Raw genomic sequence first — 72,089 nt, 5'->3', positions numbered from 1 at the left:
AGATTCTCCCAAATCAATTTAGAATTTCCCTTTGCTTCACCAATTATGTTCATAAAAAGGTTTGCCTTGGCCTGTCTGGTTTCTTTCATCACCTTATTTCTCAACATGGTAAACCTACGTCTGACATGCTGCAATTTGGATCTTAGGGATATTTTTAGAGCATAATCTCGTTCTTTCATCAATTTCCAGATTTCTCCATTTAGCCAAGGAAGAGTGCTCTTCGGCCAGGTTTGGATTTGATTTTCTTTAGGAAACCATTTATTGTAGTCTGGATTGTGGATAGAAAAACTTGACTATCAGCTTCCACGTCTGTATAGGACAAGAGATAATTCCAGTTAATTCCCTTAATTGCGTTTTCAAAATAGTTTTGAACTAAACTGTTCTGAACTAAACTGTACTGTACTGTACTGTACTGTACTGTACTGTACTGTACTGTACTGTACTGTACTGTACTGTACTGTACTGTACTGTACTGTACTGTACTCTACTTTCTTTGCTGTACAATGTACTGTACTGTGCTGTCCAAACTTGTGAAATTCCATAGATTTTCAATGTCCGTACAAGATGTCTCTTCGATGTCCAAAAAATGCGTATTTTTGTAATCGGTTTAAGATGTTTGTTTAAAAAATAAATAAAAAGTATGTGTATCTAAATAGGTATGTGTATGTATATATGCATACATGTATGCATATAATTAAAATTAAGCTGATCCACCCTTACATTTTTTTTATTTTTGACATCAGTATAAATCAGAAAGTAGGTAAATTGCATACTATTCTCATGTTTAAGTTCAAGGTCAGAATACGCATAGAGAGAAAAATGCATAAAAAGTGAATTACGTTCTATTTACGAGCGTGCTTAACTCAATCAAATCTTACTGGAGGAGTTATTTTTCTCTCTCGTTCTCTCGTTCACATACACACACAGGGCAGCTTTGACTACAATGTAGAAGATAGTCAAAATAAAGAAAAACCCTGTGTGGTGTGTAGGTGTGTCCAAACTTTTGACTGGTACTGTATATACACATGTAATCAATCAAATCTTTCTGGAGGAGTTATTCCTCTCTCTTTCACACACACACACACACACACACACACACACACACACACACACACACACACACACACACACACACACACACACACACACACACACACACACACACACACACACAGAGGTTCCCAAACTTTTTATAGTCCCGTACCCCTTCAAACAACAACAGCTCTGCCTCCAGCGGCATACCCCCTCTAGCACCAGGGTCAGCGCACTCTCAAATGTTGTTTTTTGCCATCACTGTAAGCCTGCCACACACACTTTGCAATACATTTATTAAACATAAGAATGAGTGTGAGTTTTTGTCACATCCTGGGTAGTGACAAAGAGCTCTTATAGGACCAGGGCAGAAATAATAATATAATAATAATAATCAATAATTTTGCTCTTTATTTAACCATCTTACATTTTAAACATGATTTGCTCATCGAAAATTGTGAATAACTCACCACAGGTTAATGAGAAGGGCATGCTTGAAAGGATGCACATAACGCTGCAATGTTGGGTTATATTGGAGAGAGTCTCAGTCTTAAATAATTTGCCACACACAGTCTGTGCCTGTATTTAGTTTTCATGAGGGCTGAGAATCCACTCTCACATAGGTACGTGGTTGCAAAGGGCATCAGTGTCTTAACAGCGCGATTTGCCAAGGCAGGATACTCTGAGCGTAGCCCAATCCAGAAATCTGTCTGTGGCTTCTGATTAAAATACATTTTCATAGAATCGCTTGTTGCAATTTAGTTGAGGCTCTCTTGTTCAGATATCGGTAAGTGGACTGGAGGCAGGGCATGAAAGGGATAACGAATCCAGTTGTTTGTGTCATCCATTTTGGGAAAGTACCTGCGTAATTGTGCATCCAACTCACTCAGGTGCTTCACTATATCACATTTGACATTGTCCGTAAGCTTGAGTTCATTTGCACACAAAAAATGGAATTACCTGTGTGTTGTCCTTGTTAATGCAGACAGAGAATAGCTGCAACTTCTTAATTAAAGGGCTAGGTGTCCAACTTCTTAATCATAGCCTCAATGTTGTCAATCACATTGAGTATATTTGCGGAGAGCCCCTGTTATCCTAGATTCAGATCATTCAGGTGAGAAAAAACATCACCCAGATAGGCCAGTCGTGTGAGAAACTCGTCATCATGCAAGTGGTCAGACAAGTGAAAATTATGGTCAGTATAGAAAACTAAGCTTGTCTCTCAATTTAAAAAAACATGTCAATACTTTGCCCCTTGATAACCAGCGCACTTCTGTATGGTGTAAAAGCATTACATGGTCGCTGCCCATATCATTGCATATCGCAGAATATACACGAGAGTTCATGGGCCTTGCTTTAACAAAGCTAACCATTTTCACTGTAGTGTCTAAAACGTTTTTTAAGCTGTCAGGCATACCCTTGCCAGCAAGAGCCTCTTGGTGGATGCTGCAGTGTACCCCAAGTGGCGTCGAGAGCAACTGCTATTTCTCCCTGTCATGGCTTTTGCGCCATCAGTACAGATACCAACATGAGCAGCAGCTACGTTTGGCTAGATAGGGTCCATTAGTGGAATTCCTGCGAGAGAGTAATGGTTAATGTGATTGGATGTTAATTATTTGTCTAGGCTTGTCACGTCCTGACCTTAGTTCCTTTTTTATGTCTCTATTTTAGTTTGGTCAGGGCGTGAGTTGGGGTGGGCATTCTATGTGTTGTTCTATGTGTTTGTATTTCTGTGTTTGGCCTGGTATGGTTCCCAATCATAGGCAGCTGTTTATCGTTGTCTCTGATTGAGAACCATACTTAGGCAGCCTGTTTTCCCACTATGGGTTGTCGGTAGTTGTTTCCTGTTTTGTGTTTTGTCACCCAATAGGACTGTTTCGTTTTTGTCGTGTTTTCTCCTTTGTTATTTTTGTGTTCAGTTTAATAAATATAACATGAACACTTACCACGCTGCGCATTGGTCCGATCCTTCATACTCCTCGTCAGAAGAGGAGGAAAACCGTTACAAGGCTACCTGTATTTGACATTGTGTTGTTATTTCGCTGAACACTAAATTGTTTAATTTTATTTTTGGCAGTGAAACAAGGCTACTCAGGCGAGAAAAAAACCTCACCCAAATGTATAGCCCCATTGGAAAATATAAATGACTGTTTAAAAAAGAATGCCGTCGTACCCCCGACGGCATTGCGCATACCCCAGTTTGGGAATACCTGGTCTAGAGCGCTGTGAGTGTGTGGCCAGGTCGCAGGCCGTAACTCAGGTCCGTCAGTGTGTGGACAGACAGATGGAGGCTGGATGGATGGATGGGGAGGATCAAACAGGGAGCTGCTCCCAGGGAAAGGCCGTAAACCACCGCTACCTTGTCACAGCACAACTGATTGGATCAAATGCATAAAGAAGGAAAGGATTTCCACAAATTTACTTTTAGCAAGGCTGTTAATTGAAATGTTAATTGAAATGCATTCCAGGTGACTACCTCATGAAGCTGGTTGAGAGAATGCCAAGAGTGTGCAAAGCTGTCATCAAGGCAAAGGGTGTCTATTTTGAAGAATCTCAAATATAAAATATATTTTGATTAGTTTAACACTTTTTTGGTTAATACATGATTCCATGATGTGTTATTTCATAGTTTTGATGTCTTCACTATTATTCTACAATGTAGAAAATAGTAAAAATAAATAAAAACCCTTGAATAAGTAGGTGTGTCCAAACTTTTGACTGGTACTGTATTTCAATGTTGAGAGTGTTCAGACAAACAGACACACATTATCATTGAGAAAGGAGAGTGCACAATACATTTCTCCTGGTAAAAACATTTTTCTTCAAACTACAGCCCAACATTTCAGACAGAGACAACAGGCCAGAGAGGGATCTGTTAATAGCTAATGAGATGATTCCATTCTGTTGGGAGGGGCTCGGACGGGAGGTGGAGGGAACGGAGGAGGGGTTAGAGGGGGGTAGTACATCATGTTTCCAAGGGGGGGGATCATTAACGTGCAACAACATTGTTCACAGCTTATCAGAAAGTTCATGTCACACCCAGGGATGTCCACAGGCCCGCAAGCCTGACAGATCATCCTCTCTGACAAAGACAGAATCAAAATGTTAGCGGGTGCAGGACAGGTGGCCATCCAGAACACCGCACTAAATTTAGGGGACATGGGGGGGGGGGGGGGGGGGGGGGGGGGGGGGGGGAATAGGTGTTTTTTGACAGGAAAACATATGGCTACTCTCTCGCTTGCTCTCTCTTTCTCTCCCTCTGCTGTAACAGAGCTGTTATTTGTTGCGTGCAGGCTGAAAATGTTTTTTGGGGATGATGAATGTTAACAGCGTGTGTTGGTGAGTGTGTTTCCAACCAACAGATTAGAGGAGATAAGTAGAGGTTCAGCGCTGGGCAGCATCATTCTCTTCAGAAAGGGAAACTTAAGAGCCCAACTGTCAGCATGGCCAGTCAATTTATAGCTTCCCTCCCATTGGCCCTGTTAAGTGATTCACTGTGTAAATCTATCTGTTAAATCCAGACCCCCCTCTATCCTCCACCGCCCACTTTCAACAATATCCTCCATAACATACGCACACATGCACACAGGCACACACCTGCTCAGTACATCCCAGCTCTGTTGTTTTTATCCTGATACCCCCTCTCCTCAACAGGTTCCACCTCAGTAACCTTTAACGTTTTAAACCAACTCCACCTAAACTCAATCTTCCTGCCACTGCCTGGACGGTTTGTGACAGCCGGGAGGGGAGGCTGTCCCAAGCTGGGGCCAAGGGAGTGGAGAACGTAGGTTGCTGGGTTGGTCCTCCTCTGCTGGTTCTGTTTACAAAAAACAAGGCGCTCTCTGTAATACCAACATGTTTCAAGCAGACCACCTTAGTTCCTGTACCCAAGAACACCAAGGTAACCTGCCTAAATGACTGCTGACCCTCAGCACTCACATCTGTAGCCATGAAGTGCTTTGAAAGGTGGGGCAATGCTCACATCAACACCATTATCCCAGAAACCCTAGACCCACCCCAATTTGCATACCGCCCCAACAGAGCCACAGATGACGCAATCTCTTTTGCACTCCACACTTCCCTTCCCCATCTGGACAAAATAAACACCTATGTGAGAATGCTATTCCTTGACTACAGCTGAGTGTTCAATACCATGGTGCCCTCAAAGCTCATTACTAAGCTAAGGACCCTGGGACTAAACACCTCCCTCTGCAACTGGATCCTGGACTTCCTGAGGGGCCGCACCCAGGTGGTAAGTAGCATCCTGTCGGGCTGTATCACCGCCTGGTACGGCAACTGCTCCGCCCACAACCGTAAGGCTCTCCAGAGGGTAGTGAGGTCTGCACAACGCATCACCGTGGGCAAACTACCTGCCCTCCTGGACACCTACACCACCCGATGTCACAGGAAGGCCATAAAGATCATCAAGGACAACAAACACCCGAGCCACTGCCTGTTCACCCCGCTATCATCCAGAAGGCGAGGTCAGTACAGGTGCATCAAAGCTGGGACCGAGAGACTGAAAAACAGCTTCTATCTCAAGGCCATCAGACTGTTAAACAGCCACCACTAACATTGAGTGGCTGCTGCCAACACACTGACTCAACTCCAGCCACTTTAATAATGGGAATTGATGGGAAATGATGTAAAATATATCACTAGCCACTTTAAACAATGCTACCTAATATAATGTTTACATACCCTACATTATTCATCTCATATGTATACGTATATACTGTACTCTATATCATCTACTGCATCCTTATGTAATACATGTATCACTAGCCACTTTAACTATGCCACTTTGTTTACATACTCATCTCATATGTATATACCTCACTCAATACCATCTACTGTATCTTGCCTATGCCTCTCTGTACCATCACTCATTCATATATCTTTATGTACATATTCTTTATCCCCTTACACTTTTGTCTATAAGGTAGTAGTTTTGGAATTGTTAGCTGGATTACTTGTTGGTTATTACTGCATTGTCGGAACTAGAAGCACAAGCATTTCGCTACACTCGCACTAACATCGCACTAACATCTGCTAACCTCCCTGTTCACCAATGACTGCATGGCCAAGCACGACTCTAACACCATCATTAAGTTTGCCGACGACACAACAGTGGGAGGCCTGATCACCGACAACGTAGAGACAGCACATAGGGAGAAAGTAAAAAACCTGGCAGTGTGGTGCAAGGATAACAACCTCTCCCTCAACGTGATCAAGACAAAGGAGATGATCGTGGACTACAGGAAAAGGAGGACCGAGCACGCCCCATTCTCATCAATGAGGCTGTAGTGGAGCAGGTTGGGAGCTTCAATTTCCTTGGTGTCCACATCACTAACAAACTATCATGGTTCAAACACACCAAAACAGTCATAAAGAGGGCACAAAAAAGCCTATTCCCCCTCAGATCCTCAAAAAATTATACAGCTGCACCATCGAGATCATCCTGACTGGTTGCATCACCACCTGGTATGGCAACTGTTCGGCCTCCGACCGCAAGGCACTACAGAGGGTAGTGCGTATGGCCCAGTACATCACTGGGGCCAAGTTTCCTGCCATCCAGGACCTCTATACCCTGGTGGTGTCAGAGGAAGACCCTAAAGATTGCCAAAGACCCCAGCCACCCTAGTCATAGACTGTTTCCTCTGCTACCACATGTCAAGCGGGACCGGTCTAGGTCCAAAAGGCTTTTTAACAGCTTCTACCCCCAAGCCATAACTCCTGAATAGCTAATCTAATGGCTACCCAGACTATCTGCATTGACCCCCTCCTCCCCCAACCCCCATTTTTACGCTGCTGCTACTCTCTGTTTATTATCTATGCATAGTTACTTTACCTACATTACCTCGACTAACCTATTCCCCCAGCACATTGTACCGGTACACCCTGTATGTAGCCCTGTTACTGTTATTTTATAAGTTGCTCTTTAATGATTTGTTATTTTTATATTTTTCTTCTTTCTTTCTTTCTTTCTTTCTTTCTTTCTTTCTTTCTTTCTTTCTTTCTTTCTTTCTTTTTTCCTTCTTAAAAACTGCATTGTTGGTTAAGGGCTTGTAAGTAAGCATTTCACTGGAAGGTCTACAGATGTTGTATTCGCGCATGTGACAAATTCAATTTGATTAGATTTTAGATTTTATTTGATATTGTAACGATTCTCCTCGTCATCTGAGGAAGAGTAGTCAAGATCGGACCAGGACGTGACAGTACCCCCCTGCCACAAAACCTAAACCCATAGGGGAGGGTCTGGGTGGGCATCTGTCCGCGGTGGCGGCTCTGGCGCGGGACGTGGACCCCACTCCACCATAGTCTTGGCCCCCTTACGTGGCGCCTTAGGGGCGGCGACCCTCGCCGCCGACCTCGGACTGGGGACCCTTGCAGCGCCCCCCCCCCTCTCCCCGAATAGAAGGGTGACTCTTGCAGCGCCGGAGTGAAGGGCGGCTCTGGCAGCGCCTGGTATTGTCACGTCCTGACCTTAGTTCCTTTGTTATGTTTCTTGTTTAGGTTGGTCAGGGCGTGAGTTGGGGTGGGCATTCTGTGTGTTCTAGTTTTGGTTTTCTAGGTGTTTGGCCTGGTATGGTTCTCAATCAGAGGCAGCTGTCAATCGTTGTTTCTGATTGAGAACCATACTAAGGTAGCCTGTTTTTCCTTCCCACTTGATTTGTGGGTAGTTGTTTTCTGTTTTGTGTGTTTGCACCTTACAGAAGGACTGTTTCGTTCACTCTCTTTGTTGTTTTGTTTTTCAGTGTTCAGTTGATTTATTAAATATTAACATGGACACATACCACACTGCGCATTGGTCCGATCTTGACTACTCTTCCTCGGATAATGAGGAGAACCGTTACAGAACTACCCACCACAAAAGGACCAAGCAGCGTGGTAACCAAGAGCAGCAGAGCTATCTGGAGAAATGGACATGGGAGGAGATACTGGAAGGGAAGGGTCCCTGGGCACAGGCTGGGGAGTATCGCCGTCCACAGGAGGAACTGGAGGCAGCTAAGGCTGAGCGGAAACACTACGAGGAGTTGGCATGGCTGGCAAGGAAGCCCGAGAAGCAGCCCCAAAAAATTATTGAGGGGGAGCACACGGGGAGTGTGGCAGAGTCAGGAGTCAGACCTGAGCCAACTCCCCATGCTTACCGTAAGGAGCCAAGGATGGAACCAGAGCCAGTCAGGGCGGAATTAGAGGTGAGCGAAGGGAGCGAAGCAGAGACAGTGGAGGAGTTCATGGGGAGATTGGAGGAGAGAGTAATGAGGGAGTTACTGTGTTGATGCATGAGGCACGACATCCGCCCGACGGAGCGTGTCTGGGATTTTATGTCACCTGAGTCAGCTCTCCATACTCGTCCTGAGGTGTGTGCTAGCCGTCTGGTGAAGACTGTGCCAGCCCCACGCACCAGGCCTCCTGTGCACCTCCCTAGCCCTGCACGTCCTATGCCAGCTCGGCGTACAGCTCTCCAAGACGTGCTTACCATGGCTGGCATCGTACTGGTCAGGCGCCGTGTTATGCGGTGGAGCGCACGGTGTCTCCAGTACGCATTCTTAGCCCGGTGCGCTACATCCCAGCTCCCCGCATCTGCCGGGCTAGGGTTAGGATCAAGCCAGGACGGATGGTGCCAGCCCTGCTCTCCAGACCTCCAGTGCATCTCCTCGGGCCAGGATATCTTGCGCCAGCACTGCACACTGTGTCTCCAGTGCATCTGCACAGCCCAGTGCGTCCTGTGCCTGCGCCCAGCACGTGCCAGGCTAAAATCACCATCCAGCCAGGACGGGTTGTGCAGGCCCTTAGTTCGAGACCTCAAGTGCGCCTCCACGGCCCGGTCTATCCTGTGCCTCCTCCAAGGACCAGGCTGTCTCTCCATCTCCTTCCTCCAGAGTCTCCCTCCAGCCCGGAGCTGCCAGCGTCTCCCTCCAGCCTGGAGCTGCCAGCGTCTCCCTCCAGCCCGGAGCTGCCAGCGTCTCCCGCCTGTCCGGCGCTGCCAGAGCCTCCCGCCTGTTCGGCGCTGCCAGAGCCTCCCGCCTGTCCGGCGCCGCCAGAGCCTCCCGCCTGTCAGAGCCTCCAGAGGCGCTCCTCAGTCCAGAGGCGCCCCTCAGTCCAGAGGCGCCCTCTACGAGGGTCTTCAGTCCGGGGTCCACGTCCCGCACCACAGCTGCCGTCGTAAGAAGGCCCACCCGGACCCTCCACCTTTAGAGTCAGGTTTTGCGGCCGGAGTCCGCACCTTTGGGGGGGGGGTACTGTCACACCCTGGCCATAGAGAGGCTTTTTATTCTCTATTTTGGTTAGGCCAGGGTGTGACTAGGGTGGGCGTCCTATGTTCTTTTATCTATGTTTTTGTATTTCTTTGTTTTTGGCAAGGTATGGTTCTCAATCAGGGACAGCTGTCTGTCGTTGACTCTGATTGAGAACCATACTTAGGTAGCTCTTGCCCACATGGGTTTTGTGGGTAGTTATTTTCTGTTTAGTGTGTTTTGCACCTGACGGAGCTGTTTCGGTTGTTTCTTTTGTTCCTTGTTGTATTTAGTGTTCAGTTTAATAAAATAATGATGAACACTTACCACGCTGCATCTTGGTCCTCACCTTCTTCCACCAATGGTCGTTACAGATATATCCACATCTGATAGACTGTACACTGTGAGCCATTTTCTTTTTCCTATTATTGTCCCCTGTTGAGAAAAAGTAGAGATTTGAAAAATAAATATTTTTTTCTTTCTTAATTGAGACATTATTTTATCCCACATGTTTTTGGTCTGGGTTAAAAGGCTCTGCTCTAGGACCAGCATTCCAGAAAACATTCCTTTACCCAGAAGCACATAGCTTTCGTCAGCTTTACATGATTTATATTTTCATAGAGCAGAGAGACATTTGTTTTCTGTCAGCCTCCGTATATAAATACTCCATGACACGAGGACACGTCTCTGAGGTCAGAGGTGAAATCTGTTCAAACCCATTAAAGCTGAAAAAAACAAGTGCTTTATGCATGTTCATGTAATTACAAGTTATTTTGTTAAATTGGATTCATCCGCTTGTCTGTAGGACAACTAAGGAAACACATATAGTTATCTTAGTTAAACACCTTACATTTAGAAATGTATAACAATTGAAAGATAAAAATATGTTTTTGATATGCTCTAATAACTTTTCAAGTAAATTGTGTATACAGGATTAATTTCTATGTATTAATATGTAATTACAATCCACGAATGAAACAGGAGTTATAAGTAGTAAGCCATTAGTTTAGAAAAAAAATGAGTTGAATCTTAGAAGATGTTCTTTTGGTATCCTTAGTGATCCTGGATGAGTAGGAGGTCATGTATGAATAGTGTGTTGTAGTAATAATAATGACTGTGTGGGTGCTTATATTTGTCATTTTTCACACATGTACAAGTTTGTATTAACACATGTGTGAATTGGAAAATGTTTTGAGACACCCTCAGAGAGTGGGGTCATGGCCAGGGTTTGCCATTATTAACTACTATTATCAACTACATTAGGGCTAAGTGCCTTGCTCAAGGGCACATCGACAGATTTTTCACTATGTTGGCTCAGGGATTCAAACTAGCAACCTTTCAGTTACTGGCCCAACGCTCTAACCGATAGGCTACCTGTAGCTGTGTGGTGTGTTGTGATGTGTGTTGTGGTCTGAGCGTGAACACTGAACTGCTGTGGTCCAGATGTTCTGTTGAGGGATGGCTTCACAACCTGAGCTCTGGACAAATGCACCGCTCTGCCATCTGAGGAGTATCATGGGCCCTGACAGGAGCCTGGCTGTCACGCACACACACACGCACGCACGCACACACACACACACACACACACACACACACACACACACACACACACACACACACACACACACACACACACACACACACACACACACACACACACACACACACACACACACACACACACACACACACACACACTTATGAACATACAAACACACACACACACACATCGCACACACGCAGACATGTGACTAATGAAGTGATGGTGTGTATGTAAGGGAAAGTGTATGTGTGTGCATGGATAGTCAACTTCTTCACACCAAAAAGTCCTTCTTCAAATAATGAAAATAGCTGTCCATCCGACGGAGTGACAGGAGAGGTGAGGGTATCGGTCGGCTAACTCCCCTCTAACACACAGATCTTACTGACCCGTGAAGCAGGTAGCTAACACCCCACATGAACACTTTGTGAACCTAGCAACCCTGTCATCACAAATGGAACATTCCGGGGCATAACATTTCTAATGTAAAATCAGGATTCTAGACTAGAGGTGGAGTGGGGGAAAGAAGTAGACAGAAAGAGGAAGATTGATAAACAGGGCCTGGGTTGGAGAGCAAACTCTTTCTCTCTCCCTCTATCTCTCTCTTTCTCTCATTCTCTCTCTCTCTCTCTCTCTCTCTCTCTCTCTCTCCGTCTCTCTAAGTTACTGTGCTCTGAGCTCGTTCACTAAGGGGCCAGGGGGATATTTACAGCATGTAGACACGTGAAGGTCAGACTCGTAAAGTGGCCCTGATGACTTTTACAAATGTCAGCTCCTGCAACCCCAGGCCTCGATGTGAGCGTGTCATTTACGGTGGCCAGCAAGCATCCCAAATCTCTGCGGTTTGAATTCTGTAGTAAATCGGGGGCTGAGAACTGGCTTTGTTGACATCTCTGAGCGATAATGAAACTGTGGAGGCAATCGTGTATGTGTATGTGTGTTTGGGGAAGGGGGAGTGAAAACAATTCCCTGACGTTGGAAAAATGGGATGGAAACCCATTCTAGAGCTGGGAGTCTGAGCTGTAAAGGGATGTCTGGGGCACCACAGTCATGTCCAACGAATAATTCACGTTGAAAAGTTTTTTCCTCCTTAATTTCTGGTCTGGCAGGCCTTTCCCCTCTGGATAATTTAGTGGCTGTTCCTGGAGCGCTGTGGGCGGGTGAATGAATTACCTTGACTGAGCCCTAGCTGCTCAAACACTGGTAGAACATGTTGAACATGTACACCTACATGTACCACTGACTTCTCTCTGTGTTTAACATCTATGTCTAAGCACTGAACTCTCTCTGTGTTTAACATCTATGTCTCAGCACTGAACTCTCTCTCTGTGTTTAACATCTATGTCTCAGCACTGACCTCTCTCTCTGTGTTTAACATCTATGTCTAAGCACTGAACTCTCTCTGTGTTTAACATGTACACCTACCACTGACCTTTCTCTGTGTTTAACATGTACACCTACCACTGACCTTTCTCTATGTTTAGCATGTACACCTACCACTGACCTTTCTCTGTGTTTAACATGTACACCTACCACTGACCTTTCTCTGTGTTTAACATGTACACCTACCACTGACCTTTCTCTATGTTTAACATGTACACCTACCACTGACCTTTCTCTATGTTTAACATGTACACCTACCACTGACCTTTTTCTATGTTTAACATGTACACCTACCACTGACCTTTCTCTGTGTTTAACATGTACACCTACCACTGACCTTTCTCTGTGTTTAACATGTACACCTACCACTGACCTTTCTCTATGTTTAACATGTACACCTACCACTGACCTTTCTCTATGTTTAACATGTATACCTACCACTGACCTTTCTCTATGTTTAGCATGTACACCTACCACTGACCTTTCTCTGTGTTTAACATGTACACCTACCACTGACCTTTCTCTGTGTTTAACATGTACACCTACCACTGACCTTTCTCTATGTTTAACATGTACACCTACCACTGACCTTTCTCTGTGTTTAACATGTATACCTACCACTGACCTTTCTCTATGTTTAGCATGTACACCTACCACTGACCTTTCTCTGTGTTTAACATGTACACCTACCACTGACCTTTCTCTGTGTTTAACATGTACACCTACCACTGACCTTTCTCTATGTTTAACATGTACACCTACCACTGACCTTTCTCTATGTTTAACATGTACACCTACCACTGACCTTTTTCTATGTTTAACATGTACACCTACCACTGACCTTTCTCTGTGTTTAACATGTACACCTACCACTGACCTTTCTCTGTGTTTAACATGTACACCTACCACTGACCTTTCTCTATGTTTAACATGTATACCTACCACTGACCTTTCTCTGTGTTTAACATGTACACCTACCACTGACCTTTCTCTGTGTTTAACATGTACACCTACCACTGACCTTTCTCTATGTTTAACATGTATACCTACCACTGACCTTTCTCTATGTTTAACATGTACACCTACCACTGACCTTTCCCTATGTTTAACATGTACACCTACCACTGACCTTTCTCTGTGTTTAACATGTATACCTACCACTGACCTTTCTCTATGTTTAACATGTACACCTACCACTGACCTTTCTCTATGTTTAACATGTACACCTACCACTGACCTTTCTCTATGTTTAACATGTACACCTACCACTGACCTTTCTCTGTGTTTAACATGTATACCTACCACTGACCTTTCTCTATGTTTAACATGTACACCTACCACTGACCTTTCTCTGTGTTTAACATGTACACCTACCACTTACCTTTCTCTATGTTTAACATGTACACCTACCACTGACCTTTCTCTATGTTTAACATGTACACCTACCACTGACCTTTCTCTGTGTTTACCATCTATGTCTAAGCACTGACCTTTCTTTGTGTTTAACATGTACACCTACCACTGACCTTTCTCTGTGTTTAACATGTACACCTACCACTGACCTTTCTCTGTGTTTAACATGTACACCTACCACTGACCTTTCTCTATGTTTAACATGTACACCTACCACTGACCTTTCTCTGTGTTTAACATGTATACCTACCACTGACCTTTCTCTATGTTTAACATGTACACCTACCACTGACCTTTCTCTGTGTTTAACATGTACACCTACCACTGACCTTTCTCTATGTTTAACATGTACACCTACCACTGACCTTTCTCTATGTTTAACATGTACGCCTACCACTGACCTTTCTCTATGTTTAACATGTGCACCTACCACTGACCTTTCTCTATGTTTAACATGTACACCTACCACTGACCTTTCTCTGTGTTTACCATCTATGTCTAAGCACTGACCTTTCTCTGTGTTTAACATGTACACCTACCACTGACCTTTCTCTGTGTTTAACATGTACACCTACCACTGACCTTTCTCTATGTTTAACATGTACACCTACCACTGACCTTTCTCTATGTTTAACATGTACACCTACCACTGACATTTCTCTGTGTTTAACATGTACACCTACCACTGACCTTTCTCTGTGTTTAACATGTACACCTACCACTGACCTTTCTCTGTGTTTAACATGTACACCTACCACTGACCTTTCTCTGTGTTTAACATGTACACCTACCACTGACCTTTCTCTATGTTTAACATGTACACCTACCACTGACCTTTCTCTATGTTTAACATGTACACCTACCACTGACATTTCTCTGTGTTTAACATGTACACCTACCACTGACCTTTCCCTATGTTTAACATGTACACCTACCACTGACCTTTCTCTGTGTTTAACATGTATACCTACCACTGACCTTTCTCTATGTTTAACATGTACACCTACCACTGACCTTTCTCTATGTTTAACATGTACACCTACCACTGACCTTTCTCTGTGTTTAACATGTATACCTACCACTGACCTTTCTCTATGTTTAACATGTACACCTACCACTGACCTTTCTCTGTGTTTAACATGTACACCTACCACTTACCTTTCTCTATGTTTAACATGTACACCTACCACTGACCTTTCTCTATGTTTAACATGTACACCTACCACTGACCTTTCTCTGTGTTTACCATCTATGTCTAAGCACTGACCTTTCTTTGTGTTTAACATGTACACCTACCACTGACCTTTCTCTGTGTTTAACATGTACACCTACCACTGACCTTTCTCTGTGTTTAACATGTACACCTACCACTGACCTTTCTCTATGTTTAACATGTACACCTACCACTGACCTTTCTCTGTGTTTAACATGTATACCTACCACTGACCTTTCTCTATGTTTAACATGTACACCTACCACTGACCTTTCTCTGTGTTTAACATGTACACCTACCACTGACCTTTCTCTATGTTTAACATGTACACCTACCACTGACCTTTCTCTATGTTTAACATGTACGCCTACCACTGACCTTTCTCTATGTTTAACATGTGCACCTACCACTGACCTTTCTCTATGTTTAACATGTACACCTACCACTGACCTTTCTCTGTGTTTACCATCTATGTCTAAGCACTGACCTTTCTCTGTGTTTAACATGTACACCTACCACTGACCTTTCTCTGTGTTTAACATGTACACCTACCACTGACCTTTCTCTATGTTTAACATGTACACCTACCACTGACCTTTCTCTATGTTTAACATGTACACCTACCACTGACATTTCTCTGTGTTTAACATGTACACCTACCACTGACCTTTCTCTGTGTTTAACATGTACACCTACCACTGACCTTTCTCTGTGTTTAACATGTACACCTACCACTGACCTTTCTCTGTGTTTAACATGTACACCTACCACTGACCTTTCTCTATGTTTAACATGTACACCTACCACTGACCTTTCTCTATGTTTAACATGTACACCTACCACTGACATTTCTCTGTGTTTAACATGTACACCTACCACTGACCTTTCTCTGTGTTTAACATGTACACCTACCACTGACCTTTCTCTGTGTTTAACATGTACACCTACCACTGACCTTTCTCTGTGTTTAACATGTACACCTACGACTGACCTTTCTCTATGTTTAACATGTACACCTACCACTGACCTTTCTCTATGTTTAACATGTACACCTACCACTGACCTTTCTCTATGTTTAACATGTACACCTACCACTGACATTTCTCTGTGTTTAACATGTACACCTACCACTGACCTTTCTCTGTGTTTAACATGTACACCTACCACTGACCTTTCTCTGTGTTTAACATGTACACCTACCACTGACCTTTCTCTGTTTTTAACATGTACACCTACCACTGACCTTTCTCTGTGTTTAACATGTATACCTACCACTGACCTTTCTCTATGTTTAACATGTATACCTACCACTGACCTTTCTCTATGTTTAACATGTACACCTACCACTGACCTTTCTCTATGTTTAACATGTACACCTACCACTGACCTTTCTCTATGTTTAACATGTACACCTACCACTGACCTTTCTCTGTGTTTAACATGTACACCTACCACTGACCTTTCTCTGTGTTTAACATGTACACCTACCACTGACCTTTCTCTGTGTTTAACATGTACACCTACCACTGACCTTTCTCTGTGTTTAACATGTACACCTACCACTGACCTTTCTCTGTGTTTAACATGTACACCTACCACTGACCATTCTCTATGTTTAACATGTACACCTACCACTGACCTTTCTCTATGTTTAACATGTATACCTACCACTGACCTTTCTCTGTGTTTAACATGTACACCTACCACTGACCTTTCTCTGTGTTTAACATGTACACCTACCACTGACCTTTCTCTGTGTTTAACATGTACACCTACCACTGACCATTCTCTATGTTTAACATGTACACCTACCACTGACCTTTCCCTATGTTTAACATGTATACCTACCACTGACCTTTCTCTGTGTTTAACATGTACACCTACCACTGACCTTTCTCTGTGTTTAACATGTACACCTACCACTGACCTTTCTCTATGTTTAACATGTACACCTACCACTGACCTTTCTCTATGTTTAACATGTACACCTACCACTGACCTTTCCCTATGTTTAACATGTACACCTACCACTGACCTTTCTCTATGTTTAACATGTATACCTACCACTGACCTTTCTCTATGTTTAACATGTACACCTACCACTGACCTTTCTCTATGTTTAACATGTATACCTACCACTGACCTTTCTCTATGTTTAACATGTATACCTACCACTGACCTTTCTCTATGTTTAACATGTACACCTACCACTCACCTTTCTCTATGTTTAACATGTATACATACCACTGACCTTTCTCTATGTTTAACATGTATACCTACCACTGACCTTTCTCTATGTTTAACATGTATACCTACCACTGACCTTTCTCTATGTTTAACATGTACACCTACCACTGACCTTTCTCTATGTTTAACATGTATACCTACCACTGACCTTTCTCTATGTTTAACATGTATACCTACCACTGACCTTTCTCTATGTTTAACATGTATGCGTATACCACTTGTTTCAGATGGAAAGTCTTTTAGCTCTACATATATCCCTCCATATGGGTCCATTCCAAACCGAGGTTCAAATACATGATTACTTAAATAATATGAATGTGAAAATACAGCATACCAAAAAACAACCTATATTTGAGGTGTTTACATGCCTGCTTGTAAAACCAAATGCTCTACTCTACTGAAAAAATATATGAAAGCAACATGTAAAGTGTTGGTCCCATGATTCATGAGCTGAAATACAAGATCACTGACATTTTCCATTTGCACAAAAAGCTTATTTCTATCAAATGTTGTGTACAAATTTGTTTACATCCCTGTTAGAGAGCATTTCTCCTTTGCCAAGATAATCCATCCACCTGACAGGTGCGGCATATCAAGAAGCTGACAGCATGATCATCACACAGGTGCACCTTGTGCTTGGGACAATAAAAGGCCACTCTAAAATGTGCAGTTTTGTCACCCAACACAATGCTACAGATGTCTCAAGTTTTGAGGGAGTGTGCAATTGGCATGCTAACTGCAGGAATGTCCACCAGAGCTGTTGCCAGATTATTGAGTGTTAATTTCTCTACCATTAGCTACCTTCAACATTGTTTTAGAGAATTTGTCAGTATGTCCAACCGGCCTCACAATTGCAGACCACGTGCAACCACACCAGCCCAGGAACTCCACATCCGGCTTCTTCACCTGTGGGATCGTCTGAGACCAGCTACACGGACAGCTGATGAAACTGAATAGTATTTCTGTCTGTAATAAAGCCCTTTTGTGGAGAAAAACTCCTTCAGATTGGCTGGGCCTGGCTCCCCAGTGTGTGGGTCTGGCTCCCATGTGGGTGGGCCTGTGCCCTCCCAGGCCCCCCCATGGCTGCTTCCTTGCCCAGTCATGTGAAATCCATAGATTAGGGCCTAATGAATTTATTTTAATTGATTGATTTCCTTATATGAACTGCAACTCGGGAAAATCATTGAAATTGTTGCATGTTGTGTTTATATTTATCTTCTGTATAGATGGTATTTGAAATGCATGTGGAAAGTACTAAATCAAAAGTAGCTGTATACAGTGCCTTGCGAAAGTATTCGGCCCCCTTGAACTTTGCGACCTTTTGCCACATTTCAGGCTTCAAACATAAAGATATAAAACTGTATTTTTTTGTGAAGAATCAACAACAAGTGGGACACAATCATGAAGTGGAACAACATTTATTGGATATTTCAAACTTTTTTAACAAATCAAAAACTGAAAAATTGGGCGTGCAAAATTATTCAGCCCCCTTAAGTTAATACTTTGTAGCGCCACCTTTTGCTGCGATTACAGCTGTAAGTCGCTTGGGGTATGTCTCTATCAGTTTTGCACATCGAGAGACTGAAATTTTTTCCCATTCCTCCTCGCAAAACAGCTCGAGCTCAGTGAGGTTGGATGGAGAGCATTTGTGAACAGCAGTTTTCAGTTCTTTCCACAGATTCTCGATTGGATTCAGGTCTGGACTTTGACTTGGCCATTCTAACACCTGGATATGTTGATTTTTGAACCATTCCATTGTAGATTTTGCTTTATGTTTTGGATCATTGTCTTGTTGGAAGACAAATCTCCGTCCCAGTCTCAGGTCTTTTGCAGACTCCATCAGGTTTTCTTCCAGAATGGTCCTGTATTTGGCTCCATCCATCTTCCCATCAATTTTAACCATCTTCCCTGTCCCTGCTGAAGAAAAGCAGGCCCAAACCATGATGCTGCCACCACCATGTTTGACAGTGGGGATGGTGTGTTCAGGGTGATGGGCTGTGTTGCTTTTACGCCAAACATAACGTTTTGCATTGTTGCCAAAAAGTTCGATTTTGGTTTCATCTGAACAGAGCACCTTCCTCCACATGTTTGGTGTGTCTCCCAGGTGGCTTGTGGCAAACTTTAAACAACACTTTTTATGGATATCTTTAAGAAATGGCTTTCTTCTTGCCACTCTTCCATAAAGGCCAGATTTGTGCAATATACGACTGATTGTTGTCCTATGGACAGAGTCTCCCACCTCAGCTGTAGATCTCTGAAGTTCATCCAGAGTGATCATGGGCCTCTTGGCTGCATCTCTGATCAGTCTTCTCCTTGTATGAGCTGAAAGTTTAGAGGGACGGCCAGGTCTTGGTAGATTTGCAGTGGTCTGATACTCCTTCCATTTCAATATTATCGCTTGCACAGTGCTCCTTGGGATGTTTAAAGCTTGGGAAATCTTTTTGTATCCAAATCCGGCTTTAAACTTCTTCACAACAGTATCTCGGACCTGCCTGGTGTGTTCCTTGTTCTTCATGATGCTCTCTGCTCTTTAACGGACCTCTGAGACTATCACAGTGCAGGTGCATTTATACCGAGACTTGATTACACACAGGTGGATTGTATTTATCATCATTAGTCATTTAGGTCAACATTGGATCATTCAGAGATCCTCACTGAACTTCTGGAGAGAGTTTGCTGCACTGAAAGTAAAGGGGCTGAATAATTTTGCACGCCCAATTTTTCAGTTTTTGATTTGTTAACAAAAGTTTGAAATATCCAATAAATGTCGTTCCACTTCATGATTGTGTCCCACTTGTTGTTGATTCTTCACAAAAAAATACAGTTTTATATCTTTATGTTTGAAGCCTGAAATGTGGCAAAAGGTCGCAAAGTTCAAGGGGGCCGAATACTTTCACAAGGCACTGTATGTATGTATTGTTCAATCAGAGGCTCATTAGCTTAGAGGTTTTAACAGAGCTAAAAGGCCCGTGGCTAAGTGTTGATTAGTGTTTAGAAGAACAACTTCTTGGTGACAGAGGGCAGTATTTTCACGTCCGGATGAAATGCATGCCCAAATTCAACTGCCTACTACTCATCCCCAGAAGTCTTCAAAGTTAGATTTTTATAGTAATTTATTTGAAATTGGCGCTCTGCATTTTCACTGGCTTTTGGCCAGGTGGGACAAGCATCCCACATATCCCAGAGGTCAGAGGAGGTGGTGTGAGTGTGTAGAGAGTCTCTCTCTCTCTCTCTCTCCTGCCTTACACATACAATTGAAGTCGGAGTTTACATACACCTTAGCCAAATACATTTGACATTTAATCCTAGTAAAAAATGCTGTGTCTAGTGTCAGTTAGGATTACCACTTTATTTTAAGAATGTGAAATGTCAGAATAATAGTAGAGAAAATTATTTATTTCAGCTTTTATTTCTTTCATCAGATTCCCAGTGGGTCAGAAGTTTACATACACTCAATAAATGTTTGGTAGCATTATATTTAAATTGTTTAACTTGGGTCAAACATTCAGGGAAGCCTTAGACAAGCTTCCCACAATAAGTTGGGTGAATTTTTGCCCATTCCTGCTGACAGAGCTGGTGTAGTCAGGCTTGTAGGCCTCCTTGCTCGCACACGCTTTTTCAGTTCTGCCCGCATATTTTCTTCAGGACTGAGGTCAGGGCTTTGTGATGGCCACTCCAATACCTTAACTTTGTTGTCCTTAAGCCATTTTGCCACAACTTATGAAGTATGCTTGAGGTCCATTTGGAAGATCCATTTGCAACCAAGATTTAACTTCCTGACTGATGTCTTGAGATGTTGCTTCAATATATCCACATCATTTCCCTCCCTCATGATGCCATCTATTTTGTGAAGTGCACCAGTCCCTTCTGCAGCAAAGTACCCCCACAACATGATGCTGACACCCCCGTGCTTCATGGTTGGGTTGGTGTTCTTCAGCTTGCAAGCCTCCCACTTTTTCCTCCAAACATAACGATGGTCACTAATGGCCAAACAGTTCTATTTTTGTTTCATCAGACCAGAGGACATTTCTCCAAAAAGTACAATCTTTGTCCCCATGTGCAGTTGCAAACTGTAGTCTGGCTTTTTATGGTGGTTTTGGAGCAGTGGCTTCTTCCTTGCTGAGTGGCCTTTCAGGTTATGTCGATATAGGACTCCTTTTACTGTGGATATAGATACTTTTGTACCTGTTTCCTCCAGCATCTTCTCAAGGTCCTTTGCTGTTGTTCTGTGATTGATTTGCACTTTTCGTACCAAAGTACGTTCATCTCTAGGAGACAGAATGCGTCTCCTTCCTGAGCGGTATGACGGCTGCGTGTCCCATGGTGTTTATACTTGCATACTATTGTTTGTACAGATGAACGTGGTACCTTCAGGTGTTTGGAAATTGCTCCCAAGGAGGAACCAGACTTGTGGAGGTCTACAATTTTTTGATTTTCCCATGATGTGAAGCAAAGAAGTACTGAGCTCGAAGGTAGGCCTTGAAATACATCCACAGGTACACCTCCAATTGACTGAAATGATGTCAATTAGCCTATCAGAAGCTTCGAAAGCCATGACATAATTTTCTGGAATTTTCCAACCTGTTTAAAGGCACAGTCAACTTAGTGTATGTAAACTTCTGACCCACTGGAATTGTGATACAGTGAAATAATCTGTCTGTAAACAGTTGTTGGAAAAATTACTTGTGTCATGCACTTGTGTCATGCAAGTAGATGTCCTAACAGACTTGCCAAAACTATCGTTTGTCAACAAGAAATTTGTGGAGTGGTTGAAAAATTAGTTTGAATGACTCCTAAGTGTATGTAAACTTCCTTCTTCAACTGTACCTTGTAAAAGGTTATGAGATGCCTTTTCTTATAGAACAGGACTGTTTTACCCTAACCCCTCAGTGTCAAAGGTCATAGCACAGTGTGTCCTCAGACGTGCATGCCATGTCTGAATTCTGGAATCCATACAATATAAAGTGAACCGTATGTACAGTTATATCATACATCGAAGTGTATCAGAATAATTAAATCAGCTTGAAACAAAAATAGCAATTTTAACATTCTACACTCTGCAATGTTGAATTTTTTAAATGTATTTATTTAACTAGGTAAGTCAGTTAAGAACAAATTCTTATTTACAATGTGAGCCTACCCCAGCCAACCCCTAACCCAGACATGGCCTCACAATACTTCCACCATACTGGTAAGTACACCATTAAATAAATACAGTACAGACTCCGTGGGTCGGTCCAGAACAGTGGCATGGCTCTGGTTCAGTGTATCTGTGGTAGCTTGGTTCTGGCCAAGTCCAGTCCTGGAAGCTACCAGAGCCTGAAGGTGAGGAGTGTTTTATGAGGAAGATCACATCCACGTGGAGGTGGGACACAGTGAGGAAAAGCTCTAATCATGTCCTCTCCCATTTCCCCCAATCACTGTGAAATGGACCAGTCATTTTATTAGAAGGAGGAATAACAATGCTGGAACATTGTAGCTTCACACTTCAGCTGTGTAGCTCTTCCTGTCTGAGCTGAGGATTTCTGTAGTATAGGCAACAGACAATGGCATACACACTGATATGCGCGTACCTTCACCATTTTACTCAAATCCTTTAAACACATTTTATTACCACGGGCTAAAATCTTGTTTAGAGTGTAAGAAGCTGACACATGACTAGAAATATTTTGGGAACCATGGATGGATGCACTTGTTCATAATTCACACGTATCTTTCCTCAGTTCTTGGAATATTTATAGCAGGACCCAGGAACGTAAGACACTGCCATCAATAACTAACTAACCCCAGCTAGCTGGGCAGGCCAGCACAATCAGCCTGTCTTCTTTCATCAGCCTCACAACATCACAACATCACACTGCTAGTGTCAGAGTGCAACACTGTTTAACATTGTTACAGTGACTGTCACAGCATCACACCCTGGTCCATTTAACACAGCAGCCCAAGTGACACCATGGCACCTTGTGTATTTAATATTACAACTCCTATGACAACACAGCGCCTGGCCTGTGTATTCAGCAGGTGTGGGTACATGGCTCTCCTAGTTGCTGCAACTATGACAACATCACACCCCTTAGACTTCAATAGTTGTCAACAGACCCTAGATATTGTATGGATAGACCAGGGGGAACAATTGGCACCACATTACACTGTGTGTGTGTGTGTGTGTGTGTGTGTGTGTGTGTGTGTGTGTGTGTGCGTGCGTGCGTGCGTGCGTGCGTGCGTGCGTGCGTGCGTGTGTGTGTGTGTGTGTGTGTGTGTGTGTGTGTGTGCGTGCGTGCGAGCGTGTTTTCTTATTTGTTGCTTCATGGGTCTAGTCTTGTTGAGCATGGGGCAGAACAGAATGTACAGGAATGGAGATAATGGGATAAATATCCATTCAGAATTCATTCAGAGAGCCGCTAAACGACGTCATGTACAAGACATAAGCTCTTCCCTCTGCAACAGGTGCGATGCCAAATGGTTATTTAGCTCTGCATCTTCCTTCGTATCGTTTCCTCTGCCATTCTTTCTCTCTCTCTATCTTTCCTTCTCTTTCTCTACCAGGCCAAACCTCACAATTACAACACAATGGTGCCACTGTTCTCTCTCTGTCCACAGAGACACAACACAGCTGCACTAAGACACACGGGACTGAGACAGACACTCACGCATCAGTTATGTCATAGAAACTGGCGTACCACACACCCACACAGCCCCCGCAAGGCAGGGGGGCCCACAAGTGTTTTGGGGGGTTGGGGTCCCCCCCTGAGGTCGGGCCCCCCAGATAGCATATGAACAAGTCATAAGCCATGAATTTTTTGTTGTTGTTGTGAAATACAGGCAATTCCATTTAAAACTGCCTTGCTCGGACCTTGCTGGGGGCCCTGCGAAACTGTGCTACTCCACTAGGTGAGATTCACTCACCCTTATACATGCCGTTCATTTCACAGCTTTTCAGCACAAAGCAAACAAACACATGTATTCAAGTATTAACAGCTAGTTGCTAAAACTGATGTGTATAAAACTCGAAAAATAACATTATGTAGAGAAACATATGACAACACACATGCACGCATGCACACAAAACACTCACTCACACACCATGCAACATTGATTACCCCAGCACTAAGACCAGATATTAAACCGGCCACACAGTCCAGAAGTGACACCTTAGTCCAGGATTACATTTTGTATGGTGGCGGGTGTAAGAAAAACACATGATGCCGCTAGCCAGTTGTTGGGGCAAACAGAGTAGACATCATAAAGGCAGGTTTTATTAGCTGTTGCTTGATTTGTTCCTGCAGCCCGTGGAGTGAGCTGCTAAATAAATACGTACAGCTGTTCGGCCGGGCTCTCTCTCGCAGCAGGTGTATGGCCTACTACGCCTGGCTGTCACACACACCCGCTCACATAACAAATAATAACCGCCTCCACACACGGCCCATCCATCACAGTTATGGCCCGGCCCAGAGAGACCGCCACTCACACACTCACACAGGGGTCTCCCCGAGCACACACATTCAAACACACAAGCACGTGCACACACAGACACAGAGACACACACACGTGCACACAAACACACACCAACTCAGACAGGAGGCATGTAAGTGTACACAGCAGTGTGCCTAAAAATGTTGACACACACAGCTGACGTACACACACAAACCTTTGCAGACGCAAACAAGACACACACACACACACACACATGCATGCGCGCGCACACACAAACACACACCAACTCAGACAGGAGGCATGTAAGTGTACACAGCAGTGTGCCTGAAAATGTTGACACACACAGCTGACATACACAAACCTTTGCAGACGCAAACAAGACGCAAACACACTCACCCACACACGCACACACACACACACACTTGAACAGACACGCATACACACACCAAGGGTTATCTACTGTATCATGGTCAGAACTCTGACCTTGCAGGGGGCAAGTAAGCCAGAGAAAACAAATGGGAACTTTTTTGTCTCCCTCTCCCCTCTGCTGCTGCTGTTACAGAGGATATCTGGAGGGTAATCTAGAATTTGGGAGGGAGAGAGAAAAAGAGGAGATCAAACACACTTATTTACCTGGTCTTTCCAACCCAATAGTCAAATTGTGGCGGGCCAAAATGAATTAGTCTTCCAAACAGAGAGGACCCACACCTGATGTAACTCTAAACTAGGGGCCAGGGAGGGGTGGGGAGATCAGAGACAGAGGTGAGGGATTCAGTGGGTGATGGTAGAAAAACTCCATAATAAACTGCAGTGCAGAGAGAGGAGAGAGCAGAGGGGAGAGAGGAGAGATGGGGAGGAGGAGGAGGAGGAAGAGGATATGTGATATGCAGTACATTACCTCCTTACCTCTATATAACTGTCCAGTTACAGCACTGTGTGTGAAAGACCTTCAGGCTACTATAATGTGGGGACACTGGCATATCCCGCTACAGCTCTAAACAGCTGCTCCACAGTTGCCATCTTTCACACATGAAAGGGACACAGCGGAGGGCAGTCATTGATAAAGTGTTGGCATGTCATTGACATTCATCACGGAAAAGCCATGTTCCAATTCTCTGACTGTGAGGGTCGTTGGGGGACCCTTGAGTAGCTTAGATACTAACCTTGGTGCAATGTGACCCTGTTGGTTGCCCGACGGTCTCTGACTGACTGAAAAATTCCACTTAACATTTTTTTCCATTCCATTCATTTTTCCATTGTTTGTTCAGAGTCCCTTTCACTACAGCTGCAGGATCTTAATTTGATGACTCCTTTGTTGCTAAGAATATTCCTGTGCAGCAGGAAAAGCAAACTTGTAGTGCATGTAAGGCTTAAAAGGCTTCTAAAGTTAATAATTTCCACTTTAACTTTTTATGGCTGCAGGGGCAGTATTGAGTAGCTTGGATGAAAAGGTGCCCATATCAAACGACCTGCTCCTCAGTCATAGTTGCTAATATTGGCATATTATTATTGGTATTGGATGGAAAACACTCTGAAGTTTCTAAAACTGTTTGAATGATGTCTGTGACTATAACAGAACTCATATTGGCAGGCATAATCCTGAGTTGAAATCAAAACAGGAAGTCAGAAATCTGAGCTTGTATGTATTCACCAGAGTCCCCAATGAAATCCTCTTGAGATATGAATGATGTTGCACTGCCTAGGGGTTCCACTAAATGTCAACCATCAATAGAAATTATAATAAGGCTTATATGTTGTTGTGGGAGTGAATGAGAGCAGAATATATCAGTTGTCCATCAAGCAGCCATTTTGTCATCCTACTTTTTCCTCATGGTAGTCACTTGCGTTCCATGGCTCATGAAGACAAGAAGGAATACTCCGGTTGGAACTTTAATGATGCTATATGTTAAAAACATCCTAATGATTGATTCTGTACTTGGTTTGAAATGTTTCTTCGACCTGTAATATCACTTTTTGAAGTTTCTTTCCGATATAACGCTGACCAGAATTAGCGTTTGGATATGTATACCAAACGCTCTAAAAAAAGAAGGTATTTGGACATAAATAACGGACATTTATTGTGGACCTGGGATTCCTGGAGTGCTTTTTGATGTAGATCATCAAAGGTAAGGGAATATTTATCATGTAATTTCTTATTTATGTTGACGCCATCTTTGCGGCTGTGGTGTTTTTAAATTGAGCGCCATCTCAGATTAGTGATTGCATTTCTTTTTCCGTAAAGTTTTTTTAAAATCTGACACAGCGGTTGCATTAAGGAGAGGTATATCTATAATTCCATGTGTGTAACTATATTACCATCTACATTTATGATGAGTATTTCTGTTGAATGATGTGGCTATGCAAAATCACTTGATGTTTTTGGAACTAGTGAATCTAACGCGCCAATATAAACTCAGATTTTTTAAATATAAATATGAACTTTATCAAACAAAACATGCATGTATTGTCTAACATGAAGTCCTATGAGTGTCATCTGATGAAGATAATTCAAGGTTAGTGATTAATTTTATCTTTATTTCTGGTTTTTGTGAATGCTATATTTTGCTGGAACATGGCTGTGCTTATTGTGGTTTGGTGGAGACCTAACATAGTTATTTCGCTGAAAAGCCTATTTGAAAAAAAAAGCCTATTTGACACTTTGGAGGGATTAACAACGAAAAATAGATTTAGAATGATTTCTGTGGTTTGAATTTTGGCGCCCTCTATTTTCACTGGTAGTTTCACTGTTTTGAAGTTAATGTTGCTTCAGGTGTGAAGTTTTTGTTATATTAGACAGTGTCAAGAGATTTTGGGAAAACAGGTGATCGCTAGAAGTTGTTGTTAAATTATTATTATTATTATTTTAATTTTTTCCACCTTTATTTAACCAGGTAGGCTAGTTGAGAACAAGTTCTCATTTGCAACTGCGACCTGGCCAAGACAAAGCATAGCAGTGTGAACAGACAACACAGAGTTACACATGGAGTAAACAATTAACAAGTCAATAACACAGTAGAAAAAAAAGAGAGTCTATATACATTGTGTGCAAAAGGCATGAGGAGGTAGGCGAATAATTACAATTTTGCAGATTAACATTGGAGTGATAAATGATCAGATGGTCATGTACAGGTAGAGATACTGGTGTGCAAAAGAGCAGAAAAGTAAATAAATAAAAACAGTATGGGGATGAGGTAGGTAAAAATGGGTGGGCTATTTACCGATAGACTATGTACAGCTGCAGCGATCGGTTAGCTGCTCAGATAGCAGATGTTTGAAGTTGGTGAGGGAGATAAAAGTCTCCAACTTCAGCGATTTTTGCAATTCGTTCCAGTCACAGGCAGCAGAGAACTGGAACGAAAGGCGGCCAAATGAGGTGTTGGCTTTAGGGATGATCAGTGAGATACACCTGCTGGAGCGCGTGCTACGGGTGGGTGTTGCCATCGTGACCAGTGAACTGAGATAAGGCGGAGCTTTACCTAGCATGGACTTGTAGATGACCTGGAGCCAGTGGGTCTGGCGACGAATATGTAGCGAGGGCCAGCCGACTAGAGCATACAGGTCGCAGTGGTGGGTGGTATAAGGTGCTTTAGTGACAAAACGGATGACACTGAGTAGAGTGATGGAAGCTATTTTGTAGATGACATCGCCGAAGTCGAAGATCGGTAGGATAGTCAGTTTTACTAGGGTAAGTTTGGCGGCGTGAGTGAAGGAGGCTTTGTTGCGGAATAGAAAGCCGACTCTAGATTTGATTTTCGCTTGGAGATGTTTGATATGAGTCTGGAAGGAGAGTTTACAGTCTAGCCAGACACCTAGGTACTTGTAGATGTCCACATATTCAAGGTCGGAACCATCCAGGGTGGTGATGCTAGTCAGGCGTGCGGGTGCAGGCAGCGAGCGGTTGAAAAGCATGCATTTGGTTTTACTAGCGTTTAAGAGCAGTTGGAGGCCACGGAAGGAGTGTTGTATGGCATTGAAGCTCGTTTGGAGGTTAGATAGCACAGTGTCCAAGGACGGGCCGGAAGTATATAGAATGGTGTCGTCTGCGTAGAGGTGGATCAGGGAATCGCCCGCAGCAAGAGCAACATCATTGATATATACAGAGAAAAGAGTCGGCCCGAGAATTGAACCCTGTGGCACCCCATAGAGACTGCCAGAGGACCGGACACCATGCCCTACGGTTTGACACACTGAACTATGTCTGCAAAGTGGTTGGGGAACCAGGCACGGCAGTCATCAGAAAAACCGAGGTTACTGAGTCTGCCGATAAGAATATGGTGATTGACAGAGTCGAAAGCCTTGGCAAGGTCGATGAAGACTGCTGCACATTACTGTCTTTTATCGATGGCGGTTATGATATCGTTTAGTACCTTGAGCGTGGCTGAGGTGCACCCGTGACCGGCTCGGAAACCAGATTGCACAGCGGAGAAGGTACGGTGGGATTCGAGATGGTCAGTGACCTGTTTGTTGACTTGGCTTTCGAAGACCTTAGATAGGCAGGGCAGGATGGATATAGTTCTGTAACAGTTTGGGTCCAGGGTGTCTCCCCCTTTGAAGAGGGGGATGACTGCGGCAGCTTTCCAATCCTTGGGGATCTCAGACGATATGAAAGAGAGGTTGAACAGGCTGGTAATAGGGGTTGCGACAATGGCGGCGGATAGTTTCAGAAATAGAGGGTCCAGATTGTCAAGCTCAGCTGATTTGTACGGGTCCAGGTTTTGCAGCTCTTTCAGAACATCTGCTATCTGGATTTGGGTAAAGGAGAACCTGGAGAGGCTTCGGCGAGTAGCTGCGGGGGGGGCGGAGCTGTTGGCCGAGGTTGGAGTAGCCAGGCGGAAGGCATGGCCAGCCGTTGAGAAATGCTTGTTGAAGTTTTCGATAATCATGGATTTATCGGTGGTGACTACCTGGGTAAATAAATAAAATAATGAATAAAACAAAATAGATATGAGGTATGAGCCTGAAAAAAATAATACATCCCTATTCAGGAATTAACCTCTGAAATACCTTCCATGTTCTTCCACTCCCAAACTACAGGTGTAGGATCTTAATTTGACCAGCTAATAATCTAACCACCAAAGAAGCAACATACAAAATGGTGCCGCCAGAGGGCAGTATTTTGTTTTTTTTATGTGTTATTTATTACATTGTTAGCCCAGGAAATCTTGAGTACGTGTTAACCCTCGCAAGGCTACCGGCCCAGACGGCATCCCTAGCTGCGTCCTCAGAGCATACGCAGACCAGCTGGCTGGTGTGTTTACGGACATATTCAATCTCTCCCTATCCCAGTCTGGTGTCCCCACATGCTTCAAGATGGCCACCATTATTCCTGTACCCAAGAAGGCAAAGCTAACTGAACTAAATGACTATCGCCCCGTAGCACTCACTTCTGTCATCATGAAGTGCTTTGAGAGACTAGTCAAGGATCATATCACCTCCACCTTACCTGTCACCCTAGACCCACTTAATTTTGCTTACCGCCCCAATAGGTCCACAGACGATGCAATCGCCATCACACTGCACACTGCCCTATTCCACCTGGACAAGAGAAATATCTATGTAAGAATGCTGATCATTAATTACAGCTCAGCATTCAACACCATAGTACCCTCCAAACTCATCATTAAGCTTGAGGCCAAGGGTCTCAACCCCGCCCTGTACAATTGGGTCCTGGACTTCCTGACGGGCCGCCCCCAGGTGGTGAAGGTCGAAAACAACATCTCCACTTCACTAATCCTCAACACTGGGGCCCCACAAGGGTGCATGCTCAGCTTCCTCCTGTACTCCCTGTTCACCCATGACTGTGTGGCTATGCACGTCTCTAACTCAATCATCAAATTTGCCAACAACGACCAGACGGCCTACAGGGAGGAGGTGAGGGTTCTCGGAGTGCAGTGTCAGGAAAATAACCTCTCATTCAATGCCAACAAAACAAAGCAGATGATTGTGGACTTCAGGAATCAGCAGAGGGAGCAGCCCCCTATCCACAATGACGGGACAGTAGTGGAGAAGGTGGAAAGTTTTAAGTTCCTCTGCATACATATGACTGACAAACTTAAATGGTCCACCCACACAGACAGTCTGGTGAAGAATCACAACAGCACCTCTACAACCTAAGGAGGCTGAAGAAATTTGTCTTGTCACCTAAAACCCCCACAAACTTTTACAGATGCACAATTGAGAGCATCCTGTCGGGCTGAATCACCGCCTGCTACGGCAACTGCACCGCCCACAACTGCAGGGCTCTCCAGAGGGTGGTGCGGTCTGCACAACGCATCATCTGGGGCAAACTACCTGCCCTCCAGGAACCCTACAGCACCCAATGTCACGGGAAGGCCAAAAAGATCATCAAGGACAACCACCCGAGCCACTGCCTGTTCACCCCACTATCATCCAGAAGGCGCAGTCAGTACAGGTGCATCAAAGCTGGTAGACTGAAAAACAGCTTCTGTCTCAAGGCCATCAGACTGTTAAACAGCCATCACTAACACAGAGGGACTGCTGCCTACATACAGACTTGAAATCATTGGCCACTTTAGTAAATGGAACACGAGTCACTTTAATAATGCCACTTTAATAATGTTTACATATCTTGCATTACTCATCTCATATGTATTTTCTGTATTCTATACTATCTATTGCATCTTAGCCTATGCCGCTATGACAATGCTCATCCATATATTTATACATTCTTATTCCATTCCTTTACTTTGATGTGTATGTATTAGGTTTTTGTTGTGGAATTGTTAGATATTATTTGTTAGATATTGCTTCACTGTCGGAAGCACAAGCATTTCGCTACACTTGCAATAATATCTGCTAACCATGTGTATGTGACAAATAAAATTAGATTTTATTTGATTATGGACTAAATGTTCAAATCCTGTTGCATTAGGATTATTTTGCTGCAACGATATAAGTACATTTAAGAGCCTACAGTCTGGAATCTGAAAATATAGATGAACATAATTATAGATTTGAGTTAGCATTTTACAAAGTAAAATTAGATAGTCCTATTTTTTCTAAGAGGGTAGTTACAGTGTCTTAAGAAAGTATTCATACCCCTTGACTTATTCCACATTCCACATTTTGTTGTGTTACAGACTTTTTTCTCTCACCCATCTACCCGCAATACCCCATAATGACAAAGTAAAAACATGTTTTTAGTAATGTATCATTTTCATAAGTATTCAAAACCCTTGAGTCAATACTTTGCAGAAGCATCTTTGCCAGCGATTACAGTGGTGAGTCTTTCTGGGTAAGTCTCTAAGAGCTTTCCACACCTGGATTGTGCAACATTTGCCCATTATTCTTTTCAAAATTCTTTAAGTTCTGTCAAATGTGTTGTTGATCATTGCTAGACAACCATTTTCAGGTCTTGCAATTGATTTTCAAGTAGATTTAAGTCAAAATTGTAACTAGGCCACGCAGGAACATTCACTGTCTTCTTGGTAAGCAACTCCAGTGTAGATTTGGCCTTGTGTTTTAGGTTATTGTCCTGCTGAAAGTTAATTAATCTCCCAGTGTCTGGTGGAAAGCAGACTGAACCAGGTTTTCCCCTAGAATTTTGCCTGTGATTAGCTCCCTTCAGTTTATTTTCTTTCCTGAAAAATTCTCCTGTCTTTAATGATTACAATCATACCCATAACATGCAGCCACCTCTATGCTTGAGAATATGGAGAGTGGTACTCAATAATGTGTCATATTGGATTTGCCCCATAACACTTTGTATTCAGGACAAAAAGTGAATTAGTTTGGCACATTTTCTGCTCTATTACTAGTGCCTTGTTGTCACAGTCTGACCATTATTTGCGTTGTTTGTTTCTATATTTTGTTTGGTCAGGGTGTGATATGAGTGGGCATTCTATGTTGCATGTCTAGTTAGTCTGTTTCTATGTGTTTTGACCTGATTTGGTTCTCAATCAGTGGCAGGTGTTTGTCGTTGTCTCTGATTGGGAACCATATTTAGGTAGCCTGTTTTGTATTGTGGTTCGTGGGTTATTGTCTATGTTATGTTGCATGTTAGCGTAGTGTTTCGATAGCAGTCACGGTCGTCTTGTTAGTTTGTTAGTTTGTTAGTTTGTTAGTTTGTTAGTTTGTTAGTTTGTTAGTTTGTTAGTTTGTTAGTGTGTATTCGTGTTTTTCCGTCTTTCATTAAATCATGCATTCACACCACGCTGCTCTTCGGTCTCCTCAATACGACGATCGTGACACTTGTTGCAAACAGGATGCATGTTTAGGAATATTTGTATTCTGCACAGGCACATAATACTGTAAGTACACAGTATTGTGTAAAGTAACTACAATGTTGTGATCCATCCTCAGTCAAGGGGTGTATACTTTCTGAAGGCACTGTACATGTAGTTCAAGATGACTGCTATCATATTACATATTGTGCCAGTTTCAGTTGTCTAGGATATGTGATATTGTGTAGATCAGTAAAGCCTATTCTATGACCCCTTTTATGGTAAGTATCAATCTTTGTCTTACCTGTCTCCAGGAAGATAATGTTACAATGCAAAGTATCATCACCTTTTATACAACCTCCGAATAAAGCCGCAACAACAATGGTTGACCAAAACATTATACTCTTTCATGTGGATAATACCTACCAGAAAACTAAAACAAACATGGAGCAACAAGCCAAAATAAATTCTTAATTTGCTATAAAAATGTAATTACTCCACCTTATCAATAAAAGCAACATATTCAATTTCATTATCATTAGCTGTGGTAGCCCTTTATTCCTAAAATATTAACACAACTGACCAATGTAGTTATTCAGACTGACCAGATTAGAGCCAACTGTAAGTCATTTGAATTTAAGAACAGTGTTGAATTCCCACACAATGTGAACACCACTGGGATTTCTGAACTGATACACTCCTGAAAAGCCTTTCAAGCCAGATAACTGTCAAAATAATTAAGCAGTCAATGATTTATCTTAACAGCAAAGAGATAAACCTCTTTGGGCGGACAAAGATACATCTTAGTGAGCCGAGTCAGAGTCTGGGGTTTAGAGACGATAAGGAACCTGTTCTGGCTTGGGGGAGAAAGTGAGAGGAAGCCTTTAATTCCACAGGCCTGACAAAGCATATCAATTTGTAAAAGCCAGAGGTCATTTGGCATTACCTCTCACCAGTCAGTCTGAACCTCTGTTAGCTAGCGGCTGGCACAGCTACAGTAACAACAACAAAGAGTCTGAACTGATTTTGATATGATATAACACAAAGAAGAGCAAACGACCCAAAGTGACGTGTGCACACAAAAACTTCCAACATTTAATTGTTTTGCCGATAGCAGCTACTTTTGATGAAGGATTTACTTGCAAAAATATCTTATATTGTAGGTGGTAGTCTTAGCTGAATGGACTTTCACATATTGTACAGTAAGTGGCTCTAGGTTAGAGTATCTTCTTTTCTCCCACCTCGCTGCAGAAAGGGGTTCTTCAGTTTCAACAATGACCCCTACTCATGTTCCATCTCGGACAGTGGAGAAGGGTGATAGTGTGTTCATGTTACTAGGACCAGGTTGTGGTAATATTAAGGAAATACATTGAATAAAAAGCATGAATGAATCCCAAGAGAAGTTAATACTTTTCCTTCTGTTTAATGTCAAAGTAACATATAGAGCCTTCAGAAAGTATTCACACCCCTTCACTTTTAGCTAATTTTGTTGTGTTACTGCCTGAATTTAAAATGGTTTAAATTTAGATTTTCAGTCACTGGCCTACACACTATACCCCATACTGTCAAAGTGGAATGACGTTTTTAGAAATGTTCACTAATGAATAAAACATGAAAAACTGAAATGTATTCAACCCCTTTGTTATGGCAAGTTCAGGAGTAAAAGATATGCTTAACAAGTCACATAATACGTTTCATAGACTCACTCTGTGCCCAATAATAGTATTTAACATGATTTTTGAATGACTACCTCATATCTGTACCCCACACATGCAATTATCTGTAAGGTTCCTCAGTCAAGCAGTGAATTTCAAACACAGATCAAATCACAAAGACCAGGGAGGTTTTCCAATGGTGCGCAAAGAAGGGCACCTCTTGGATAAAAAAGCAGACACTGAATATCGCTTTGTGTATGGTGGTTATTAATTACACTTTGGATGGTGAATCAATACACCCAGTCACTACAAAGATACAGGCGTCCTTCTTAACTCAGTTGCCGGAGAGGAAGGAAACCACTCAGGAATTTCACGAGGCCAATGGTGACTTTTAAACCGTTACAGGGTTAAATGGCTGTGATAGGAGAAAACTGAGGTAGGATGAACAACATTGTAGTTATGCCACAATACTAACCTAAATGACAGAGTGAAAATAAGGAAGCTTGTAATAGAATACAAATATTCCAAAACATACAGAATGTTTGCAATAAGGCAATAAAGTAAAACTTCAAAAAATGTGGCAAAGAAATTAACTTTATGTCCTGAAAACAAAGCTTAATGTTTGGGGCAAATCCAACACAACACAAGACATCACTGAGTACCACTCTTCATATTTTCAAGCATCGTGATGGCTGCATCATGTTATGGGTATGCTTGTCATCAGCAAGGACTAGGGAGTTAAGATAAAAATATAAAAAGAAACAGAATAGAGCTAAACATTGGCAAAATGCTAGAGGAAAGCCTGGTTTAGTCTGCTTTCCGACAGAAACTGGGAGAAAAATTCACCTTTCAGCAGAACAATAACCTTAAACACAAGGCTTACCAAGATGACATTGAATGTTTCTGAGTGGCCTCGTTACATTTGGACTTAAATTGTCTTGAAATGGCAAGACCTGAAAATGGCTGTCTAGAAATTATCAACAACCAACTTGATAGATTTTGAAGATATTTTTTAAGAATAATATGCAAATATTGTAATATCCAGGTGAGCAAACTCTTAGAGACTTACCCAGAAAGACTTACAGCTGTAATCACTGCCAAATGTGATTATAATATGTATTGACTCAGAGGTGTGAATACTTTGAAATATTTCTGTATTTCATTTTCAATAAATTAGCAAACATTTCAAAAAACATATTTTCACTTTGTCATTATGGGGTATTGTGTGTAGATAGGTGGAAATAAAATCTATTTACTACATTTGAATTTAGGCTGTGACACAAAAAAAATGCGGAATAAGTCAAGGGGTATGAATACTTTCTGAATGCACTGTAACTACCCTCTCAGAAAATATAGGACTACCTAATCTTACTGTCTCTGCAATACATTAGTGATCAAATGATTATCTTACATCTGTAGTCCCAATTCCCAGTTTATTTGATTTTACTCACAATTAACGTTTACGTAAATGAAGTTAGAGTTGGTTCAGCACAAAAAAATGTATGGATGCAATGACACAAAACAATTACAAAAGTCAAACAACAATTCCATCAAGCAAAAACTGTTTTAATTGTAGGTCAATTATTACAACCTTAACGCAAGTCATCATTTAATCTAAGTAATACTTCTAATAGCAAAACCAAGGCTTCCAGAAAGGCTCTGCCGCAGCTTCAAAACAAAATGTCAGCTTCCCTTTCACCTGCTCCCCTGGGAGGCCGCACTTTAAACTAAAGAAACGAGGCTTATAAAGAGAGCCAGTCCCATGTGCACACACATGAGTCAGTGTGTTCTCTCATGAGGCCGTATTAATTGAGTAGTCATTTGTTTCATTCTTTACAATTTTCTCTCCTCCAAAATGGTAGTGTAATTAGACCAGCTGACCTGGTTCTGAAGGCACTGTACATGAACATTGATGAAATAATCCTGTAGGTCAGTGCATTGTGATCTCGTACTGTATGAGCACATTAGCGTCATAAGAATGTAAAGGTTAGAAGGGTATTGTTGAGACAAAAACAAATTTGGACATCAAAGTATTGTTTGAGTTTCGTTGCTTACTTCATGAAATATCATATTAGCATGTCAAGGGAACCTATCTGTTAAAGCAATGCCACAAAGGAACTAGGCCATTGTCTGTTTCATTTCTGAAGACTTAAGGTGTCTTGTGTTTCATGAATTGCCACAAGGTAGGTGTAACCATCAAAACAATGCAATTATTTCAATACACGGAGCGGCTTTGACCTTGTTTCTGTCCAATCCCAAGAAGGAGACCTGGCTATAAAAGCAACTCCATACATCTCAATAGAATCAAAAAGCAGGAGACAAACAGCAAAGGACACATTTTAATGTCCCAGTCAAGATATGAACACAGCAAGGAATGCAAAAATGCAGCTTCTCAGCTTTTTCGTTTTGGCAATAATGGTCGCAAAGAGCAGTCAACTACAATTAAGTGACTGTGGGTTGAATTTAAGACGCCCAGCATACACTGATATCTCAGTAACTTGCGGCACCAAATCTATTGGTCTGGCTATCCTCATCTGCCCTGCCATTTACACTGGTTACAACGAGTCCCTGCTTATCCTCAACAACATCATGAATGACCCAGCCTGCAAGGGAACCGTGGATAGAAATGTGACTCCACCGGTCTTGAGGTTTGACTTACCCCTCAACACGACCAATTCTTGTGGCAGCCTCTTCAGGACAACCAGCGCTCCAGGCACAGGGATATTTTCTGACTTCTCCAACATCCAGACAGTCAACATCAGCGGTGTGGTCAAATCATATGATCCCACCACAGGGACAGTCACTTACAACACTGAGTTGAAGTATTATTACTCCTGTGCCTATCCCCTAGAGTACCTGATCAACAACACCCTAATTGATGTGTCAGCATCCTCCATTGCAGTGAAGGACAACAATGGTAGTTTCATCAGCACTTTGAGACTTGAACTCTTCAGTGATGTCAACTACACTACTCCCATGGTCATTCCGAAACTGGGTCTTGAGCTGAGAACCAAAGTCTATGCACAAGTCAAGGCCACCAACCTGACCTCCCAGTACAATGTGCTCCTGGACCGATGCTACGCCTCCATTTCTCCTCTACCCACTAACTCCACTTTCTTCAACCTGTTTGTCCCTTGCAACAAGGAGCAGATGACCACCATGCATGAGAACGGGAATAGTCATAATGCCCGCTTCTCCTTCCCAGCCTTCCGCTTCATCGAACAGCAGAATGAGACCGTTTCCACCTACTTCCTCCACTGCATCACCCGTCTCTGTGAGAAGAGCACCTGCAGTACCTTCATGCAATGTAACAAAAGGAGGAGAAGGAGTGCTGTTCCTGCTCCCGAAGTTGGAGTGACAGAGTACAAAACCCTCACCTCCCCTCCCATTACCACTAAAGCAGAGAGCATTGTAGCTTCAAAAGAACAACTCATGGGCAGCAACAACTCTAACTCCACTTCAGGTCTTGCGGTGACAGTGGGCTTCCTGGCCTTCGCCTGCATCATCGCCATTGTGATAGCAGCGGTCTTCTACAAGAGGCTCAACCATTAAAGGGGAGACTGCTCTGCTTGCACCAGCTCACAGTAGTGCTTCTGTCTGCTTGTCTCACAACTCCGGTAGAGGACTGACTTATTCATATTGGTTTACTTTTGGCCTAGAGCAGAAACTTTGTTTTGTAGATGTACTTTAGAATAATCTGCCAGACATCAGCAATTATTTTGTGTACATACACTGTAAATAAATCCTGTTGTTTTTATAGTAACTTACTGGCAGTCAGTTTACAGTAATGTACTTTTAAACCAAAGTTTCTTTGGAATTTACTGTACCATACCGTACCTTATTTTACAGTAATTTACAGGTAACTAGCAAAAACATCAGGATTTTTTTTTTACAGTGTACTTAAAACATTTAGAGAAAATGTATATTTTGGAAAAGTTGATGTGAAGGGACTGACAGTTTATCTCATGCATAGCTCGTTTATTAGTGCTTAAGTTTTGCAAATGCATACATGCGCTTTATAATAAAAAAAAGTTAAAGAAACAAAATAGTAGTATGTAGATAGGATAACAGAATGCATAAATCCCTTGATAAGATCTGGAGAACAAGGTGTTTTAATGATTTTAGAACAATGCCATCTCAGAAAAGTATAATCCTGAAATTAATTGTCTGTCACAAAATGTTCAAATGTATTCAGAGAACAGACTTTGTGTGGAGTATTTCTAAAGTGAACTAACAGTACCCTTCAAAGTATTGTTTTTGTTATTTATTCAATTGATCTAACTTCTTTATCCTAATAAAAATATTGCCACCTGCCGATCTATATCAAAATGGCCTGAGTCCAGAATTTGTATTCACTACCACATTCCTATGAATTTAACATTAAGACATCATTTTTCATGTCAATCCACAATATGTCCACACTCATAACATAACAGAGGTCATCTTGCTCACAATTGGTATTTTATGTATTAATTCAAATGATGTACATAGTTTAAAGTGAATATCCATCAGACATCTGTATTGTTTAGAGTAGACAATACATCCCAAATTTAAGGCCCTATAGCCCACTTCTAACACCAACATAATACATTCAGGGCAACAAACTACATGTATTCATTTACCCACATGTACTGTACTGCAGAAAATATTATAAGTGACTACATTGTCCTTAAATCACCACAGAAGTAGGCACAATGTGAGTATTAGCAACACTGGCAAAGATCACAAGAGTAGACTAGACCCGGTGGGTGCTATAATTTGCTAGATAATGCATCACAAACATCTCAACTAGCCAGTTGAGTTGCCCAATTAGGGTAAACTCATTTTGTATTAGAATTTCCCTAGACTTTTTAAATAATAAATATATATATACATTAATGAACATTATGTCTGCTTCAGTTACTTATAATGGAGGACAAGCCTAGTTAGATGAGGACTGATATCAAATATTAATAAAATATGATACATTTGTGTGCAACTCATCCACCTGCTAAAGCATATTATTCAAGAATGCCTAAAATTATAAAGCAAAAACATTTTATAAATTTAATAATTCCAAAATTATGTTTTGAAGGTCAACAACATTTTACATTTGTACTGATAATGCTTAATGTGCTTAATGCTTAATAGTGATTAATGAGGTTTGGTTTTGCTAATGTTCACTTCCTGGTTTTCAACCATCTTTGAATGTCTGTTTAAAAAAATACTGGATTCTCATAATGAAAACCACATGGACATTTAGCTAATTTGCATTGGTTGAGATGATAAAATATGCCAAACAAAATCCATATGTTTCATTTCATTTAAAATTGGTTGTAAAAATTTGCTCAAATACCCAATTGAGCTGCTGCTAAATTGCTACATTGCTAATTTGTTTAATAATTTGATGAAATGTTGTTATTAAATGTAACTTATTACTGACATGCTTAGTATTGACATGTTGAATGCACTGAGCTGTTTAAACTACTAGCACACAGCTCAGACACCCATGCATTCCCCACAAGACATGTCACCAGATTTCTCTTCACATTCCCCAAGTACAGAACAGACTATGGGAGGCTCACAGTACTACATAGAGCCATGACTACATGGAACTCTATTCCATATCAGGTAACTGATGCAAGCACTAGAATAAAAAAAAGTACAAAATAAAATACACCATATGGAACAGCAGGGACTGTGAAGAGACACACACACACACACACACACACACACACACACACACACACACAGGCACAGACACACCCAAAAGTATGTGGACACCTGCTTGTCGAACATCTTATTCCAAAATCATGGGCATTAACATGGAGTTGGTCGGCCCCTTTGCTGCTACAACAGCCTCTACTCTTCTGGGAAGACTTTCCACTAGATGTTGGAACATTGCTGCAGGGACTTCCATTCAGCCACAAGAGCATTAGTGAGGTCTGGCACTGATGCTGGTCGATTATGCCTGGCTCGCAGTCGGCATTCCAATTCATCCCAAAGGTGGTGTTGGGGTTGAGGTCAGGGCTCTATGGAGGCCAGTCACGTTCTTCCACACCGATCTCAACAAACCATTTCTGTATGGATCTCACTTTTTGCATGGGGGAATTGTCATGCTGAAACAGGAAAGGGCCTTCCCCAAACTGTTGCCACAAAGTTGGAAGCACTGAATCATCTAGAATGTCATTGTATGCTCTAGCGTCAAGATTTACCTTCACAGGAACTAAGGGGCCTATCCCGAAACATGAAAAAGAGCCCCAGAACATTATACTGAACCAAGCTTTACAGATGGCACTATGCATTGGGGCAGGTAGCGTTCTCCTGGCATCCACCAAACCCAGATTTTACGTCAGACTGCCAGATTGATCACTCCAAAAACGTGTTTCCACTGCTCCAGAATCGAATGGCGGCGAGATTTAGCTGCAGAGGCAGCAGCTAATGGTGATGCTTAATAAATACAAATACATTACATTTGTTACAAGTTGTTTCAGGTGTGTGTGTGTGGGCATATGGGGGTGGGAATGTGTAACCATATAAATATGATTATGATGTGTGAAATGAATAACTAATCCACAAAAACATTACACATTTAGAGTATACAAAAAAAAGTATATTTTTATGGCTTTTGTAATTCAGGATCCAAGATTTGGACCTAATAGTGTGTATGAGCAACTTCAATGTGATTAATTACAGACTACATAAACTGGTACAACAATCCCAAGAGATCAATCAACTAACTGCCAAAGCAGAATGCATAAGACTTACATTTAAAAAATTATAAATTTTGCAGATGCCCTTATCCATTAATTGATTCATCTATTAATTGGAAATATGTCTATCAGCTCTTGGCAACACAATAAGTTTTTGCAAAGCTAAGGGTCAGTATTAGTTCACACAACACTATTTTAATTAAACTTACATTGAACTAAATGTGTTGGATAAGTGAAGTATTACATGTCAGGCAAACATTTCCCCAAGTCTAAGTATAGTTATCTTTCTGACTTTGAAATGTTTTACTGAATTTAAAGGCCCAGTGCAGTCAAAAACTAGATATTCCTGTGTTTATATTTATTTCCACACGAGGTGGGAATAATACTATGAAATTGTGAAAATTATGATAAAGCCTTTTTGGTGTAAAAGCCGTTTGAAAAGATCGCCTGATATTTCTGCCTGTTTTGGTGGGATGGACTTTTGGACTGCCTGGTGACATCACCAGACGGAAATGAGTTAATAAAGTAGTTGTACAAGAGAGGGCATGCTAAACTACTTTTTTTAGCACGGCTGTGCTGCGGTCATAGGTATGAGGACGTTACTAATGAAATAAAACACTTTATTTTTAATAAATGTATTCATAGGCTACTATTTCATCCCTTAACTAAAATATAGGTCTAGTCCTGACACATCTATGGTTGCTAGCCAAGCCTGCTGGCCGTTCAGTCTATCGGTTAGGTTGCCAGAGACGCGACCCAGTCGTTTGTTCTGTCTATGGACCAGTTGTTAATTCTAAATGTTCAGTTGCCTTGCTGGCTTACATAGTCAGGTCAAACAGTGCAGCTAGAATAACAGCAAAGCAGCTGCATGTGCGTTTGTTTAAGCTGTTTGGGATACATCCATAACAATGAGCTAATGGTGGCAATTTTGCCTGGAATAGAAAACGTGTTCTCTCGTCAGGACACTGTTCTTAGGAGCTAGTCAACTAACGTTACCCAGCAAACGCAGTCACTTAAAACTGAGGATGATAAGACAGCAAACTAGCTACATTTCATGCCAATTGACCTGTTTTTCTATTGACATTTCTTTGTATATATCCATAAAAATTATGCTGATTCATGATTTTGATTGGTTGAGGAAAGATGTCCGTTCATTCAATCGGTGAGGTTGCCAGAGAAGAGACCCAGTCGTGAAGTCTTTTTGCTCTATATCTGTGGACGTGACCCAGTCGCTCGTTCTAAACGTTCCATTGCCATGCTGGCTGGCAACGCTCTTGTCCCTTGCTAGCTAGCCAACCACGGCTAACACAGTCACGTCAAACCATGCAGCTAGAATAACAAACAGCACAGTAGCTGCATTTAATTTAGTTTGACCTGTTTTTATATTGACATTTCTTTGTATATATACATAAAAATTAGGATACAATTTTAATTGAAAACAATCACAGTAAGGTACATAATTGTGACCCAGAAATTATGATTTTCAGATAAAAACAGCTTCATTGGACATTTAAAGGGCGTTTGTCCTACATTTATGAATGTGCTAATGAAAACAAATTCACAATACAGGTAATTTCAATATAGATCTGCTGGTGTTTTTTTTAAACATAAATTAGTGAGACAAAGAACAATAAATTACAAAAATAATAAATTGAAAGGTACAGTGAGTTCAATTTCAATTGTTCAAATGTTGTGACATAATTCAGGGTTATCAGTTTAGTTTGATGGGAGGAAAATGTTTTAGACATTGTATGTTTTTATGTTCTACATATTCTCAAGATCTGTTGAAGCATTGTTGTTATCCTACATTACAATCCTACATATAACAATGTTCCTGTTACTTTCCTTTTGTTTTCTATTCCTAAAACGACTTAACATGAATCTCTCTCTGGCCAACGGTAAACAAAATGAAAGAAGAAAAACAAAAAAGAAGACCAGTCCACCAGAGTATTGAAACGAGCTAACTCTCTATTTAAAGGAACGGTGTCGCCCGGGCTTTTGTGAGTGGTGCTTTAATGGTTGAGTCTCTATTTAAAGGAATGGTGTCACCCAGGCTTCTGTGAGTGGTGCTTTAACGGTCGAATCTCCTGTAGGAGACGGCTGCCGTAATAATGACGATGATGCAGGCGAAGGCCAGGATACACACTGCGACATGAAGACTTGTAGAAGTGTCTGTTGTTGCTGGCAGTCTGCTGTTCTTTTAATGCCACAATGCTCTCTGCATCAAAAGAACAACACTTGTTCTAGTTGACTGCTCTTTGCGACCATCATGGCCTAAAGAAAAACGCTAAGGAGATGCATTTTCGCATTCCTTGCTGTGTTCATATCTTGACTGGGGCACTAAAATGTGTCCTGCTTTTCAATTCTATTGGGATGTAGAGACATACTTTTACAGACAGGGCTTCTTGGGATTAGACATAAACAAGGCCAAAGCCGCTCTGTGTATTGAAACAATTCCATTGTGTAGAGGGTGCCACTAGGGATATTGATGAAACCAACACACCCTCTTGAGTATTCAGAAATTGAGAAAAACAATGGCCTATGGAAAGCTGACAAATCTAATCTATACATTTCCCATAACAAGGTAATCATGGAGCACTTTTAATAGTTTCAGTCCTAGATGATACCCTAACAATTACTAACTGTAACCATGAGGACTTTACAATGATTATTTATCAGGTCTTAGGTCTTACGTAACTACATCTCAGACAACATGTTTATCTTTATTCATCCATGTACAGTAGTCCCATGGAGATGGAAATCTATTTTACAAAGGACCCCTAACCAATAACCAGCACACAAACAACTATACAGTATGAATTACATCAGAATTTAGAATACAAAGTAACAACTATCAAACAAAAAGGTCAATGATAATTTACGGTGCCTTGGGAAAGTATTCAGACCCCTAGACTTTTTCCACATTTTGTTATATTACAGCCTTATTCTAAAATATATATATATATATACAGCCCCAATCAGGCCTTTATGGTAGAGTGGCCAGACAGAAGCCACTCCTCAGTAAAAGGCGTATAACAGCCCGCTTGGAGTTTGCCAAAAGGCACTTAAAGACTCTCAGACCATGAGAAACAAGATTCTCTGCTCTGATGAAACCAAGATCACATCTGGAGGAAACCAGACACCATCCCTACGGTGAAGCATGGTGGAGGCAGCATCATGCTGTGGGAATTTTGTTCAGCGGCAGGGAGTGAGAGACTCGTCAGGATCGAGGCAAAGATGAACGGAGCAAAGTACAGAGAGATCCTTGATGAAAACCTGCTCCAAAGTGCTCAGGATCTCAGACTGGGGCGAAAGTTAATCCTCTAACAGAACAATGACCCTAAGATCACAGCCAAGACAATGCAGGAGTGGCTTCAGGACAAGTCTCTGAATGTTCTTGAGTGGCCCAGCCAGAACCTGGACTTGAACCCGATCGAATATCTCTGAAAATAGCTGTGCACCGACGCTCTCCATCCAACCTCACAGCACTTGAAAGGATCTGCAGAGAAGAATGGGAGAAACTCCTCAAATACTGGTGTGCCAAGCTTGTAGCGTCATACTCAAGAAGAATTGATGCTGAAATTGCTGCCAAATGTGCTTCAACAAAGTTCTGAGTAAGGGGTCTGAATGCTTACGTAAATGTGATACTTGTCATTATGGGGTCTTGTGTGTGTATATTTATGAGGGGGAAAAACTATTTAATAAATTTTCGAATAAGGCTGTAATGTAACAAAATATGGAAAAGTCAAGGGGTCTGATTAATTTGATTTCACAGGGCGAGTCAGTTAAGAATAAATTCTTATTTACAATGACAGCCTACCTGGGAACAGTGGGACAACTGCCTTGTTCATGGGCAGAACTACAGTTTTTTACCTTTTCAGCTCGGGGATTCAATCCAGCAACCTCTTGGTTATTGGCCCAACACTCTAACAACTAGGCTACCTGCCGCCCCAATACTTGAATAAATTATTTCCGAAGGCACTGTATATACATTCAAAATGTACAAAACATTAAAAACACCCTCCTACTATTGAGTTGCAACCCCTGTTTTGCCCTCAGACCAGCCTCAATTCAACAGGGCTTGGACAACAAGGTGTTGAAAGCATTCCACAGGGATGCTGGCCCATGTCGACTCCAATGCTTCCCTTGGTTGTGTCAAGTTGGCTGGATATCTTTTGGGTGGTGGTCCATTCTTGATACACACAGGAAATTGTTGAATGTGAAAAACCCAGCAGCGTTGCAGTTCTTGACACAAACCACCTCATTCAAGGGCACTTAAATCTTTTGTCTTGCACATTCATCCTCTGAATGGCACACATACACAATCCATGTCTCAATTGTTTCAAGGCTTAAAAATCCTTCTTTAACCTGCTCCCCTTCATCTTCATCAACTGTCAGAGCAGCTTACCGATCACTGTACCTGTACACAGCCAATCTGTAAATAGCACACCCAACTACCTCATCCCCATATTGTTATTTATCTTCTTGCTCTTTTGTACCCAAGTATCTCTACTTGCACATCATCATCTGCACATTTATCACTCCAGTGTTAAGGCTAAATTGTAATTATTTCGCTTCTATGGCCTATTTATTGCCATACACCTCCCTACTCTTCTACATTTGCACACACTGTACATAGATTGTTCTATTGTGTTTTTGACTGTACGTTTGTTTATGTGTAACTCTATGTTGTTGTTGTTTTTGTCGCACTGCTTTGCTTAATCTTGGCCAGGTCGCAGTTGTAAATGAGAACTTGTTCTCAACTGGCCTACCTGGTTAAATAAAGTTGAAATAAAAATTGTTTAAAAATCTATACTGAAGTGCATCTAAAAGTGACATCAATAAGGGATCAAAGCTTTCAGCTGGATTCACCTGGTCAGTCTATGTCCTGGAAAGAAGAGGTGTTCATAATGTTTTTTGTATTATTGGCCCATCCCTTCTCTTCGGGGGACAAAAGTAACTTTGTTTAACATTTTTGTTTTTTACAGGCATTTTGCTACATGTACATTACTAATACATTTCACATACATGGTACACAGTATACATAGTATTACATGACACATAAAACGGTACTCAGACATATCCAGAATACATGATATATGTATGTACGTATGTGTTTTTGGTCCTAACTATTACAGATCATGATCTTTAAATCCCAGCCCTCAGTCACTCTGTCTCAGCCCATCCCACCTATCTCCATAGCCCATCCCACCTATCTCCGTAGCCCATCCCACCTATCTCCGTAGCCTCTCCCACCTATCTTTGTAGCCCAGCCCGTCCCATGGACCACCCTTTCTTGATTTGCTTGTGCCATATATTTTTCAACTGTGCTGTGACGTCTTACATGAATTCTGAACTTTTCTAATCTCATAGTATCCACAGATTCTAAATTAAATATTATTTTTGATGAGACTATTATTATCTTGTTAATTGATTGGCTTGATTCCAAATATATAATATACAGTACCAGTCAAAAGTTTGTATACACCTACCCATTCCAAGGTTTTTCTTTATTTTTACTATTTTCTACATTGTAGAATAATAGTGAAGATGTCAAAACTATGAAACAACACATATGGAATCATGTAGTAACCAAAAAAGCGTTAAACAAATCAATATATATTTGATATTCTTCAAAGTGGCCACGCTTTGCTTTGATGACAGCTTTGCTGACTCTTGACATTTCCTCAACCAGCTTCATGCATTTCAATTAATTAACAAGTGTGCCTTGTTAAAAGTTCATTTGTGGAATTTATTTCCTTCTTAATGCGCTTGAGCCAACCAGTTGTGTTGTGACAAGGTAGGGGTGGTATACAGATGATAGTTCATATTATGGTAAGAACAGCTCAAATAAGCTAAGACAAATGACAATCCATCATTACTTTTAGACATGAAGGTAGGTCAATACAGAACATATCAAGAACTTTGAACGTTTCTTCAAGTGCAGCCGCAAAAACCATCAAGCGCTATGATGAAACTGGCTCTCATGAGGACCGCCACAGGAAAGGAAGACCCAGAGTTACCTTTGTTGCAGAGGATAAGTTCATAAGAGTTACCAGACTCAGAAATTGCTGCCCAAATAAATGCTTCAGAGTTTAAGTAAAAGACACATCTCAACATCAACAGCTCAGAGGAGACTGCATGAATCAGGCCTTCATGGTCGAATTGCTGCAAATAAACCACTACTAAAGGACACCAATAAGAAGAAGAGACTTGCTTGGGCCAAAAAACTCAAGCCTAATGTTTACATTATACATTATATAACATTATAAAATGTTTACATACCCTACATTACTCATCTCATATGTATATACTGTACCCTATACCATCTACTGCATCTTGCCATCTTTATGTAATACATGTATCACTAGCCACTTTAAACAATGCCACTTTTATATGTTTACATACCCGACATTACTCATCTCATATGTATATACTGTACTCGATACCATCTACCACATCTTGCCTATGCCGTTCTGTACCATCACTCATTCATATATATTTATGTACATATTCTTCATCCCTTTACACTTGTGTGTATTAGGAAGTTGTTGTGAAATAGTTAGATTAGATTACTCGTTGGTTATTACTGCGTTGTCGGAACTAGAAGCACAAGCATTTCGCTACACTCGCATTAACATCTGCTAACCATGTGTATGTGACAAATAACATTTGATTTGATTTGAATCTGTCCTTTAGTTTGAGTTCAAATTTGAGATTTTTGGTTCCAACCACATTGTCTTTGTGAGACGTAGAGTAGATGAACGGATGAGCTCTGCATGTGTGGTTCCCATCATGATGCATGGAGGAGGAGGTGTGATGGTGTGGGGGTGCTTTGCTGGTGACACTGTCAGTGATTTATTTAGAATTCAAGGCACTCTTAACGAGCATAGCATCCACAGAAATCTGCAATACGCCATCCCGTCTGGTTTGCACTTAGTGGAACTATCATATGTTTTTCAACAGGACAATGACCCAACACAGCTCCAGGCCATGTAAGGGCTATTTGACCAAGAAGGAGAGTGATGGAGTGATGCATCAGATGACCTGGCCTCCATAGTCACCCAACTTCAACCCAATTCATATGTGGGATCTCCTTAAAGACTGGAAAAGCATTCCAGGTGAAGCTGGTTGAGAGAATGCCAAGAGTGTGCAAAGCTGTCATCAAGGCAAAGGGTGGCTACTTTAAAGAATCTAAAATCAAAAATATATTTTGATTTGTTTAATTAACACTTTCTAAGATTGAAAAGTGCATTTTCCCCAATATTCCATCCAGTTTGATTAATTTTTTAATAATATATTACACTTGATCTTTCTTGAAGGAGTTCCTCCATTTGTTTTTGTTTTTCCTCTAACATATTCTGTGGCCCTATGCATCTGTTTTTATTGCTATCTATCTGTACTGTTAGTCCCTCTATTTCCTTTCTTAATATTGATTCTTTGAATTGCATGGCCCCTAACGGCACATTTAAAAGTGTCCCATACAATTATGGGGATCTGCTGTATCTGCTGTATTTTCAATCAAAGGCTTTGCACACCTCAGTTTTTATTATTTATAATGCACATTTTAAAATCACACAAAGTGATATTGTTAAAAAATATAATGAGAAAGAAAAGAAAGAGTTCTACTTCTGTAACACAGCATAACAAAACATGGTTCTATAACCAGAGGATGGGTTGGGCATTTTGTAAAGCAGAAGGTAATTAGAACAGCGATGGAAAGTACGCCTAGAGAACATACGTTCCACTGGGATTATTTTTTTGGGGGGCCCAAAAGGTTGCCCCCATTGCTTCCATTGACCTTTGCTTAGCTTTCACATGCGCGTTAAGTATTGGGCTCAGAGTCAAGACAATAATAACTGTAAATTATCTTACAAACAAAGCAGTTGACCTTTCCTTTGTCAAATCATAATTATAGGTGAACGATATTCTGGGCCATCGTGTGCTCTCTTATGACCACATTTGGGTCATGTGAAAGGCCAACAGGGTATTGTTGGGAGTCAAAATGAGGCCGTCAAAGGTTGCGTTTTCAAAGGAGTCAACACTTACTCCTTGAAACATCATATTAGCAGGCCAATGGAATCTATTTTTTAAGAACATTCACAAAAGAAACATGCCATTGTCTCTGCTTCATTTCTGAACTAAAAGGTGTGTTGGGTTTCATGAATTGCCTTTAGGTAAGGTGCGTGGCACCCTCAACACAATGGAAATGTTTGAATAGGCAGAGCGACATTGACCTTGTTTCTGTCCAATCCCAAGAAGGAGACCTGGCTATAAAAGCAACTCCATACATCTCAATAGAATCAAAAAGCTGGAAACAAGCCAACAAAGGACACATTTTAATGTCCCAGTCAAGATATGAACACTGCAAGGAATGCAAAAATGCATCTTCTCAGCTTTTTTCTTTTGGCAATGATGGTCGCAAAGAGCATTCAACTACAATTAAGTGACTGTGGGTTGAATATAAGACGCCCAGCATACACTGATATCTCAGTAACTTGCGGCACCAAATCTATTGGTCTGGCTATCCTCATCTGCCCTGCCATTTACACTGGTTACAACGAGTCCCTGCTTATCCTCAACAACATCATGAATGACCCAGCCTGCAAGGGAACTCTGGATGAAAGTGTGACTCCCCCGATCGTGAGGTTTGAATTCCCCATCAACACGACCAATTCTTGTGGCAGCCTCTTCAGGACAACCAGCGCTCCAGGCACAGGGATATTTTCCGACTTCTCCAACATCCAGACAGTCAACATCAGCGGTGTGGTCCGATCATATGATCCCACCACAGGGACAGTCACTTACAACACTGAGTTGAAGTATTATTACTCCTGTGCCTATCCCCTAGAGTACCTGATCAACAACACCCAGATTGATACGTCGGCATCCTCCATTGCAGTGAAGGACAACAATGGTAGTTTCATCAGCACTTTGAGCATGAATCTCTTCAGTGATGTCAATTTCACTTTACCCTTGGTCATTCCAGAACAGGGTCTTGACCTGAGGACTGAAGTCTTTGCCCAAGTCAAGGCCACCAACCTGACCTCCCAGTACAATGTGCTTCTGGACCGATGCTACGCCTCCATTTCTCCTCTACCCACTAACTCCACTTTCTTCAACCTGTTTGTCCCTTGCAACACTGACCTACTAACCGTCATCCATGAGAATGGAAAGAGTCAACGCTCCCGCTTCTCCTTCCTGGCCTTCCGCTTCATGAAGCAGCAGAATGAGATGAAGTCCACCTACTTCCTCCACTGCATCACCCGTCTTTGTGAGAAGAGCACCTGCAGTACGTTCATGCAATGTAACAGCAGGAGGAGAAGGGGTGTTGTTCCTGCTACCGAAGATGCAGCAACAGAGTCCAAAACCATCAGTTCCCCTCCTATCACCATCAGAGCAGAGAGCATTGTGGCATTAAAAGAACAGCAGACTGCCAGCAAGAACTCAGACACTTCTACAGGTCTTGGGGTGGCAGTGTGTATCCTGGCCTTCGCCTGCATCATTATTATTATTATGGCAGCCATTTTCTACAGGAGACTGAACCACTGTCCCTTTAAATAGTGTGTCCACCTGCTGGTCTCACTACTGTGCAAGAGGACTGATCTCAGCTTATCATAACTTTTTCACATTTGTTTACATTTGGCAATAGCAAGATCTTGTTGTTACTAAAGAATGAAAAATGCGTTTAAGTGAAGAGACTATTAAAGGCTTAGCATGAGTACCAAGTCATACGCAGGTAATGTAACCCTGGTGCTTTAATCCCTTGATAAGAGCTTGAGAATGGAGGAGCATGTACAATTATCATTTTTTTAACAGAGAACCATTCTACTAAATTGATCATACTGAAATGAAATGTATCTGTTTGTCACAAAAATAACTCATTTGAAAATAAACCTTTGGGTATTATGTTTTAAATGTATCGTATTGCTTTATGCTAATAAAACATTACCACCACCACATCTTTATCAACATCGCCAGCGTCCAGAATTACAGTGTATTCATTGACACATTTATGTTAAGTAAAGATTGAGACATCACCTTTAAAGCTAGAATCTGCAGTTGAAACAATAACAAAGAGTACACCCCTCCTCTGTTTTTGTGAAAATCTGAGGGATGGGCCTGGTTGAAACGTAACCACTAAAATTCATAGAGCTATGGATGCAAAGATTGACCATCCATGATATCACAATTCTAGTTGTATCCATGTTTCGAGGCTGTAGTGTTTGTTTACATTTGCATTGTTCACAAGCATTGGAGTAACACAAACTTATATTGTGGTTCTGGTGGGGTATGACAGATGAACTAAAGGCATTTCTAGGTTATATCTTCAAGAATCAATGGGCATATACAGATGTAAGATCTTAATTTGATCACTCTGTTGCTGAGAATTTTCCTGCAACGCAGGAAACACATTTGTAGTGTATTCAAGGTTTAGAAAATAATTCAAAAGTTTGTAATTTCCCATTTAAAATGTCATTTCCCAAAAATGTGTCAACCCCTACAACAAATGTTCATGAATTATAATTTCACATAGGATCTTAAATTGACCCAATTTGCTAAAGCAGGAAAAAATATATTTTACCTTTTTATTTAACTAGGCAAGTCAGTTAAGAATAAATTATTTTCAATGATGGCCTAGGAACAGTGGGTTAACTGTCTTGTTCAGGTGCAGAAAGACGGATGTTTACCTTGTCAGCTCGGGGATTCAATCTTGCAACCTTTCGGTTACTAGTCCAACACTCTAACCACAAGGCTACCCTGCCGTGCAACAAAAGGAAATAACCATGCAGCAACATTTTTTGTAGGGGGTTGATACTTTTGTTAAGGCACATTAAGTGGAACTTATGCAGGAAAATTCTCAGCAACTAAAGCGTGAACAAATTAATAATTCACATTGTCATTTAGCAGATTCCCTTATCCAGAGCAACTTTAATGCATTCATCTTACGATAGCTAGGTGGGACAACCACATCATACTGAGGAAAAGTGTACTTACATATAGTAGGTACACTTTTCCTCAGTAAAGTAGTTAAAGTCAGAGCTAGAAAAGGACTACCTGGCATGATGACTCCTTGCTGTCCCCAGTCCACCTGGCCGTGCTGCTGCTCCAGTTTAAACTGTTCTGCCTGCGGCTATGGAACCCTGACCTGTTCACCGGATGTGCTACCTGTCCCAGACCTGCTGTTTTCAACTCTCTAGAGACAGCAGGAGCAGTAGAGATACTCTTAATGATCGGCTATGAAAAGCCAACTGACATTTACTCCTGAGGTGCTGACTTGCTGCACCCTCGACAACCACTGTGATTATTATTATTTGACCATGCTGGTCATTTATGAACATTTAAACATCTTAGCCATGTTCTGTTATAATCTCCACCCGGCACAGCCAGAAGAGGACTGGCCATCCCTCATAACCTGGTTCCTCTCTAGGTTTCTTCCTAGGTTTTGGCCTTTCTAGGGAGTTTTTCCCTAGCCATCGTGCTTCTACACCTGCATTGCTTGCTGTTTGGGGTTTTAGGCAGGGTTTCTGTCAAGCACTTTGAGATATCAGCTGATCTAAGAAGGGCTATATAAATAAATTTGGTCAGGGATGAGTTAGAGGGAAGTGAAGAATGGGAGAAGGTCTAAAGAGGTGGTGGGGAGAAGGGAATGGGGTCAAGAGGACAGCCAGACCTCCCTAATCACAGGATTTCATCTAAAGAGAGAGGTGAGAGAAAGAGGTTAAGGCGTAGGATAGTGAATAAGAAGCAAATGTAGTCAACCTTTTCAAAGTGGTTGGCAAAGTCATCCGCAGAGAGGGAGGATTAAGTAAGAAGGAGAAGGTGGAAAATAGTTTAAGGGTTAGAGGCACGAGTTAAAATTTAGAATGATAGAAAGTGGCTTTAGCAACAGATCCATAGGAAGAGAAGGTAGAGGGAGTGAAAGGATGATAGGTCCTGTGGAAGTTTAGATTTCCTCCATTTCTGCTCAGCTGCCCATAGTGTTATTCTGTAAATGCACCAGAAACGGAGCAGGAGGGGAGGGCCGAGGCGACCGGGAGGAAAGGGGACAGTGTGAGTCATAAGACCCGGAAAAGGAGGAGAGTGGGGCCGAAGAGGCAGAATCAGGAGACAGGAGGGAGAAGGCTTTAGCAGAAGGGAGAGATGATAGGAGAGAAGGAGAGAGAGCGGAGGTTGAAACAGCACATGCTCATCTGGGTAGAGGCTGACTTGCTAAAGTTGGAGGAAAGGGAGACAGAAACAGAAACAAAGTGGTGATCAGAGACCTGGAGGGAGTAAGCAGTGAGATCAGCAGGCGGACAGCCTCTACTGAAGATGAGGTAAAGTGTATTGCCTGCCTTGAGAGTTGGAGGGGCTTGGGAAAGGGTGAGGTCAAACGAGTCAAGAGGAAAGAGAATTGGAAAGAAATTAATCGAAGGCAGATCTCGGGAGGTTGAAGTTGCCAAGTACAAAGAGCGGTGAGTCATCAGGAAATGAGCTTATCGAGGTATCAAGCTCAGTGAGGAACTCTCCAAGGGCAACCGGTTGGCAATAGATGACAATATTAACCTTGAGTGGACAAGTGACCGCATAGAAAAAGTCAAGGGACTGATAGGCAGCATAGGCTGAAATGAACTTGGCATTCTTGACCACAGATTGGCAGTTCCGAACATTGCCAGAGACCTGGACTTCCACATGGGCTGCGTCTGTAAAACACACATAGTTGCAAAAGCTACAAAAGAGCAAAATTAGATCATTAGAAAAGAACTAGGTAAGAGTGGTGTGGCACCTTCCTCGAAGAACAAGGCCGACGAAACCTTCACTGTCACAGGTGCTGCTGAGAAACCAGGGTAGACTGAAGTACTAACACTAATTGCTAATTTCCTAGCAGAGGTGAAGAGCATATTTTCCTGTACTAATTGCTGATTGCCTAGGAGAGGAGTATCCCCTCCCCCTCCAATACAGTTTATTGATCGCTGTCTCTTGATTTTGGTTGATGTGTCAACAATCATCTGAAAGTTATGAGCAGTCAGCAGTTCACACACCAACTAGGCTACTGGGAAGACATGCAACACTTAAAGTAGATGGCCCTAGCTATTTCCTATTGCTGCGTGATTATTTTCCTGCTGTAGCAAACTGGCTCAAATTAAGATCCTACATTGGTAATATTATTTTATAAGTTCACAAATGAATGTAGTGACTAAGGATTCTTACTTTAACATCAATCAACAATATGTCCACACTCACAACATAAGAGGTCAACTTGCTGATACAGTATGAGGTGTTTTTAAGACACAAATTACATCCCATTCAAACATCAAATTTAACTGATGTTTATTTATTTGATCAAATCAAATCAACAGTTATTTGTCACATACAAATATTTAGCAGATGTTATTGCAGGTGTAGCGAAATGCGTGTGTGTCTAGCTCCAACAGTGCAGTAATATCTAACAATTCACAACAACACACAATACACACAGCCTAGAAGTAAAATAATGGAATTAAGGAATATATACAGTAAAAGTCAAAAGTTTGGACACACCTACTCATTCAAGGGTTTTTCTTTATTTGTACTATTTTCTACATTGTAGAATAATAGTGAAGACATAAAAACTATGAAACAACACATCATGTAGTAACCAAAAAAGTGTTAAACAAATCAAAATATATTTTATATTTGAGATTCTTAAAGTAACCACCTTGTTGTCAGCTTTGCGCACACTTTTTATTCTCTCAACCAGCTTCATGAGGTAGTCACCTGGAATGCATTTCAATTAACAGGTGTGCCTTGTTAAAAGTTCATTTGTGTGGAATTTCTTTCTTTCTTGATGCATTTGAGCCAAATTAGTTGTGTTGTGACAAGGTAGGGGTGGTATACAAAAGACAGCCCTATTTGGTAAAATACCAAGTCCATATTATGTCAAAAACAGCTAAAAAAAGCTAAGAGAAATTACAGTCCATCATTACTTTAAGACATTTTATTTGATTTTATATGTATTTATTTCACCTTTATTTAACCAGGTAGGCAAGTTGAGAACAAGTTCTCATTTACAATTGTGACCTGGCCAAGATAAAGCAAAGCAGTTCGACACATACAACGACAGAGTTACACATGGATTAAAACAAATATACAGTCAATAATACAGTAGAAAAATAAGTCTATATACGATGTGAGCAAATGAGGTGAGATAAGGGAGGTAAAGGCAAAAAAAGGCCATGGTGGCAAAGTAAATACAATATAGCAAGTAAAACACTGGAATGGTAGATTTGCAGTGGATGAATGTGCAAAGTAGAAATAATATAAATAATGGGGTGCAAAGGAGCTAAATAAATAAATACAGTAGGGGGAGAGGTAGTTGTTTGGGCTAAATTATAGATGGGCTATGTACAGGTGCAGTAATCTGTGAGCTGCTCTGACAGCTGGTGCTTAAAGCTAGTGAGGGAGATAAGTGTTTCCAGTTTCAGAGACTTTTGTAGTTCGTTCCAGTCATTGGCAGCAGAGAACTAGAAGGATAAATGAAGCTCAGTCAAGAGCTTTGAAAGTTTCTTCAAGTGCAGTTGCAAAAACCCTCAATGAAGCTGGCTCTCAAGAGGACCACCACAGGAAAGGAAGACCAAGAGTTACCTCTTCTGCAGAGGATAAGTTCATTAGAGTTACTCAGAATTTGCAGCCCAAATAAATGGTTCACAGATTTCAAGTAACAGACACATCTCAACATCAACTGTTCAGAGGAGACTGCGTGAATCAGGCCTTCATGGTCGACTTGCTGCAAAGAAACCACTACTAAAGGACACCAATGAGAAGTAGAGACTTGTTTGGGCCAAGAAACATGGGCAATGAACATTAGACAGGTGGAAATCTGATCTTTTGTCTGATGAGTCCAATTTTGAGATTTTTGGTTCCAACCGCAGTGTCTTTATGAGACGCAGAGTAGGTGGATGGATGATCTCTGCGTGTGTGGTCTCTGCGTGTGTGGTGGAGAAGGTGTGGGGGTGCTTTGCTGGTGACACTGTCAGTGATTTATTTAGAATTCAAGGCACACTTAACCAGCATGGCTACCACAGCATTCTGCAGCGATACTCCATCCCATCTCGTTTGCACTTAATGGGACTATCATTTGTTTTTCAACAGGACAATGACCCAACACACCTCCAGGCTGTGTAAAGGCTATTTGACTAATAAGGAGAGTGTTGGGGTGCTGCATCAGATGACCTGGCCTCCACAGTCACCCGACCTCAACCCAATTGAGATGGTTTGGAAGGAGTTGGACCTCAGAGTGAAGGAAAAGCAGCCAACAAGTGCCCAGCATATGCGGGAACTCCTTCAAGACTGTTGGAAAAGCATTACAGATGAAGCTGGTTGAGAGAATGCCAAGAGTGTGCAAAGCTGTCATCAAGGCAAAATGTGGCTACTTTCAAGAACCTCAAATATAAAATATATTTTGATTTGTTTAAAACTTTTTGGGTTACTACATGATTCCATGTGTTATTTCATAGTTTTGATGTCTTCACTATTATTCTAGAATGTAGAAAATAGTGAAAATAAAGAAATTCCACAAATGAACTTTTAACAAAGCACACCTGTTAATTGAAATGCATTCCATGTGACTACCCCATGAAGCTGGTTGAGAGAATGCCAAGAGTGTGCTAAGCTGTCATCAAGACAAAGGGTGGCTACTTTAAATAATCTGTTTAACCTTTTTTGGTTATGACATGATTCCATATGTGTTAGTTCATAGTTTTGATGTCTTCACTATTATTCTACAAAGTAGAAAATAGTAAAAATAAAGAAAAACCTTTGCATGAGTAGGTGTGTCCAAACTTTTGACTAATACTGTATGTTATGCAGGACAAAGTCATTTAAATTATTCTGTCTTGGTTAAAAACAAGTTATCATCCAAAAGGCTTTGATTACATTTCCAATATCCTCGACTACTTGGAAATTCTGTAACAGTAATGTATATGCCAATTAATTGATGGTCCAATCCGCATTCTGTTCCCTATCAACACTTTTTAAACTTTTGGTGCCAGCTAGAATGACATAAGAAATGACATAAGAAAGTAGTCAAGACGACTAGCTAGGTAATGCAAGCAGCTGTGTTGTTGCCGAGCAACCGAGGCGGTGTTTGATCTCTGAGCTTTGGCTAAAAAAATATGTTAGCTTTGTCGTAAATATTACAAAAAGATAGCACGTCGTTGGTTCTTAATGGACAAAAATTAGCACATGAGAGCGAAAAATTATATATATTTTATGAAAGCTGTTGTCCTTACAAACGTATTCAGTCCAAAGGTTGGCAAGTCGAATGGTCACTTTATGAACTTTGTAGTCTTGTTCTTATCCGATGCCTAGATATTGAGCAAACTACACTTCACCCATGGTCACCCAGATAACCCCTATTCGTGAGAATGGTGAGAGTCATCATTCCCGCTTCTCTTTCTAGGCCTTCTGATTCATCGAGCAGCAGAATGAGATGAAGTCCACCTACTTCCTCCGCTGCATCACCTGTCTCTGTGAGAAAGGCATCTGCAGTATGTTCATGCAATGTAACAACAGAAGGAGGAGTACCCAAGACAGGGGGACAGAGCATAAAACTATCACCTCTCCTCTCCTTACCATCAGAGCAGACCAGTCATCTAGCAGCAACAACTCTGGCTCCTCTACAGGTCTTGGTGTGGCTGGAGGCATCCTGGCCTTTGCCTGTATCATTACCATTGTCATAGAAGCCATCTTCTATAGAAGACTCAACCATTGACTCAACCGCTGGCCTGGTGTTATTTTTCATAATGTTCGAATACATTTGATCAATTAAATTAGGGAGAAAAAAAAATAACACAGTAATTAGTCAAGAACAAAATTGCTAGCCAGTTATGAAGAAATGGCAGGAATGGAACAAATATAACATATCGAAACCACATGTTTGACTACGTTCCATTTATTCCATTACAGCCATTACAATGAGTCCATTCTCCTATAGCTCTTTCCACCAGCCTCCTCTGGTATAAACTACTGAATTCATTAACTAGTTAGCTATTGTTGGCTAATTTGGCTAGCTAGTCATTTTTAACCTTTATTTAACTACAATGACGGCCTACTAGAAGGAAAAAGGCCTCCTGTGGCGACGGGGGCGGCGATTAAAAAATAAAATATAGGAGAAAACACACAACATGACAAGAGCGACAGCACAACACTACATAAAGAGAGACCTAAGATGACAACATAGCATGGCAGCAACACATGAAAACACAGCATGGTAGCAACACAACATGGTACAAACATTATTGGGCACATTAACAGCACAAAGGGCAAGAAGGTAAAGACAACAATACATCATCATGCGTAGCAGCCTCAACTGTCAGTAAGAATGTCCATGATTGAGTCTTTGAATGAAGAGATGGAGATTTGAGTGTTTTTTGCCGCTCTTTCCAGTCGCTAGCTGCAGCGACTGTGTTGACTGTTGATATTGATGTTTTGTTTATTTTGTGTTTTGTATTGTTTGTTTAGAACATCAATAATGAATAGTGAATCATTTGTATACACTGTATGTATGTAGGGCAGCCCAGCCCCAGAAGTAACTCTTCTTATCAACTGTATGCAAGAATTTGCTATGTGTTGCCTTAGGAATTCAACATCCTCTGTGTTGGTCGTGTCAACCCCCATTGTCACCCCTCTGAGAAGCAGAGATTACATCATGTAGGTCTGATATCTGATTGGAGGTTAACTTTACAGTAATACTATTGGTCAACAAATCAGGTTTTAAATCCAAACAACTCAGATGCTTATAAAAGGGTCTAAGATTCCTTGTTCTATCTCTTATTTGTAGTCAGATAAACTTTTTAATAGGCGAATTGCTTAGTCTTATTAAGGGTCGCATGTTAGGTATTTATATGATCATACATGATAAATATTATGCCCTCAATCTCACACAAATGATCAATGAACCTACCAGGTACAACCCCAAATCCATAAACACAGGCACTCTCATAGATATCATCCTAATCAACCTGCCCAAATACACCTCTGCTGTCTTCAACCAGGATCTCAGCGATCACTGGCTCATTGCTGCGTCAGTAATGGGTTTGCAGTTAAACGACCACCCCTCATCACTGTCAAACGCTCTCTAAAACACTTCAGCGAGTAGGCCTTTCTAATCGACTTGGGCCGGGTATCCTGGAAGGATATTGACCTCATTCTGTCAGTAGAAGATGCCTAGTTATTCTTTAAAAGTGCTTTCCTCACAATGTTAAATAAGCATGCCCCGTTCCAAAAATGTAGAACCAGGAACAGATATAGCCCGTGGTTCACTCCAGACCTGACTGCCCTTGACCAGCACTTAAACATCTTGTGGCATACGGCATTAGCATCCTTTTCAGGGAAGTTAGGAACCAATATACACAGGCAGTTAGGAAAGCAAAGGCTAGCTTTTTCAAACAGAAATTTGCATCCTGTAGCACAAACTCCCAAAGGTTCTGGGACACTGTAAAGTCCATGGAGAATAAGAGCACCTACTCCCAGCTGCCCACTGCACTGAGGTTAGGAAACACAGTCACCACCGATAAATCCGCAATAATTGAGCATTTCAATAAGAAATTTTCTACAGCTGGCCATGCTTTCCACCTGGCCACCCCTACCCCGGTCAACAGCCCTGGACCCCCCACAGCAACTTGCCCAAGCCTCCCCCATTTCTCCTTCACCCAAATCCCGATAGCTGATGTTCTGAAAGAGCTGCAAAATCTGGACCCCTACAAATCAGCTGGGCTAGACAATCTGGACCCTCTCTTTCTAAAATTATCAGATGAAATTGTTGCAACCCCTATTACTAGCCTGTTCAACCCCTCTTTCTTATCGTCTGGAATCTCCAAAGATTGGAAAGCTGCCGTGGTCATCCCCCTCTTCAAAGGGGGAGACACTCTAGATCCAAACTGAATCCCACCATACCTTCTCCGCTATGCAATCTGGTTTCCGAGATGGTCATGGGTGTACCTCAGCCACGCTCAAGGTCCTAAACGATATCATAACCACCATCGATAAGAGACAATACTGTGCAGCTGTATTGATCAACCTGGCCAAGGATTTCAACTCCCCACATCCTTATTGGCAGATTCAACAGCCTTGGTTTCTCAAATGACTGCCTCGCCTGGTTCACCAACTACTTCAGTTCAGTGCGTCACATTGCGTCACATTGGAGGGCCTGTTGTCCGGACCTCTGGCAGTCTCTATGGGGGTGCCACAGGGTTCAATTCTCAGGCCGACTCTCTTCTCTGTATACATCAATGATTTCGCTCTTGCTGCTGGTGATTCTCCGATCCACCTCTACGCAGATGACACCATTCTGTATACTTCTGGCCCTTCTTTGGACATTCTGTTAACTAACCTCCAGACGAACTTCAATGCCATACAACTCTCCTTCCGTGACCTCCAAATTCTCTTAAATGCAAGTAAAACTAAATGCATGCTCTTCAACCGATTGCTGCCCGCACCTGCCTGCCCGTCCAGCGTCACTACTCTGGACGGTTCTGACTTAGAATATGTGGACAACTACAAATACCTAGGTGTCTGGTTAGACTGTAAACACTCCTTCCAGACTCACATTAAGCATCTCCAATCCAAAATTAAATCTAGAATTGGCTTCCTATTTTGCAACAAAGCATCCTTCACTCATGCTGCCATACATACCCTCATAAAACTGACTATCCTACCGATCCTTGATTTCAGCGATATCATTTGCAAAATAGCCTCCAACACTCTACTCAGCAAATTGGATGCAGTCTATCACAGTGCCACCCGTTTTGTCACCAAAGCCCCATATACTACCCACTACTGCGACCTGTATGCTCTCGTTGGCTGGCCCTCGCTTTATATTCGTCACCAAACCCACTGGCTCCAGGTCATCTAAGTCTTTGCTAGGAAAACACCACCTTATCTCAGCTCACTGGTCACCATAGCAGCATAGTAGCACACGCTCCAGCAGGCATATTTCACTGGTGACCATAGCAGCATAGTAGCACACGCTCCAGCAGGTATATTTCACTGGTCACCATAGCAGCATAGTAGCACGCGCTCCAGCAGGTATATTTCACTGGTCACCATAGCAGCATAGTAGCACGCGCTCCAGCAGGCATATTTCACTGGTCACCATAGCAGCATAGTAGCACTCGCTCCAGCAGGTATATTTCACTGGTCACCATAGCAGCATAGTAGCACGCGCTCCAGCAGGCATATTTCACTGGTCACCATAGCAGCATAGTAGCACGCGCTCCAGCAGGCATATTTCACTGGTCACCATAGCAGCATAGTAGCACACGCTCCAGCAGGCATATTTCACTGGTCACCCCCAGTGTTTAAATGGCTATATTGTAATTATTTCGCCACTATGGCCTATTTATTGCCTTACCTCCCTTATCTTACCTCATTTGCACACACTGTACATAGACTTTTTTCTATTGTGTTATTGACTGTATGTTTGTTTATTCAATGTGTAACTCTGTGTTGTTGTTTGTGTCACACTGCTTTGCTTTATCTTGGAAAGGTTGCAGTTGTAAATGAGAACTTGTTCTCAACTAGCCTACCTGGTTACATAAAGGTGTTCTCAACTAGCCTACCTGGTTAAATAAAGGTGTTCTCAACTGGCCTACCTGGTTAAATAAAGGTGTTCTCAACTAGCCTACCTGGTTAAATAAAGGTGTTCTCAACTAGCCTACCTGGTTACATAAAGGTGTTCTCAACTAGCCTACCTGGTTAAATAAAGGTAAAAAATAAATAAAAAAACATATTCTGTCCCCTGCTCTTCATAAAAGCTGGTTATTTTTGTAACTTTGGAATTACATTTTGTAGTCTAAATGAATGAAGTTACACAGAGACAACGCCGACCTCTTCTCTTCTGGGGTTCTGGGGTGGCCAGTAACCGAATGGTTCCTGGGTCCATTACCCGAGCCGACAAGGTGACAACCCTGTTGACGTGCCCTTGAGCAAGGCACTTAATCCTAATTTGCTGCAGCGGCACTGTAATATTATGGCTGAACCTGTAAAACAACACATTTCACTGCACCTATTTGATGTATGTGAAAATAAAACATATTTATATATAAATATACTTTTTTTTACATCTATAAACATATTGTACTATAGAGACAATGTTTTCCAAGATAGAAGTGGGATATTGAGACTAACACAAATGTATCACAGTCTGGGTAGCAAATTACATTACACGACACACAAATAACGGAAGTTTTAACCAAGATATACATTATAATATACATAACCATATTTGCTGTTTGGAGACATAAAATCTCATATGACAACACAACAACTGTTTCTTTACCCTGTCCGTCTGCCTGTCTATCAGGTTTACCTTCGTCCTGGTGTAAGAAAGCCCTAAAGGTTTTTCATCCACTGCCAGAGTCCCCAGAGGATACAGACAATGGGTTAACCCCCAAAGGCCCTTTAAATTAGTTTTAAATAGCTGATATTTCTTTCTCAAATCCAACAAGAGGAAAGCGTCTTTCTTAAATCACAGGGTTTCAACAAAAAATCTGCATTGGACATTGTTGAATGGCACTTATGGTACCCGTTTGATTTACTTAGGGCAATATAATGTCTTCATAGAGAACAGTCACACTAGCAGAACGGCGGCCCCTGGCCCCTGGGCATGCTAAAGATATTACCATTAGTTTACGACTAAACAACGGGAGGGAGAGTGGAGGACAGGCGAGACAGTGAGAGCAGGATTTCCCGGCCAGCGGATGCACTGCAGGGGGGAGGACGTGTTTGGGTGATCAGGGTCACTTTTCTGATCCTGTTACTGAGCCAAGCTCCCCAATCCATCTGTCAAATGATAAGTGGTAGGATTCACTGCTGGGCCAACTACAGCATTGTGTCCTTAAGAAACATTATGGGTTTATTAAAAGACTTTGGTAATGCAAAAACAGAGTATAATACTAAAGAACCCATGCATTTAGGGACCTTCACCTTTTCTTCGAACCCCATCACACAGACAAAGGTCGAGTTGGCATCTACAATGCCACAGTATTTCGTAAAACTACTGAACCAGAGCCTAGTGGTGATTCTCTAGTTGATATCAAGCCTATTCTGTTGATCGGCCTGTGAGTGCAGGGCAATGCAGCGCGGGCTGAAAAGCATATATACAGACATACAGTTTCAGTTCCATAAATCTGCTCCCCTCTGCAGAGAGAGATTAAACTGCCTCGTATATGACTGGTATGGACAGGGAAGAGACCGATCATATATCACATCATCGCCGTGCTCACAGCAGCACAGGTTAGAGATATACATGATAAACACTGCAGAAACCACAATGCAGGCCAACAACCTGGTCTGTCAGGAGACCAAGCTGTCTAGGACCTTAACAAGAAGATGCAAGCATAGACATGATCTTCCCAGACAGAGAGATGTACTGTTAGTCTACGGTTCGGAACGAGGATGTGCTGTGCACTTGGAATGCAGTGGATTCAATGTAATGTAACGCTCTGTGAATGTTGCACAAAAAGCTGAGTGTGTGGGTGTGGAGCAGTGGTAAGAGTGGTAGGTCTGGACTGGACAGGTTGTGAGTTCATAAAGAGCACCAGGTAGATAAGTGGATGTTAAATCTGAGGGCCATAGGCGGAAAGCCCAAGTGGGACAGACAGTATGTGTGGCTGGGAGTGAAACATTTATGTTCTTGTTCTCTCTCCCTAGACAAGACCAGCTGTGTAAATGTGTTGCAGGACGTGTGAGACAGTCAAGGAAATAGATGAACTGTTGAGTAATTAGCTGTTCATCCCTGACCTGACCCACTCTCTCTCTTTCTCTCCTCCACCCCATTCCTCTGTATTCCCTCTGTGAGGGAGGAGTCTGTCCACAGTCCTTGATCTCTTGATGATGGTATTTTAAGTACATTTTGAGAACACAACCCACACTCACTGACACAACCACACCCCTACAACCATCTAACACATATCTACAACCATCTAACACGTATCTACAACCATCTAACACGTATCTACAACCATCTAACACGTATCTACAACCATCTAACACGTATCTACAACCATCTAACACGTATCTACAACCATCTAACACGTATCTACAACCATCTAACACGTATCTACAACCATCTAACACGTATCTACAACCATCTAACACGTATCTACAACCATCTAACACGTATCTACAACCATCTAACAGATATCTACAACCATCTAACACGTATCTACAACCATCTAACACATATCTACAACCATCTAACACGTATCTACAACCATCTAACACGTATCTACAACCATCTAACACATATCTACAACCATCTAACACATATCTACAACCATCTAACACATATCTACAACCATCTAACACATATCTACAACCATCTAACACGTATCTACAACCATCTAACACGTATCTACAACCATCTAACACATATCTACAACCATCTAACACGTATCTACAACCATCTAACACGTATCTACAACCATCTAACAGATATCTACAACCATCTAACACGTATCTACAACCATCTAACACATATCTACAACCATCTAACACGTATCTACAACCATCTAACACGTATCTACAACCATCTAACACATATCTACAACCATCTAACACATATCTACAACCATCTAACAGATATCTACAACCATCTAACACATATCTACAACCATCTAACACGTATCTACAACCATCTAACACGTATCTACAACCATCTAACACATATCTACAACCATCTAACACGTATCTACAACCATCTAACACATATCTACAACCATCTAACACGTATCTACAACCATCTAACACATACCTATAACTATCTAACACATATCCACCTGAGCAAACACATGCAGGCATGCCCACACACAGTTTCACCTTCCATCCACACTCTCTTGAGTCCCTTCTTTATCTCTCTTCTTGTTTTCATCCCAAAGGGGATCCATGTCGTCACTTCCTGGTGTGGAGCTCTGGACCTCTGGTGTTTGCTGTTCTCACAGTTACAGTTTCTCAATTGCTAAGACACATTTACAGTTTTTTTTGATTGCTTAAGCACGATTTTCAAAACAGGGCCCGTGTTTTCAAAACACTACACACAATTAGCACAACCACACACCCAATTAGCAAAACACTACAGATCCTTTGCAAAATTAAACACTCTTGTAAAAACTATACACTTCTTTTTAAAAACCACACTTTGTTACCATATGAAACACACATGTTTCACATTACTATGCTCTGTTTGCACGAGTTACACTCTGCTGTGATAAACCTAAAACAATTTTAGCACTTCTACTTCCCTGTGATTAGAGTAGGCTACTATCAATAAAGTACAAATATAATGTAAACTCACCAAACACTACACAAGACCAATGTTGCAGACTGAAGAAACTCATTTATTTCTCAACACGCCCAAAATGTTGACATGGAGATTCATAATACTGTAACCAAACGTCACTTTACGTATTGTAAGATAAAAAATAAAATAAAAACTAGATATTGTCTCTTCGCCTAGCTGGATCTGGCCAGAGAATTTCATCAACATCGCAGGCAATGTTGTCATTAGCAAGACACCTTGGAAAGAAACGTCTTGAATGACGAATCCATCCTTGCATTGCTGCTACCTCCATCTGGTCACAGGCCTCCTCCATGGCTTGGATGAGGGGTACCTCAGCCTGGAGACGGAGATCATATACCTTCCACTGCCATCCCGAGAAAAACTCTTCTATAGGGTTGAGGAATGGAGAGTATGGTGGAAGATATAGGACGGTGAAATGTGGATGTTGCTGAAACCAGATCTGAACCAGACCAGAGCGGTGGAAAGACACATTGTCCCAGACAACAATGTATTGCATATGATCGATTTGATTTGCTGCTGTTATGTTGTGCAATTGGTCCAAGAATGTAAGTATGAGTGCTGTGTTGTAAGGGCCCAGTTGGGCATGGCGGTGGAGGACCCCATTCTGTGTAATGGCTGCACAGAGTGTTATATTACCCCCACGTTGCCCTGGGACATTGACTATAGCCCTGTGGCCAATGATGTTTCTTCCCCTCCTTCGTGTTCTCGTCAGGTTGAACCCAGCCTCATCTACGTAAATGAACTCATGCTGGATCTCCTCTCCATCCATTCGTAAAACTCTGAAAAACAGTGTCAGGCAAAATTGTGTAGTTCAGTGTAGATCTAGTATACATATTACAGTACAGTAAAAGATTATGAGACAGTATGCAAGATCACACTGCTAAAGTGAATACATACCTCTGCATAATCACCCTTTCGGAATTGCGCTCGAAAGGCACTCGATAAATTTGCTTCATTTGAATATGTTATTTTTTTAGGATGTGTGCCAGTGTTGATGTTGAGACCTGATGGATGTCGTTGAAAATGGCGTGGTTATTGACAATGTTAGCTTGGAGCTGCTTGAGTGTTATAGCATTGTTGGCCAAAACCATGTTTACTATCTCCCTCTCTTGCTGTTCTGTGAACATAGGAGGCCTTCCCCCTTGTCGTCCCTGACCCTCAATCCTATGTAGAAAAGAAAGTATACAATAGTACAGTAATTTGACAGGAAAAGGTAACAGAAGTGCTGATAGTGCATAGAATACAGTACTGTAAGCAGTTACTGAAACCGTGCAGATGTTTTTGATATGATGATATTTTTACAATACCTATTTTCCAGTCTAAATGTTCTCATCACACTTGCCACTGTATATCGGCTTAGATTTGGCTGTACTCGCAGTCCAGCCTCCCTCAGCGTCAGGCCATGGTTGACAACGTGGTCAACCAGTGTTGCGCAGATCTCATTTGTCAGATTCGGTCCTCTTTGAGCACCTTCTTGTCTTCCTCTTCCTCCTCCTCGTCCTCCTCGTTCTCCTCGTTCTCCTCGTCCTCCTCCTCCTCCTCGTTCTCCTCCTCTTTCTCTGACTCTTTCCATTGTGCTTGAAGGCCGATGAACTCACCTGCTGCTTTTTATAGTGCTAATACACCTGATTGGTGTGTCTACAATTAAGCAAACGAGTGTTTGCACACCTGATGACTGTGTTGAACCAATAGGTTGGAGGGTGTGGTAATCTGACAGTCAGTGCTTTGGTATTGCAAGGATGTGACTTCATGATAGATTTTTGTGTGTAATGTATGTTAAGTGTGTTTAGTGTTTTGCAAATCACTGTGTGTAGAGTTTTGCAACAAGTGTGAGGTTGACAATGTGCTTATAGTTGTGCAAATATGGGCTGATGTTTTGCTTCTTGAGTGTAAGGTTTTGCTAATAGTGTACTACTTTTAATTTTAGTGTGTAAGCAATCCCAAAAAACTGTAATGGAACTGGGGTCAACTTGATCTCTGTCATAACAGTATTATTTTTTGCTAAACTGTAAGTAATTTCCCATTGCTTTCTGTCACGTGTGCTCCCTCTCGGCCTCTAGGTCACCAGGCTGCTTGTTATAGAGCACACCTGTCACCATAGTCACACTACTGGACTCCATCACTTCCTGCCCAATATATATCACTCCCTTTGGTTCCTTCCCCAGGCGACATTGTTTCTGTTTCCTGTCTGTGTGTTGTTTGTGTTTCTTGTTTTGTATTATGTTTAATTTATTTATTAAAACACTCACTCCCTGAACTTGCTTCCCGACTCTCAGCGCACGTCATTACACTTTCACACACAGTGGAAATGCTAAGCACATTTTTGCAAAACAGTAAACACAACTCTCTACAAAACACTCAACACTCAGTTGAGTAAATCACGACAAACAAAATTTAAATATTTGGTCACAGCTGATACAAATGACATGAATTTGAACCTCTTCTGCATGTGTGCAAAACTTTTTTGCACAATTGTGTAACAAATTATAGTTTCAATAAATGGCACAGACATACAGTATAAGAGAAGGTTAACCATGTTAGGGTATATTGATAGTTTAGTTAGCATTTATTGGGCCATTGTGTAAAGATTGATAGAAATGTCTATGTTTTGATGGAGGTAGTTGATTTTGTGTCATGTATTTCATGTTTTAAGAGCCTTAATGCATTTTGCAAATGAAATGTCATTTTGGCCAACGTGTTTCAGTTTGTGGCTGCGTGTTAATTGTTTTGAAAAAGTGATTTCTGTTTACACTAAATTAATATGCTTAAGCAATCGAGAAAAACTGTAAAATGGTTAAGAGAGAGGGTGGCAGGAGGGAGAGAAAGACAGAGAGGGAGGTAGCAGCAGGAGGAGGTGGTGAAAGGCCCATCTGCCCAGGGAGTTGGTGTATATCAGCCTATTAATCCACAATCCCAGAGTGATGAGTTAGAGGAAGAGAGAAAGGAGAGTAGGACAAAGAGGACTGGAGACAACAGATTAACCCCAACTTTTATCGCCGGGGAAAGGATCAATCATTAAAGATTGTTCACAACATCCTGAGAAAAGGGATTCATACCTGTCACACATGGTCTGCTCCCACTGGGACAGCTAACCATAATAAATCGTTTACATTTTTCCTCAAAAGCCCAAATCATTGGTGTCAATATTACTGTATTGTTCCTTTGTACAGTGGTTTTATAACTCACTAATCGTGTCTAAATTAAATCACACACAAAACATTTAACTGACAGTCAAATTTTCCCAACCATAAAACTGTTTAGAAAACAAACATGTTGCAAATGTAGTTTAATCTAAGATCACTCAACAATGTGGATGACCCACCGTGGCTTTTTGCTCAACCCTCTACCAAACTAATACCACAGGTTCAGGGGGCATTGGGAGCAGGGCATGAAGGAGAATCAATGAGCATTGTGGGGTTAGAGGAGAGACTTGCTGAGTGAGTATCCATGTTTATTCCTCCATGGGAGGCAATGACTGGCTGTCATTGCCAAATTCCTGTGAATGAAGTATGACCGCCCAACCTGGGAACTGGGCCGTCCACCTAGGAATAGATTGAAGTGGACGATGTGTCACTTCCCCAAACTGTGAACTGGGCCGTCCACCTAGGAAGAGATTGAAGTGGACGATGTGTCACTTCCCCAACCTGGGAACTGGGCCGTCCACCTAGGAATAGATTGAAGTGGACGATGTGTCACTTCCCCAAACTGTGAACTGGGCCGTCCACCTAGGAATAGATTGAAGTGGACGATGTGTCACTTCCCCAAAACTGTGAACTGGGCCGTCCACCTAGGAAGAGATTGAAGTGGACGATGTGTCACTTCCCCAACCTGGGAACTGGGCCGTCCACCTAGGAAGAGATTGAAGTGGACGATGTGTCACTTCCCCAACCTGGGAACTGGGCCGTCCACCTAGGAAGAGATTGAAGTGGACGATGTGTCACTTCCCCAACCTGGGAACTGGGCCGTCCACCTAGGAAGAGATTGAAGTGGACGATGTGTCACTTCCCCAACCTGGGAACTGGGCCGTCCACCTAGGAAGAGATTGAAGTGGACGATGTGTCACTTCCCCAACCTGGGAACTGGGCCGTCCACCTAGGAAGAGATTGAAGTGGACGATGTGTCACTTCCCCAACCTGGGAACTGGGCCGTCCATCTAGGAAGAGATTGAAGTGGACGATGTGTCACTTCCCCAACAGCGCTGAGACTTTACACCAGGCTAAGGACTCATCCAAAGACAACCCCTTAGCCCACTACCCCATATACAATTGATTAGAACTAAAGGGATTTGATTGGTACAGGTAATAAATAGGCTGTCATTATCAGCCAATCTGGACCAGAGAGGGAAAAAGCAAAACATGATGACTGGCCAATCAAACAGTTCACTTACAGTCTTTACAAGCTGCCGACAGCCAAGGACATCTGAAAGTCACATGGGCGACCAGTGAATCCCCGCACCAAACACCTTTCCTATTTCAGACTGTTGTTGTTACATGGGGTCATACTCTGCCTCTGCCTGGGTCACCTTACTACACTCTTCAAAAAAAAGGTGCGATCTAGAACCTAAAAGGGTTCTTCAACTGTCCCCATAGGAGAACCATTTGAAGAACCATTTTTGGTTCCAGGTAGAGCCCTTTCTACAGAGGGTTCTACATGTTACCCAAAACGGTTCTGCCTGGAACCAAAACGGATTATCCTATGGGGACAGCCTAAGAACCCCTTTGGAACCCTTGTTTCTAAGAGTGTATATTACTACCTAAGAGTTACTGTCAGTCATTATTAGACACAATAACCCACTGTTGGAAGGGTATCACTGAGACTTGTGCAGTACCATACACTATAGTGACTCGGGCATGGGTTACTTTACATTTTCCGGTAGAAGTCTAACTTCATATTGAGATATTATATATTATGTTTTTCTGCTGTGTTTCCTTGAACGCTTGGCTCTTATTGAGAGGGCATTGAATTCCTCCATGCTCCAGCCCTTCAGCGGTAGGCCCTGGTCTGGCCTGCTTTGTGGTTCTGCTCCCCTGCCTTGGTTCTGGCTCTCTGGTCCCCATCTGATTATGACCCTACTCATGTTTTCACCTGCTGAGACCATGAAACTCAACCTGGCAGTAAAAGCAGCCCCCTCTCTCAGCTCCGGTAGTGATACTGAACCTGGAAATCCGTGATAAACACTGAAATATGCTACAAACTTGCTTATCTCTCTTCTTTCTCTCCCTCTTTCTTTTCTCTCCAGCCATTCTCTGATGGGAGGCTATCTGGAGCGGATGTCCACGCAACGGTTCTGTTGCTGTGGGGCGGAGGTGGACGCTTTCCCAGCAGTCAATGTGAGCCACGCATGTACCTCGGGATATCTATCAGTGTTGTTTTTTATGAGGAGAAAGAAGGATAGAGCTGTACTCTATAAAAGTTATTTTAAAAGGTTTCCCCCCTGTCCCTGGCATGTACAATCTGCACTGGAGCATGTAATCGTAACACCATGTCCATGGCTGGAGAGGACTCACAGGCCAAATTGCCTGTGTCATCGCCTGCGTTTGGCTGTGAAATACAGGGTCTGACATCATCGCCCCCCACGGAGAGAGGCAAAGAGGAAATTGGGGTGGGTGAAGGGTAAATGTGTGTGTGTGTGTGTGTGGGGGGGGGGGCTGAGAATGTTGTATCTGCTCAAATCGTTACGTTGTATCCCCTAGGTAGACATTTACAATTATTATCTGGTTCCTTTTCCCCTTTAAATGTTGTTTCCTCTCTCTCCCCTGGTCACCACCTCTCTCTCTCTACCCCCTCCTTCTCTCTTTCTCTCTCTCACTCTCGCTCTCTCGCGCTCTCTCTCCTTCTACCCCCCTTCTCTCTTTCTCTCTCTCTCTGTCTCTCTCTCTTTCTCTCTGTCGCATCCTTCTCCTCCCTTTCTCTCTTTTTATTTGGATGAGCTGCTGTTGTCTGTGGTGGAGACTTGTCCACCTTCCCATCCATCTCTGTATCAGGACCTGAGAGGTGTAGAACAGCACAGTCCTACCAGTAGAACTGGACAGGCAACCAGAACAGACTAAGTCCTCTACAACTGAAATCAGATCTGTAACCACCTGAAATGTAATGATCCTCTAGTGGTGTGGGGGCTGTGCTTTGGCAAAGTGGGTGGGGTTATATCCTTCCTGTTTGGCCCTGTCCGGGGGTGTCCTCGGATGGGTCCACAGTGTCTCCTGACCCCTCCTGTCTCAGCCTCTAGTGTTTATGCTGCAGTAGTTTATGTGTCGGGGGGCTAGGGTCAGTTTGTTATATCTGGAGTACTTCTCCTGTCCTATTCGGTGTCCTGTGTGAATCTAAGTGTGCGTTCTCTAATTCTCTCCTTCTCTCTCTCGGAGGACCTGAGCCCTAGGACCATGCCCCAGGATTACCTGACATGATGACTCCTTGCTGTCCCCAGTCCATCTGACCGTGCTGCTGCTCCAGTTTCAACTGTTCTGCCTTCTTATTATTGGAACATGCTGATCATTTATGAACATTTGAACATCTTGGCCATGTTCTGTTATAATCTCCACCCGGCACAGCCAGAAGAGAACTGGCCACCCCACATAGCCTGGTTCCTCTCTAGGTTTCTTCCTAGGTTTTGGCCTTTCTAGGGAGTTTTTCCTAGCCACCGTGCTTCTACACCTGCATTGCTTGCTGTTTGGGGTTTTAGGCTGGGTTTCTGTACAGCACTTTGAGATATCAGCTGATGTACGAAGGGCTATATAA

The 72,089-nt window shown here is 42.0% G+C and overlaps 1 protein-coding gene and 1 pseudogene across 1 annotated transcript; both read left to right on the top strand.

Moving 5' to 3' along the window:
- Window positions 1–36,929: 36,929 nt before the first annotated feature.
- Window positions 36,930–37,892, top strand: LOC109904744 (zona pellucida-like domain-containing protein 1 pseudogene; annotated as a pseudogene).
- Window positions 37,893–49,621: 11,729 nt separating this feature from the next.
- LOC109904735 (zona pellucida-like domain-containing protein 1) lies at window positions 49,622–50,596 on the top strand. The gene has a single exon (XM_020501891.2). The coding sequence runs from the start codon at window positions 49,622–49,624 to the stop codon at window positions 50,594–50,596; it is 975 nt and encodes a 324-aa protein (XP_020357480.2).
- Window positions 50,597–72,089: the final 21,493 nt, after the last annotated feature.

Source organism: Oncorhynchus kisutch, linkage group LG2 (assembly GCF_002021735.2).
Source record: "Oncorhynchus kisutch isolate 150728-3 linkage group LG2, Okis_V2, whole genome shotgun sequence".
Classification (NCBI taxonomy): domain Eukaryota; kingdom Metazoa; phylum Chordata; class Actinopteri; order Salmoniformes; family Salmonidae; genus Oncorhynchus; species Oncorhynchus kisutch.
Note: the sequence above shows the minus strand (reverse complement) of the source record. Positions and strands in the feature narration are given on the sequence as shown.

Coding starts and splice junctions, on each gene's coding strand:
- LOC109904735 (XM_020501891.2), top strand. CDS start 49,622: ATGAATGACCCAGCCTGCAAGGGAACTCTGGATGAAAGTGTGACTCCC.